The following is a 72,089-nucleotide window of genomic DNA, read 5'->3' as shown; positions in this document are numbered from 1 at the left end:
TGTTTTAAATGAATTTATCAAAACAATGATTTTAGTCTTGGGCATTCATTGTAGTAGTACACAAGGTTACCGATCTTTGTGGGCATGTTTCCATTATTTCTTTTTCTTGAAATGTGACGTTTCTACTGTATTTACTTTTCTTTTGAATTAAAGTGATATTTATACAAACAGTCCCTGCATTATTGATAAGTTGACAATTTCAATCTTCTAAAATATATGCGTTACTTCATTGAAAAAAAAGTTACACAAATAGTCCTTAAACTGTTAAAATTATGACAATTCAAATTTGCTTCGTGATATATAAGAGATGAGAGTCACAAAAAAATGGTCCCTGAACCTTTAGTAACTTGCTAGTCTTTGTTATTATTATTATTAACTATATTTTCTTGTATTTTAATTTTTAGTATAATTTTTAAGGGTATAGCCTTATTAATATGGAGATGTCAAAAAGAAGAAGATAAAATATTTTTATAAAATTCTTATGAACATTTATTAATGTAATTGGATAATTACTAATGATTGGCTGAACGAGACACGTGGATAGTGGAATCAAAACAAACTCATATAATGTTTTCTAGGATTGTTGCCTTAGAAAAACTTGTTGGTGGAATGTAGGGTGCGTGTAGTGCAGCAAATTTCGGTTAAAACTTATCGATTACAATGTGAGTTTTCCGTGTTCTACGGTTACTCGCACATAAATGTTTATCATGCGTTTATTATGCAATTTTTATTTATTTATAAACAGTATGTTTTATGACAAGCATGGTTGCGTACAAATATTATTTTGGATTTGTTACCTATCGTGTGTGTGTGTGTTTTTTTTGGATGATATGTTTAGCGGGACGAGTGGGTGTTTAATCACCGTAAACATAACGTATGTGTGTGATTGGCAAGGATGGGAATTCAGAATCATACTCCTTTCCTTGGATATTTAAAATTCTTGAGTACAATTGATAGGTTGTACCAAGGGGAGGGAAACGAGCCATTGGTTCTTTCTCTGGATAACTAATCGTTTTCCCTAAATTATGTCCTTGAGTGATATGTTTTGTTGTATGATTTATTGAAGATACATGATAAAAATATTTGTTTTTTTAAGTGATAAAAATATATATGCAACACGAACTTACTAGGCCTTAGACTTACCCTTTTAGAAACTTTAAATGTGCGCAACCCGGAAAACTATTTAACAAGTGACAGTAAGAAGGCTAGGGAGAAGGATTGATCAACAAGACAACATAGGAGTTCCAAAAAGACGTAATACCCGAAGCTCTTCGGTTGAAGACTTTAATTTATTTTATTTTGTTTCTGGTGTAGTTTAGTCTATAAGTAAGTTCAGAATTGATCTTAGAAGATGTTGGAACGATTATTTGTCATTTAATTGATATTTGAAAATTAGGGTGTTACAACAACGATCAATTTTATGAAAAAATTTAGACCGGATTGAACCAGACGTATTTTTTTCAACAACCGGGTTAAACTAATATGATATTATGATAGAACCAGGAAAACTCATTTGGACTGGTTTATTGAACTTGAAGAGTTGGATTTCAGTTAGCACATTAAAAAAACAGTCGATTTCTAAAGAAAATTGAATGGTTTGATTGATTAGGTTATCCAAAGTGTATACAACTCGAAGGCCGACGCGCACTAATATCCGTTGTAGAGTGGAAGTTAAACCAAAAGTGGAACAATAGATAAAAAAAATGAAGAAGCTAGAGTTTTGAGAGATTATACAAGAGTTCTAAAGAATTCACCATATTCGTTGAGATGTATGGTAATCAAAAATATATATATATATATATATATATATATATATATATATATATATATATATATATATATATATATATATATATATATATATATATAAAGTAGCTTTACAAGAGAAAATCATAGCTACAAAACAAAATTTCACTTCCAATTTTATTGGATTTTACGATACAACACTAATTACCATCCCCCACCCCCAAGTTAAATGATTCAAACAAATGTTCTGAAAGACTGTTAGTGAAGATGCCATTCGATTAATGGATTATGGTAAAGATCTAAGTGTGAAGTTAAAACCTCTTGAACAAATTGATAGTCAATGTCAATATATTTTGCTTGTTGTTAGATGTCATTTTATATATAAATTTCTGGTTAGTTTTAGTTTCATTTTGGATCATGTTTTATGTTTTGTGTTTACATTGAAGAAATAATTGGATAGCTTATTTTTTTTTTTTGCTTTTATTAAAATCCTCATATTCCTTATTTTTGATGTCTATCTCAGAACATTTGAAATGAGGCGATATTTTTCTGGAAGCATTTGGACGCAACTTGGAGCATAATCGGAGCTTAAATGCAACTCAAACACTTGGGGAAAAACTGGAATGAAATAGCTGAAATTGAAGAAATCATGTATGAATTGTGTGTATTTACATTTACACGATCATGTTTTACCCGACATGATCGTGTAACCTTCCCGAAACACTTTAGATCAAAATCTCATGCAGAAAAACACCTTGACACAGTTTCACGATTATAAACCAATTTACATGATTGTAAAAATCTTTCATATCATTTCTAATCCTCTTAAAATCATATGGGAAGACATCAAAATCATTACATGATCACACCCAATTTACACGGTCATGTTATGGTGTAACAACGTGTTTTGCCCACGATGTCCCAAAATATCAATGTACTTCATTAAAATTGATCCAGATGCGTTTTTCATTTTTATGCGATCACATTTTCTAATTACGGTGTCATTTAAATCTCAATATCGTTATCTGATGCTACCCGCTATCTAAAAATACCCCTAATTACTTCCAGAAGTCAGGCTTGTTGTAGACTTGTTCTAGACAACTTTCAGACTTTTTTCTAACTATTTATAACATGTTCCGGTGATTTGTGGAGATATAAAGATGTCACACCCCAAAACCGGAACGACGGAAATGTTCGGGGGTGGAGGACGTCATGTATAGTATCACAACAATGAATAGTAGTAAACAAGCAACAACATCATCCATTGCATTAATAATATAATTTTAATACAAGTGTTCTAACATGTTTAATAGACACTAAAGTATAAATCAAAAGTGAAAGATGAGTCTTGAACGAGCTCCATCTTCTCTAAACCTAGCATCGGTACCTATCTACTATTGACCTGAGGATACAAGTTATTTTGAAAGCGAGTATCAGCAATAAAGCTGGTGAGATCATACGTATTTTAGTGTTTGTGTTTGTAAAAAATGTATGTATAAGAATGTATTTCTAAGACTGTATTTGTAAGTATGAGCATGTAAAAGTTTTAAATAACCTAGAAAACCATATACTTCCTACTAAAAGTAGCCTTCTACCATGGCATCTAGTATCTGATTGTATCTCTTGTAAGAGTTTGTATTTTCCCAAATCTAACTATCATTAACCAAAAATATAGTATTTACATTACCGTGCATCGTGTGAATGTTCACGAAGTGAATATAATGGGGAAATAATATAGTACCATAGTATTATAATAAGTGACTACCGCTGTACTAACTACCTAAAACCAAATGAAATTTAAAGTACCATGTGATCGGCCTGTATCCTACTACCGACTCAATAGTAAAACGATGATGTAAGATGCAGTAAGAAATGACATTTGGCACCCGTAGACTTGCAAGTCCCACTGTAGCAAGCAACAAGGGGTAGGATAGTCAATCCAGTATAGATCTATACGCAAGCTCATATGCTCCCCAATTAAGGAGATTCTGGATACAAAAACGGTCATGGCAAGTAGTGCCATGTCCCGTCTAGTGGCTGACAAATTGCATGAATGTATATGTAATGTATGTGCTAGTTGTATTGTGTGTTCTCTCTCTATATAGCTTGTATAGTAATATATTATGTGTACTAGTTGTATTTTGTGTTCTCTCTCTATCTAGCATGTATAGTAATGTACTGTGTGTACTAGCTGTATTGTGTGTTCTCTCTCTATCTAGCATGTATAGTAATGTACTATGTGTACTAGCTGTATTGTGTGTTCTCTCTCTATCTATCATGTATAGTAATGTACTGTGTGTACTAGCTGTATTGTGTGTTCTCTCTCTATCTAGCATGTATAGTAATGTACTGTGTGTACTAGCTATATTGTGTGTTCTCTCTCTATCTAGCATGTATGAACTGACTCTTTGTATGATTCATTGTCCTAGTATTAGTATTAGTAAAACCCTAAACTACGCCTATTGTAGTTTACTGGTAATATGACTTGTACGTATGAACATGGAAGTATACCCTTGCTACCCAAGGGTATTGAATTGACTAGAAGAACCTTTATGACTATATATGTACACATGATATATAACTAATATCTAAACGACCTTCGGACGGATGACCGATACCCTAAAGCCACATCCCAACGAGGAAAAGGAGATAAAGCGAGCAAGCCTTCCTAAGTCCTTTAAACATTACTTATATAACTATATATATGTAGGCATGCAATTGACAATATAAAAGTATAAAAGAAGTTTTGTAAAGCCTTTGAAGAGTTTAAGAACTATGAAAAGGTCACTTGATGTCAGTTTGTAAAACAGTTTGAAAGCAGTTTATTTGATAAGAACAATTTAAAGTATAAAGAAACCTTTGTTTTTGAAACACAATTGTAACAGAGTTTTGAAAAGAAACATTCAGTATTGTAAGACAGTTTGATAAATAGTTTTTAAACTAGTAAAAATGTTTTGGAAAGCTATTTGAAGTAATCTGTTTGGTAAAACAGCTAAAAGTGTAGTAAATCTATTTTCATGATAGTTATTAATCATATGTGATTGATATAATAAGTAGCATGATTCAACTTGTATCTCCCCCCATAAAAGCATTTAAAAACATTTAAAAGATAGATTAAGGGGTATGAACTCACCTGTAGCAAGTGGTTGGGATTGAACGGACTGTATAGGATGCTAGGTGTCAAGTAAAGACTTGTACACATTCTAAGATCCTAGTTAACATATAATATCACATATATGTAACCAATTAGCCTTTAAACAACTAAATAACAAAGTTAAGACATCCTAAGACACGTTAAACACTTTATATAAGTGTTATAAGTGCTAAGGATTGCATCTAAGTGTTGTAGGACAAAGCTATTGAGCTTAGGGTTCAAGGGAACCCCTAATATGAGTTTACGCTTTTAGGACCATAAACCATTGAGTTTACGGTCATAAACTCATGGGTTTACGGCTGTAAACTCATGTATTCTTCACCATGAGTTGTTTTGAAGTCTTGTAAGTTCCTTGAAGCAGTTCTTCATTGAAGTATAAGCCAATGGAAGTGTTTGTGGCATCAAAATACCCTTATATGTAGTTTACGGCCCATGGACCACTATTCCATGTGTTTACGGTCGTAAACACATATGATATAAGGTCTTTTGACGTTTTCAAGTCCTAAAACATCAAGGAAGTGGTCTAAACTAGAATCCAAAGCTTCTAAAGGAACTAGGGCCACTTTGGCACACTTTTTAGAGTTTACAGTCCAAGAACATCTTGGACCATAAACACCTTTGATCTTCACTTTCTTGGGTGTTTTCTTGACATATGGAAGCATAAGAAGCCTTAAGATACTCTAGGATAGAAGTACTTACAAGATAGAGGATTGGAATGGTACCAGAAGGCCAAGAACACTAGTGTGTGTTCTTAGTGTTCTTGAAGATCTAACCTTTTGGAACATTTTTTATGGATGGAAGTGAGTTAAAACACTAGATTAAGTGATATACCAACTTAAAAGGGTTAGAAATACTTACTAGGTTGAAGATCTAGAAGGAAAATTCGAAGCTACTTGAGAGAGAATTGAGTTCTAACTCTGAAATGGTGAAAAACTTATTTAAATGGTTAAGTGCCATATATATACCACTAGGGTTTACGGTTCAAATACCATTTGGGCCGTAAACTCTAGCTCCTGAGATTTTTGGAACTCTATTGATGCACAATAAACTCTAGGGAATCCTCTCTCTTGATATCTCCTTAAGTGTTAATCCTAAAATACTCAAACTTATTCCAAAAAGCTTGAAAATTAACAGAAACTGTTTTGACTTCTATTGAAGTAAGGGTTGTACATAATAGAAATTTCGGGTTGTCACATCATCCCCCCGTTAGAAGGAATTTTGTCCCGAGATTATAATTTAGGTAAAGGAAGTAAGAATGAATAATTGCGCCAAAAAGTGGCGATACTTCCTGATGGCGTACCCTATTCATTAAGTTCATTAAGTTCATGAATTTTGTCCCGAAATTAGAATTTAGGTAAAGGAAGTAAGCACGAACTGATCTGAGTATGAATGGTGTACCCTATTCGTTAAGTTCACGAATATTATGGGCTTATTGGTCCTATCCGAAGGACATCACTACGGACTCGTAGCGCCCGTATCGAGTTCGGAAGTTTGCCCTCGGGACATCCTTCACTAACACTCGTAACTGGTGATTTTCGGATCTTAGGTCCATTTCTGAAATGCACTTCGTTCATTGCGGTTGATCAACCAATTCATCTATGCGAAGCAGAAGGTAATGATTTCTAATGGAAGTTCCATCGAGGTCTGCACTGCGAGGACTTCCCAAGGTGTTACCCATCATTGCACTTCTCTTGCCTAAACACGTTTAACTGCGGAGTTTTGATGGGATGCGGTGCATTAGTGCTGGTATGATCGCACCCGCTGAAGTCTTCTTCTTGAAGAATAAGACCGGAGCTCTCAAAGGTGAGGAGCTTGGTCTTCTCATTCTATTCCTGAGTAGTTCGCTAAGTTGTCTGGATTGTTCTTGTATCTCTGTAGATGTTTAGACTGTAGGGCGATCTGGTTGCAGGAGTCGTAATGGGTTCTAAGTTTGTTCACATGACGATTCAATCACTCGTAGTCTTGGGCAGTCTCCATCCTGAAGTTCATATTAGAATTCATACATGGTTCATCAATCATAGTCTCGTGTATACGAGTCGTATATAATTAAGATTGAAAAGGTATTCGAATAAATGCTTCCCATTTAACCTCACATCCCAACGAGGAAAAGAGTTAAAGTGAAATCATCAATTCTAAACTTGTAGAACCTTGATTATATACCACCCCCTTTGTATACATTACTTAGTGATAGATCAACCGTATGGGTCTTTGGATTGAACTTGACGTACTGTACGAGTGGTACTTCGGGGAGGTTTGTTGAGGTTTCTTCGGAAAGGATAGGAAACATGAGGTACTTCGGTGTTCTGGTATGACGGCTTCGCTAGAAAGGTGATTTTGGAGAAAGAGATGTGTGCACTAAACTGGTATTGCGAGGATCGAATTGACTCAAATTGTATGATAATGTCGGAATCATATGGGAACTAAAGACATTAGATTTTAACATAAGGCGTTACAGACAAAACACAACAGCGCAACCTTGAACAGAGTTACAGTACTTTAGATTTACTACAAGACTATTGCTGCGAATAAGGTATACTACAAAAAACAAGTATACGTAGCACGAGAGCCCCTTTAATGACGGGATCTCACAAAAGATAAGACTTTAGTTGCACTAGTTTTAAACAGTTTATAAGTCTGTTACAACGAATGCCTTAGATACTCTAATGAGGGTCCGACGTAGTTTCTCCTGCAGCTGTGATCCTGAGAATCTTCCCGTTTGCGTCCGAGTTCTTTGCTATTGGACAGTCCTTCTTGAGATGTCCCATCTCCCCACATAAATGACATATCTAGCTAGCGCCAGCATTGGTGGTGGAAGTGAAGTGTTGAGTAGGAGTTATGGGGACACGGTTGCTTTCGTTGATCTTCTCTTTTGGACAATTTCTATAATAGTGCCCTGCCTCACCACAACTATAGCAAACTAGGCTAGCTCCAGTGGTGGAGGTAGTCCTATTGAAACGAGCAATGTGCCCCATCTTGTTGCAATTGTTGCATTGCCATACTCGGAAAATTCCCTTATGGTGATAGTTGCACCGGTCACACTTCGGGAGTGCTCCCTCATATCGTTTGACTGGTGTTGTGATGGTAGGGGTTGCCACTGGTTGCTGTTGCATGGAAATCCTCTAAAATCTCTTGCGTTCCACTTGGGCTTGACATTTTCATTTCTTGAACTCTAAGTTATTGTTTTGGGTATTGGCGACTGTTACTATTTGTTGATTTCTCGGATCGTTACCACGATCGGAATTGTCAACTTCTTTATCAGTCTTGTTGGCGTTGATAGTGTTGCGGTTTGCAAGGACAGCTGTCACAGCAGCCACCATGGCAACTGTAACTAGGGCTTGGAAAGTAGCAGCGTCCATAGGAAAGGTGGGGATTTCATTGTTCGGTTGACTACTTCCGGATGACGACATGATTCTATAACACAAAAGAAAAGGAGTTCATGAGCTATTATGGCTGAACCTAGATGTAGTTCGATCGCTCATAAGAAGAGTAAGAGTATGTTCTAGAAGGTCTGACCTAGATCCCTATTATGCAGTCCTAGTAAAGAGTAGATGTAAGTTCGCAGAATGGTCTCAAGACATTTTGTCGTTCAAGCCGAGGTATTATTAGTTCGTGGATAATGTGATCCCAACCTTTGAAAGAGGCCTGAAGATGATCCCAGAGTTAAATTACTATAGTCCAAAGACCTGACTAAAGTAAGTTTCAGGTAGACCCCTATGAAGGTATGATGAAAGTATTTGAACAAAGAGTGACACAGAAGTTAGTCGGCTTTCAATATCATCGATGTTTAAGATGTAATAAGTTTGGGAAAATTGACCTAGTAGTAGGTCTTACATCACATCTGGAGTAGAAAAGTCTTTGACAGCATAAAGACCTAACTAAACTACTTACAGTACAAGGTAGTCACATAGATAAGTGTTACACAGGACATAGATAGGAACACTGTTCTTTAAAACAAAGAAGGGAAGTAAAGTATCTCCTACTGGCGACGTTCACCCCTATGGTGAACCCTTAGTTCAGCTAGTTGATGTTCCATATCGAGCAGGTATCTTTCGTATACCCTCTGACGTACTCGGAGCTCTATGACTTCAACTCGGGTTTCAGCTGGTGCTTGCAGCAAGGTTTCATGGTCTCTCTCAGCTCTCTCACGAGCATGTTCAAGGTGATTGGTGCGAAGGATATGCATTCCTCCATTGGTATCAACTTCTGCAATACGATGTAGAGCTGTCCTGCCCTGAATTTCGTTTCGGGCAACTCTACGGATTAGGATTGGTAGAACTCTATCTGCCGAGCTCCCTTCATTTACGTTGTAGAAGCTTCATTCTCCATTAAACGGAATAGGTTGATCTTGATCTTCTCCCCATGCTTCCAAACATTCGACCCAAGGAGGCGTCGGGCCATGAAAAGTCGGACGAGGGTTAGGATTTGGAATGGGGGCTATCTGGGGTAGGTTCTCAACTTCGGGTTCAGAGTTAGCACCATCCGAAAGGTCTTCATCATGGTGCTCATTCAAAGGGATTGGATGATCATTCTCTGGTTCTTCTCCAAACCATCCAGCAATGACTTCGTTCGAAAGGTACTGGTTGTCGTGGGGATAGAGTCCAGCCATGTTATCTACGCGAGAATTGGGGGAAAATAATTATTAGACGAACTATCTAGATAATTATTAGGTAATCTCCATTAGTTACAACACTATTTGTAAAGTGCATACCAGTTATATGTAAGCAAAACAGGATAGGCCTTTGAATAAGTAACCTTAACTCCAAATTCACAAGGAATAGGGGTAAAGCAAAAATTTCACCGATTCTAAGTCTATGACATCCTAGTTACATATAACCTTAGTGTATCCACTTAGCAACTATTAACTTAGTAATGAAGATTACTTTTAGTTCTCAAGTAAGTAATTATAGTAACACAAAACACCCCTATGGTATTTTAGACCTAGGCTCTGTTATGATGTTGTCATTGTAGTAGTGTTGGTAATTTTTTAGACTTGTTGACACATCACAACCATTCTTGGGCATGTGCTAATCACTCCTCGAAACAGCATAGTTGATCAGGCTATGCCACTCCCAAGACTGACCATACATCCCCGAGCTTACCTGTGACATTCAACAATCGTAATACTTTTGTTCTTGTCATTGTGACACGGATTTTAGTATGAATTAAGGCACGTATACTTTGATAAATATTTTATTATTTAAAAGTATAAAATCTTGGTCAGAGTATTTTTTAATCCCATTGTATTTATACTATGTATATCTTTTATGGGTTGATATACTTAATTAACTATAAACAATGCTCTGATATCAATCTTTCACACCCCAAAACCGGAACGGCGGAAACGTTCGGGGGCGGAGGACATCATGTACAGTATCACAATAATAAATAGTAGTAAACAAGCAACAACATCATCCATTGCATTAATAATATAAATTTAATACAAGTGTTCTGACATGTTTAATAGACACTAAAGTATGAATCAAAAGTCAAAGATGAGTCTTGAACGAGCTCCATCTTCTCTAAACCTTGCATCGCTACCTGTCTATTATTGACCTGAGGATACAAGTTATTTTGAAAGCGAGTATCAGCAATAAAGCTGGTGAGATCACAAGTATTTTAGTGTTTGTATTTGTAAAATTGTATTTGTAAGAATATATTTGTAATACTGTATTTGTAAGTATGAGTATGTAAAAGTTTTGAATAACCTAGAAAACCCTATGCTTCCTACTGAAAGTAGCCTTCTACCAAGGAATCTAGTATCTGACTGTATCTCTTGTAAGAGTGTGTATTTTCCCAAATCTAACTATCATTAACCAAAAATATAGTATTGACATTACCGTGCATCGTGTGAACGTTCACGAAGTGAATATAATGGGGAAATAATATAGTATTGTAGTACTATAATAAGTGACTACTGCTGTACTAACTACCTTAAACCAAATGAAATTTAAAGTACTATGTGATCAATATGTATCCTGCTACTGACTCAATAGTAAAACGACGATGTAAGACGCTGTAAGAAATGACATTTGGCACCCGTAGACTTGCAAGTCCCACCGTAGCGAGCAACAAGGTGTAGGATAGTCAATCCAGTATAGATCTACACGCAAACTCATACACTCCCCAATTAAGGAGATTCTGGATAGAAAAATGGTCATGGCAGGTAGTTCCATGTCCCTTTTAGTGGATCACAAACTGCATGAATGTATATGTAATGTATGTGCTAGCTGTATTGTGTGTTCTCTCTCTATCTAGCATGTATAGTATTATACTATGTGTACTAGTTGTATTGTGTGTTCTCTCTCTATCTAGCATGTATAGTAATGTACTATATGTACTAGTTGTATTGTGTGTTCTCTCTCTATCTAGCATGTATAGTAATGTGCTGTGTGTACTAGTTATATTCGATTTGTTTAACATTCAATAATGAGAACACATTGATTTATCTATTCTCTTATTTTTCTCTATTTTTCGTCGCATATATGCAGAATTCTAAATGGTATCAGATCAAGTTCGATTCGGCCATATTTAGTAAGTTGTTCTTCTAATCACATCCTTCTTTTTTCTTGTCACAATTAAAAACAACTTAACCAAGTTTTGGAAAATTCCTACTGCCCTAGTCATTGAAGGCAGTATATGGTCGTTGTTGGAAAATCCAGCTTAGGTCCAGCCAAACCCTAACGCTGATTATAGTGTTATTAATCCCATAGTCTACAAACTGAATGGCTAAAACTATAGTCTTAGGTCACATTATGTCTCAATTTTCAAAGGATGAATAGGAAAAGAGGAAGATTTGGAGGCAAATTTAGTTCAACCTGATGGGTTTTGGTCATAAGAACATCCTATGTGCTCATACAAACCCTAATGCTTGGATCTAGGTTTTTCTATTGTACATGCAAGTTATCCAAGACTATAAACCCTAATTCTAGCATTCAAGTAATCATATTAACATGAGAATAGGTTTAAGATCATACCTTGATTGTTATGTAGCAATAACAATCCCAAATCTCCTTGTATTGACTTTAGAAAGCTTAGAATCACAAATGTTACTCCTCTAATGGTTCACAAACACCATAAGCAAGAGGATGAAGAGGAGAGAGGATGGAGGCTGCCCAAAACGTGTTCTAACCATAGAAGAAGTCTTCTCCACGTTTTTGGGTCATAAGGGGTCTTGATATAGTGAGGCTATTAGGGTTATCTAACAAGGAAACCCTAATTTGGATGCTTAAGCCCTAAGCAACCCATAGACTCCTTTAATTAAGGCCTTGGACGATTTCCTTATGGGCTTCCCCATAGAATTTGTCCACTCCTTAATTTAACACAATCCATAGCCCAAATTGCAATTATCTTATAATTACAATTCCAGTCCCTTTAGTTTAATTAATCTCTTTTAGTCACAAAACTAATTACCAATTAATTATTGACTAATATTAATTAAACAATATGATTTGTCCTTTAATATATTATTCCCATAATATATTAATAAATCATATTTAATCCTTTCTCTCCATAATTCATCCTATCAAGTTGCTTTGGTGATGGCAACCCAAAAGGACCATGCACCATCGAGTCAAGTACATACCAAAATAGTTATGGTCTTAGACACTAATCCAACAGTCTCCCACTTGGATAAGTCTAATAACTATTATCCAAGACTATAAACCCTAATTCTAGTATTCTAATAACTTCAGATCCCGATCTGCAATCGTAGCTTTCCAAAGCCGCTGTCAACTCTGATCCTATCAGATACGCGTGTCCATATGTCACACCCCAAAACCGAGAACGGCGGAAACGTTCTGGGGCGGAGGACGTCATGTAATGTATCACAACAAATGTAAAGTAGTAAATAAACAACAACATCTTCCATTGCATTAATAGTATAATTTTAGTTACAACCGTTTTCTTTCATAATACAAGACAACAAGATAACTGATCAAAATAAAAGACGAGTCTTGACTGCACCGTCTTCTCTAAACCTTGCATCGGCACCTGTCTATTTGTAACCTGAGAATACAAGTTATTTTGAAAGTGTAGGTCAGCATTTAAGCTGGTGAGTTCATAAGTATTTAATGTCATTGCCTTGATTAGTTGTTATGAAAGACTGGTGAATGATTGATGAAACATTTAGTATAAGTATGAAAAACTCTAGAAAATCCCTTATTTCCTACTAGTATAAAAGTAGTCTTCTACCAAGACTCGAATGTTTTGAAACTACGCATCACTTAAAAATGTGACGGTTTTTCCCTGTATAACTATTATTAGTTAGTCCCTTAAGTATACCTGCAATGGTATCAACCTAAAACATCCGTAGATTGTTCATTTACCTCTGTTGCTAACAGCCGGGTTTAGGAATAGTTAGTCCCTTAAGTATACCCACAATGGTATCAACCTAAAACATCCGTAGATTATTCATTTACCTCTGTAGCTAACAGTGGTTCTCGGAATGGTTAGTCCCTCAAAGTATCCTTTGGTACTAGAATATAAAGTCCAATCTATCTCGTCGATGATGTGATTGTATCACAAGGAAAAGATAGAAAGGCAAACTATATAACAGTATCTAGACATATAACATGTAATAGTAATTTGCCATATAATGTCTATGTAAAAGTATTCATGTATAAGTATTCATGTAAGAGTATTCTTTCATATAACATGTAGTCTAGACTCATGAATGAACTGACTCCGATGTAATTTATTGTAGTAGGGATAATGTTTTGTTTACTCTAAACTATTCCTATAATAGTTTACTAGAATGTAATTGATGAGTGTCCAAGTAGGTTTATACACCCTTGCTACCCAAGAGTATCGGAACTAAATTAACTGATGGAACATTTATGACCATATATGTATACATGATATATAACTAATATTTAAACGATCTTCGGAGGAGTACCTGATATCCACCAGACCACATCCAAATCGAGGAAAAGGAAATAGGGTGGATAGCCTTCCTAAGTCTTTTAAGTATTTTTTATATAACTATACATATAGAGGCATGCAATTTATAATATAAAAGCATAAAGAAGTTTTGTAAAACCGTTGAAAAGTCTAATAAAGAATTTGTAACTTGATGTCAGTTTATAAAATGATTGAAAGTATTTTGTTTGATAAGACAGTTTAAGTACACGGAAAACCACTGTTTGAAAACAGCTTTGCAACCGAGTTTGAAAGGAAGCTTACAGTATGTAAGACAGTTTGATAACGAGCTTTAGTCGTGTAAAAACGTTTAAGAAAGTCATTTGAAGTAATATGTTTAGTAAAACTGTTAAACTTGTAGTAAATCCATTTGTATACTAGTTATAAATCCCATATGATTGATTTATTAACAACAAGTATCCCAAAATATTGATGTTTTTCATGCCAAAATAATCGTATGTTTGTAGTATCAAAGATGGACACATATACATACAGTATAAGCAGAGTGTTTGATTTATATATATAACAACACTTTTCATTTCAAAATCTATGATGTTACCGTGATATTTTTTTTCATACGGAAGTTTTCCCTATAATTGTTATAAATCACATATGATTTCGTTGATAAAAAGCGTATATAGAACTTTATTATATAACACACGACAATAATCGAGTATTTAACTTGTATTCCCCCCCCCCCCCCCTTAAAAGCATTTAAAAGTATTTATAAAACATTTAAAAGTGTAGTTTATAGGGGTATGAACTCACTTGATTGATTGAAGAAAGCGTGACGAAAACCGAGCAGAACTTCTACTTGAGAAAGCGGATCTCTCGAGATTCTCGGGAAATCTCGGGAGTCTAAAACTTTCTTCCCACCTTGGATATGAAAACCGGGCCTTTGGGATGATTCCGAGGGTTGAAACGCAGAGCTTCGGCGCGAGAAAGGAAGGAAATTAGCAATTTTGGCTGGCACCCTCGCATCTCTATTTATAGGGGTCTGAGAGGTTGCGTTACGCAGGGCGTACTAGAGTACGCGCTGCGTACTCATGCATCATGCATGAGCGCATCCTCGGTCGAAACATTGGAGCAACGTGGACGAACCGGATCCTAGCATCCGAGTACGCTGGGCATACGAGGGATCGGACCCCTGACTCGTACTTCGGATAATAACGGGTTTTAATTAAATTTATATTTTAATTAATTAGCAAACTTCAAAAATTCATATCTTTTCATACGAACTCCGTTTTCGACGTTCTTTATATCCACGCGAAGGTGAGACTACGGTCTACAACTTTCGTTTAGACTCCATCAGCTAGTTTTGACTTTATTTTTAATATTATATTTTTAATAGGTCGGGACAGGAAAAGTCCGTTAAAATTCCATAACTTCTTCATCCGACGTCCGTTTTCGTCAGACTTTTTACCGTTGCGCTAGTATTGTTGAGCCCTTCGATTCTCATTTAGATTGTGTCGGCCAAAAGTCTCTCGATCTCTATTTCGAGTTTTTAGCAGTCTACTGCTATATCTGTAACTTAGAAAAATCACAACTTTCTCATACGAAGTCAGATTTGGACGTTCTTTTTATGTACGTTTACGGTTTGATGATATCTAAAACTTTCATTTAGATACCTAAGGCCAAAAACTATTGTATTGAAACTTTGCGTTTTACGTTAATCAGTATTGCTGGTTTTGCCGAGAATCTTCGATTGGCCATAACTTTTTCGTTATAACTCGGATTTTAGGGTTCTTCATATGTATGAAAACCTTGACACGATTCCTACTACTTTATTTAACCCATATAAGGTTTTTAAAAAGTTAAATTTTGACCTAAATTTGACTTGCGTTCCATCATATTGCCTCGAAATATCGGGTTGTCACATCATCCCCCTGTTTGAGGGAATTTCGTCCCGAAATTAGAGTTTAAGCAGAATTGATACTACGCTACGGATAGAAGTTTAATTTGATCTTTGTGTTCCTAAGTGAATTGAAATCCTCGCATGGCCTTCCAGTGAACCTTTCACTGTCGGGGAACGACTTTGTTTCTTTCGTTTGCCTTACTGGTGTGATAACTCTTCTTGGTCGAATGTATGTTGGATGTTTTGTGGACTGTGAAATTAGTACACCTTGTACCCTACAAGTAGTGTCTCCAGATCTTCAGAGCGATTATCACTGCTCCTGACTCAAGATCATGTGTTGTATAGTTAACTTCCTGTGTCTTAAGCTGTCTTGAGGTATAGGCAGTAACCTTTCCTCTTACATAAGAACACAACCTAGTCGTATTGATTATGAACTTAAAACCTTGTGGTCGATTAGATGTCGTGAAGATCTAAAATAAGGTATGGTTACTCATGAATTAAGGGAAAAGGATAGGTACTTTTGTTCTATCTGTCTTCCTTGTCCCAATCGACAGAAAGGGCATGCGTTGGGCTTCTAAGTTTATTTGCATGGCAGCACGATCACTCGTAGTCTTGGGAAGTCTCCATCCTGGAGTTCCTAGTAGAACCCATACCAGGTTCATCAATCATAGTCCCGGGTATATGAGCCGTATATAAATAGGCTTGAAACTGTGGGTCTTTGGATTGAACTTGACGTACTACACGAGTGGTACTTCGGGGCGGTTTGTTGAATTTTTCTTCGGAAAGGATGAGAAACAATAAGTGCTCTATGCACGAGTACTTTGGTATTCTGGAATGACGGCTTTGCTAGAAAGAAAATTTCGGAGGAAGAGATGTACGTATGAAGCTATTTTTGTGAGGATCAAATTGAATCAAGTCATATGATAATGTCGGAATCATAAGGAAACTTAAAGACATTAGATTTGAACGTAAGATGTTTACATACAAAACACAACCATGCAACCATCAACAGAGTTACAGCACTTTAGACTACTATAAGACTATTGCTGCGAATAAGGTATACTACAAAAGGTAAGTATACATAGTACGAGCATCCCTATACCGATGGGATCCAGCAAAAAATAAGACTCTAGTTGCACTAGTTTTAAACATGTTTTAAAAAGACATACATAATACTGACAATTGGAAGTGAACGTATACTATAGTAGGTTCTTTCGTTGCTTCTTTCCATTCTAAGGTCAAACTCCTCCGGATTCGCCGTCGTCCTTCTCTGTTGGACAGTCCCTCTTGAAGTGTCCCATTACGCCACATAGATGGCATATTCGAGAGATTTCGACATTGGTGTTTGAAGTAACGTGTTGGGTCCGAGTCTCGCAGCAATTGGTAGTATGTCCGTTCTTGTTGCATTTAAAGCAGTGTAACGGACAACAACTACCCCGATAATGGAAGCCGCACTTATTGCATTTTGGTAGGTTTCCGGCATACTGCCTAGCTGGTGTAGGGACAATTGGGATACCAGAAAGGATGGTAGCAGGATGTACAGATGTCGTGGTTGCGAAGGTTGCCACATGTTGTTGTCTTTTGCTCGCCCCTTGGGGTAATTTTCCTTTAGCTTTAGCCCAGAACTTTCGTTTTTTATTCTTAGGCTTGGAATTCGGGGTTTCGTGGTAGTTTGTTGCCCGTTAAGGTATTTGATTGTTACTTGGATTGGAGTTATTGTTAACAATCCCGCTAACATTCGCGTTGTTAGCATTAAGGTGGGTCAGAACAACTGACACGGCAGCCGAGACTGCAGCTTGAAAGGTAGCTGCATCAATCTGAAGAGTTGGTGTTTGGTTGATGGGTTGATCGTTTTTCTTTGGCGACATGATTCTGTTACATGGAAAGAAAATGAATTTGTGAGTGAGAATGGTTGAACCTGGAGGTACTTTGATCGCTTAAGTAAAGAGTAGAAGTATGTTCTTGAAGTTTTGACCTACATCTCTATGATGCAGTCCTAGTACAGATTAGAAGTATGTTCATGATAGTTTGACCTACATCCCTATGATGCAGTCCTAGTTCAGAGTAGAAGTATGTTTGTAGAATGGTCTTTAAACGTTTATCGTTCAAGCCGAGGTATTATAGGTTGGTGGATAAAATGATCCAACCTTTAAAAGAGGCTTGAAAATGATTTTGGAGTTAAATTACCATAGTCCAATAACTTGACTAGATGGGGTTTCAGATAGACTCCAACGGTAGTAAAATGAAGGTATTTGAACAAAGAGTAACACGGAAGTTAGTCGACTTTCAATATCATTGATGTTTAAGATGTAATAGGTTTGGGGCAATTGACCTTGTTGTAGGTCATACATCATATTCGGAGTAGAAAAGTATTTGACAGCATAAAGACTTAACTAAAAGTACTTATAGTACAAGGTAGTCACATAAAAAGTACTACACAGAACATAGATAGGAACACGGTTCTTTAAAACAAAGAAGGAAGTAAGGTATCTCCTACTGGCGGCGGTCACCCCTATGGTGAACCCTTAGTTTGGTTAGTGGGTGTTTCATATCAAGTAGGTATCTCTCGTACACCCTCTGGCGTACTTGGAGCTCTATGACTTTCGCTCGGGTTTTCAGCTAGTGCTTGCAGCAGGGTCTCATGGTTTCTCTCTAATCTCTCGTGAGCATCTTCTAGATGAATGGTGCGGAGGGTATGCATTCTTGCTTGGGCAACAACTTCGGCAATCTGATGTAGGGCTATTCTGCCTTGAATCTCATTTCGGGCCACTCTGCGGACCAAGATTGGCAAGATTCTGCGTGTTGAGACCCCATTGCTCAGGTCGTAAAAGTTTTGGTCGCCAATAAATGGCATGGGCTGATCTTGTCCTTGGATCCATGTTTCCAAGCATTCCACCGACACAGGCGTCGGGCCATGAAAAGCCAGACGAGGGTTAGGAATTAGAAAGGGAGTTGCTCGAGGTAGGTTCTCAACCTCTAGTTCGGAATTAGCATCGTCTGAAAGGTTTTCATCATGGTGATCATTCAAAGGGATAGGATGATCATTCTCTGGTTCTTCTCCAAACCAACCAGCTATGACTTCGTTCTGAAGATATTGGTTGTCGTGGGGATGGAGTCCAACTATGTTTTCTATGCGAGAATTTAAGGGTATGAGAATAATTATTAGATGAACTATCTAGATAATTATTTAGAAAACCTTCATTAGTTACATCGCTATTTGTGAAGTGCATACCAGCTATGTGTAATTTAACGGGACAGACCTTCAAATAAGTGACCTTAACTCCGTATTCACACAGAATGGGGGTGAAGTAAAATTTTCACAGATTCTAAGTCTATAACATCCTAATTACATATAGCCTTAGTGTATCCACTTAGCAACTATCAACTTAGTGATGAAGATCCCGTTTTTAGTTCTCAAGTATAAAGTACTTATAGTAACACCAAATACTCCTATAGAATTTTAATTTTAATGTTATGTTCTATTGGTCTCATTGAGGTAGGGTTGGTAAGATTTTAGCATTATTGCAACTACCCAATTTAAACTTAGTGATGAAGATCCCAGTTTTTACCATATGTCTCTAAGCCCACTTGTGTTGCCCAACAATCGAAATTCTTTTGTACTGTCCTAGTGACACTGGTTTTAGTATGAATGCAGGCACGTATACTTACTTAAATATTTTATTATTTAAAGTATAAACTCTAAATCAGAGTATTTTCAATCCCATTGTATTTATAGTTAGTATATCTTTTATGGGTTGATATACTCAATTCACTACAAACAATGCTCTGATACCAATCTGTCACACCCCAAAACCGAGAATGGCGAAAAACTTCTGGGGCGAACGACGTCATGTAATGTATCACAACAAATGTAAAGTAGTAAATAAGCAACAACATCTTCCATTGCATTAATAGTATAATTTTAGTTACAATCGTTTTCTTACATAGTACAAGACAACAAGATAACTGATCAAAATAAAAGACGAGTCTTGACTGCACTGTCTTCTCTAAACCTTGCATCGGCACCTGTCTATTTGTAACCTGAGAATACAAGTTATTTTGAAAGTGTAGGTCAGCATTTAAGCTGGTGAGTTCATAAGTATTTAATGTCATTGCCTTGATTAGTTGTTATGAAAGACTGGTGAATGATTGATGAAACATTTAGTATAAGTATGAAAAACTCTAGAAAATCCCTTATTTCCTATTAGTATAAACGTAGTATCTACCAAGACTCGAATGTTTTGAAAGTACGCATCACTTAAAAATGTGACGGTTTTTCCCTGTATAACTATTATTAGTTAGTCCCTTAAGTATACCTGCAACGGTATCAACCTATAACATCCGTAGATTGTTCATTTACCTCTGTTGCTAACAGTCGGGTTTAGGAATAGTTATTCCCTTAAGTATATCCGCGATGGTATCAACCTAAAACATCCGTAGATTGTTCATTTACCTCTGTAGCTAACAGTGGTTCTCGGAATGGTTAGTCCCTCAAAGTATCCTTTGGTACTAGGATAAAAAGTCCAATCTATCTCGTCGATGATGTGATTGTATCACAAGGTAAAGATAGAAAGGCGAACTATATAATAGTATCTAGACATATAACATGTAATAGTAATTTACCATATAATGTCTATGTAAAAGTATTCATGTATAAGTATTCATGTAAGAGTATTCTTTCATATAACATGTAGTCTAGACTCATGAATGAACTGACTCCGGTGTAATTTCTTGTAGTAGGGATAATGTTTTGTTTACTCTAAACTATTCCTATAATAGTTAACTAGAATGTAATTGATGAGTGTCCAAGTAGGTTTATACACCCTTGCTACCCAAGAGTATCGGAACTAAATTAACTGATGGAACATTTATAACCATATATGTATACATGATATATAACTAATATTTAAACGACCTTCGGAGGAGTACCCGATATCCCACCAGACCACATCCAAATCGAGGAAAAGGAAATAGGGTGGATAGCCTTCCTAAGTCTTTTAAGTATTTCTTATATAACTATACATATAGAGGCATGCAATTTATAATATAAAAGCATAAAGAAGTTTTGTAAAACCGTTGAAAAGTCTAATAAAGAATTTGTGACTTGATGTCAGTTTATAATTGAAAGTATTTTGTTTGATAAGACAGTTTAAGTACACGGAAAACCACTGTTTGAAAACAGCTTTGCAACCGAGTTTGAAAGGAAGCTTACAGTATGTAAGACAGTTTGATAACGAGCTTTAGTCGTGTAAAAACGTTTAAGAAAGTCATTTGAAGTAATATGTTTAGTAAAACTGTTAAACTTGTAGTAAATCCATTTGTATACTAGTTATAAATCCCATATGATTGATTTATTAACAAGTATCCCAAAATATTGATGTTTTTCGTGCCAAAATAATCGTATGTTTGTAGTATCAAAGGTGGACACATACATACAGTATAAGCAGAGTGTTTGATTATATATATATATATATATATATATATATATATATATATATATATATATATATAACAACACTTTTCATTTCAAAATCTATGATGTTATCGTGATATATTTTTTTCATACAGAAGTTTTCCCTATAATTGTTATAAATCACATATGATTTCGTTGATAAAAAGCGTATAATGAACTTTATTACATAACACACGACAATAATCGAGTATTTAACTTGTATTCCCCCCCTTAAAAGCATTTAGAAGTATTTATAAAACATTTCAAAGTGTAGTTTATACGGGTATGAACTCACTTGATTGATTGAAGAAAGCGTGACGAAAACCGAGCAGAACTTCTACTCGAGAAAGCGGATCTCTCGAGATTCTCGGGAAATCTCGGGAGTCTCGGGAGTGTAAAACTTTCTTCCCACCTTGGATATGAAAACCGGGCCTTTGGGATGATTCCGAGGGTTGAAACGCAGAGCTTCGGCCCGAGAAAGGAAGGAAATTAGCAATTTTGGCCGGCACCCTCGCATCTCTATTTATAGGGGTCTGAGAGGTTGCGTTATGCAGGGCATACTAGAGTACGCGCTGCGTACTCATGCATCATGCATGAGCGCATCCTCGGTCGAAACATTGGAGCGACGTGGACGAACCGGAGCCTAGCATCCAAGTACGCTGGGCGTACGACGGTACGCTGGGCGTACGAGGGATCGGACCGCTGACTCGTACTTCGGATAATACCGGGTTTTAATTAAATTTATATTTTAATTAATTAGCAAACTTCAAAAATTTATATCTTTCTCATACGAACTCCGTTTTCGACGTTCTTTATATCCACGCGAAGGTGAGACTACGATCTACAACTTTCGTTTAAACTTTGTCGGCTAGTTTTGAATTTATTTTTAATATTATATTTTTAATAGGTCGGGACAGGAAAAGTCCGTTAAAGTTCCATAACTTCTTCATCCAACGTCCGTTTTCGCCAGACTTTTTACCGTTGCGCTAGTATTGTTGAGCCCTTCGATTCTCATTTAGATGGTGTCGGCCAAAAGTCTCTCGATCTCTATTTCGAGTTTTTAGTTGTCTACTGCTATATCTGTAACTTAGAAAAATCACAACTTCCTCATACGAAGTCAGATTTGGACGTTCTTTTTATGTACGTTTACAGTTTGATGATATCTAAAACTTTCATTTAGATACCTAAGGACAAAAACTATTGTATTGAAACTTCGCGTTTTACGTTTATCAGTATTGCCGGTTTTGCCGAGAATCTTCGATTGGCCATAACTTCTTCGTTATAACTCGGATTTTAGGGTTCTTCATATGTATGAAAACCTTGACACGATTCCTACTACTTTATTTAACCCATATAAGGTTTTTGGAAAGTTAAATTTTGACCTAAATTTGACTTGCGTTCCATCATATTGCCTCGAAATATCGGGTTGTCACACCTTAGATAAGGGATCATATATTCCCCCATTCTAGATATCGTATGAGATATGATTTCTAATAATTCTCTTTGTACTATTTCTCGATTCCCAATTGATGACAACTAACTAATTGAACAAATCAAATTAGCCCTAGCCCGGCTGAGCATTTACGTTTGTCATCACTAAACCATCGAGGGGCCAAAAGATATCTCTTTTAACCTTCTTTGGATAAAAGGAACGGATAAACTTTGATACAATGCTTGCTTGCACTCACTCACCGAATCACACACAACAATATGTTTTATAACACCAAGTTACTAGTGCGTTTACATATTATCAACGTGCAACCGATTTGCAAGATACAACTCACACATCTCGGTTTCAAGAATATAAGATGTTATCGTCTCACCAATCACTCGTGATACAATTCATGGAGTGATCCAATTGAGCGTGGGTTTAATCCAATGCTCAAATTCATATTCATAAGCACTCATGAACGTTGCAGCAAACATTTGCTTATGTCTAATACTCTTTTAGACAATCCACACACCAATTCACGACAGTCTTCATTCATAACTACTTCCAACATATGAACGACTGTGGCCCGTTTGAGTAATTTGACTGTTCTTAACCAATTAAAGTATTCAGGAAGTCAAAACATGCAAAGTGAAACACAAGAATAATACTAATCCCATATGGCCTCAAACCTTTGAGTATAAATAAAACTCCTTTTATTTATCACCATATCGATTACTCATTATTTGTCGTTTCGGGTAATCAACTTCTTACTTGAATTATTACACTTGTCCCATGCTCCTAGCATGCACCCAATGTTTACCTATGGTTCTTACTTTGTGAAATAGATCAAATTGAACACATTTTGAATCATTCTCATTTCACAACTCCAAATCCTTTTTCCTAAGTGAAAGAATATCAAATTCTTGCTACTTATAGAATATGCTAGATTCTAACATTCTATGCAATGATTCTTTCGTAATGTCACTGCACCAAAGTCACAAAGACTATTGCCAATGATATTACAAAATCTTCTATCGGAGATTGTTACAAGACAATTCCTTAGATATGATGTCTCTCACTCAAAGTACATTCCTTTGAACATCCTTTTGCATAAATGTTTCTAATCTAGACATAGATTTTCAATATTCAATTCCCAATATGGACACGCTTCCATATTTTCCACATGACAACTCATTCTTAATAGAATCTTATCTATTCGTAATGATGTCGATATGGTCCATCCAATATGGAAACATTTCCATAATTTCCATATGACAACTCATTCTTAATAGAATCTTTTCTATTCATAATAATGTCGATATGGTCCATTCAATACCATGCTTCCAACTACTCATAAGCAACCAATCCTAGTCGAACTTTTGATTGTCCTTTGATAGTTGTTTAATTATTTTAGTCAAAACCGATTCTAGTCCCTTTTCCCTCTAAATGCGCTAGACATTTTGAAAATTTTAGAATGGTCAAACATTAAAGCATTTTCAATCGATCCTATACCCGAAGCGTATGGGACACGATGCATAATGTTTTATTTGCTATGTTCTAAAAAATTCGAATTGTGAAGAGGAATGCCGTAATCATAATCGAAATTTTAAGAACACACTATGTACCTTTTTCTAAATTTATTAACATTTCTCAACCTAAGCCTTTAGATTTGAAATGAAGCATAATATTCTCTCCCTTAATTATAGCAAAACAACTTTACAACCCTTACCACTTTGCAAGGTATAACTCTTGTTTTCTATAATTAATATTGCCAACTTGCAATACGTGCCTTAATAATCATACAATCACAACATTTATGCTCCCACTATCATGATGATTATTATAAAACATAACACTTATGCTCCCACTAGCTTCGACATGTATTCATAAACATCTTAACTTCCAGAAAGACAATACCTATTGAATTTCTTAAGTCCATGTTTCTAATACTTAATGCTTTAATAACCTTTTATCAAGGCCTCTTAAACTTATACACATTTGCCTTAGATAGTTCATATGTGTGTCTAAACAATTAAGACTAATTGCCAAACCTCATAATTCAAATCATGGAAAGCGATACCGTAACCATAATCGAATTCGAGAATGCAATTTTACAATCACTATCTTCTTAAATCTTTCTTAGTGAAAGTATTTCCTCACAATCATTTTCATGAAGGAGGAAATCTTATAACACTTAGATTTAAACGGTGTATGTGTTCCTATCCATGTGAATTTGTTAAAACCAAAGTTTACGACAAATTCAAACTCATATGGACCGAACTTTCTTAATCTTGATTTCTTGCCTTATGGTAGCACAGCTGCCCACCATGTCTTCCAAGTAGTTAAGGAGCTCACCCTTTCCTATCAATGTACCTTTCATTGATTAAGGTGCCTTGCCTTTTATGCGTTCAAAATGAGAACTCATAGAACTCACATGCATAATTAACTCAATTGGAACAGCACATAACCAAAATAATGTCAACACAATAGGTTGTAAACCTCAACTCATGTGCTAGTGATGATCAATAAGGTTTATTTGATTTGTTCTTGAAACCTTTCAAGACCATTAAGACTCCCACTGACTCCTTGACAAATAAGATTCTCTTGTCAATAACCATTTCTTGACAAACAATTATTCAAGAGTTAGTGTAGCTTATATCAAAACACTTCATAAATTGGTCCTAGTTGGTCTTTGTCTTATCCAAGACATCCCAACTTTCCACATTTGATGAATGTTATAAACCTTTTTAATACTTTTTCACTCATTATCACAATCTTAACTTTAAGACTTATTATTGGAACGAAGTATGATTAACCTTTTGATTTAACCATTTCTTCAATTCTTGATTCCTCCTCTTAAACCTACAATTGTACTAAGACTCACTTACATGATCAATTGAGATATGGTTCTTAATCATTAAGACCTATCATAAAGCATAAAAGCTACTCTCCCTTCTTCTTAGAACGGAGAAACTTTTATCTTTCTGCCTACTTGATTCTTCTTATTCATTTTGCTATTGATTTAAACCTTTTTAATCAATTCCGAATTACACTTAATCTTATAAGTATAATCATATTTACTAATCCTTTAGTAAATCATGATGAGTATCTTTGTTACTCTTATGGTGGACTTGATCAACACACAACTTTGTGTGCTCGATCTCCTAGTCCTTCACTTGACACTTTGTCAACGAATATGAAATTTCTCATTCATCGTGCAACCAAGTTGCATGATTCCAAGTTTCTGTCCAATTGAAACTTGGGCGATGAGAAACTTTCCTTATTTGGTAAATTCTTCGACTTTCCATAAATAACATAATAAGAACCAAATCCATTATTGCTAATAATAGAAACATTCAAACATCAATTTTTCATATACGCAATTGCAAGGATAAATAAATAATATAAAATCAAAATTTATTTTAATGCGGAAAAAATTTGTCCTTACAATGAAATTTAATGAAAAACTATGCTAATACATCTTTCTTAGCAATCTAATTCTAACTCTAAGTAGTAGCTCAAGAATCTAATCTTCGAGAAATGCGATCGAAATCCATTCCTTCATGGTTAGATTTTGCTCACTTCTTCCCTTAAGCTTCCTTTCTTTTCTTCGATTCTACAAAACATCAATTGTAATCCTATATTAGAGCCATACGTTTCGACTCTCCCATCTCTTAGATCTATTAGGTAAATTGGGCAGCTTCGTCTCCAATGCCCTTTCTCTTGGCAATAAAAGCAAATTGACTCTTTTGGAACTTGACATGGAACTACTTCAGACATTGACTTTCTCTTATGATCAAACTTTTTGATCATAGCATGCCTTTTGTTGCCATTTTCTATATCCATAGAGGTCTTGAAGGCAGATTCACCAATCATCTTTGCTTTTCTATTGCGTCAAACCATTGTTGATTCAGGAGCAATTAGCATATAGGTGAGATCTATAAGGGTCACGTCGCGGTTCATCATATAGTACTCTCTTACGAACTCACTATATGAGTTAGGAAGTGACTGAAGAACCCAATCAATAGCCATTTCCTCACAGACAACGGATCCCAACATTCTTAACCTATCAATGTGTGACTTCATCCCTAGGACGTGTGCACACACCAGCTTTCCTTCTTTATGTTTACTTGCCAAAAGGAATTGAGTGATCTTGAAATTTTCAAGCCTTTGAACTTGTGGGTTAGGGAGAATAATTGGAGGAGGTGGAGGAAGTGAAGCATGATTTCTTGTTCCTCGATTGAATCGTGGAATATCATCTTCATGTGGAAAGCTTGTTCCACGGGATTTAGGAAGACCATAGTTGTCGAACTTTGACATCTACAAAACGGGAGAAAACAAATTCAAGTTAGTTGATCGATTGAGTCCGTAGTAAATCACCCAAATGAGATACTAAGGCTAGGACCCAACATAATACGCTAAAACCTAGAAAAGGGATGTCGTAATCTAGTTGCAGAATATTTGAAGGTAAGTGAATGACGATTCACTAATTTCCACCATGAAAAACAAAAAAGAAATTTAAGTTTTAAATCTATGAAAACTCCTAGATACTTTGAGATTCATTGAACATTTCAATGGCATGTTTAAATCTCGATATGCCCCTCTAGTTTGTGACTGGGATGCCGAGGATCACAAAACGAGTGTGAATAACCATGCAAACTTACATGGTGCCCTCACATGTTACAGTAACCTATTCGATGTGTCGGTAAACCACACACGCTCCACCGAACTATGACAAACATTGAGTCACCTTTTGCTACCTTCTCCTAGAACCATTTAGTGTGCCGGTAAACCACACACGCTCCACTAACGTCTTCGCAAGGGTACAAAGTGTAATTTCATGGAATTGCATCAATTCACTTTTGCCTAAGTAACTAAGATTGGGAATTTGAAAAACATTTAGTTACTTTGTATTTCATTATCCTTATAATGTAAGGTTTCATCCTATCCTACCCATTCGGCTAACGACCCTCCACTAGTCAAGAGTGCGGTGGGTAAGAGTGGATACCCATTCAATCGCCATATTATAGGCAATTTCCTTAAACACCCCTTATAGACCAGCTTTGTGAATGAGGCCTACTAACGGTAAGACTGACTTTTACTCATACATATATATAATGTTAGACTTTTAATGTTAAATAGTATAGGGTATATTTTACACTTTTTAAAATACTAGGTGGTCAAATTTAATAATTATACTTTTAATTCAATTAAATTGTAAACCTAAACTTTTATGGATTTATTAAACCTCCTTTAATTATACTCCTTAATTAATTAAGAAAATCATAAGGGTGTGATTTGAACTTTTCAAAACATTACTAGGGTTTTAGAATTTAACATTCCTAATTAAACTTTTAATCAACTTTTAAATTCCAAAACTTGAGGGCAAGTTTTGAAACATTTCAAAACATTTGGGTTTAGAATTTAATATACATCACAATTAAACTATTAATCAAAATTTAAATTCCAAAACTTGAGGGTAAGTTTTGAAACCTTTTTCAAAACATTAGGGTTTTAACTATTTAAATTTCAAAACAACAAAACTTTTGGGTTCAAATTTAAACTATAAAACCTAAAGGGGAAAAAATTAAAACTTTTTCACAAGATAATTCAAATCTAAATTACAAATAATCAAACTTTATCTAATAAAACAAGTGATTATCTAAATTTTAACAATTATCTTCTATTTAGGTAAGGATAATCACCAAATATTGAAAAAAATCGGATTTTATAACAAAAACATGTTTATGGTAATTATCCAAAGCCAAAACAGGACGAAAATCGCGAATCTGAGCTGTCAGACCCTTTGACTCATCGAGTCTGGACCTGGACTCGTCGAGTACAGCTGACTCGGCGAGTTCACCAAGTGACTCGGCGAGTCAAACACTCAGAAGCTCAAAAATTCGATTTTCAGTGCTGATTTCGATCAAATATGCATCAATACAATAGAAACCAATCAAGGCTCTGATACCACTGATGGGTTTTGGTCATAAGAACATCCTATGTGCTCATACAAACCCTAATTCTTGGATCTAGGTTTCTATTGTACATGCAAGTTATCCAAGACTATAAACCCTAATTCTAGCATTCAAGTAATCATATTAACATGAGAATATGTTTAAGATCATACCTGGATTGTTATGTAGCAATAACAATCCCAAATCTCCTTGTATTGACTTTAGAAAGCTTAGAGTCACAAATGTCACTCCTCTAATGGTTCACAAACACCATAAGCAAGAGGATGAAGAGGAGAGAGGATGGAGGCTGCCCAAAACGTGTTCTAACCCTAGAAGAAGTCTTCTCCACGTTTTTGGGTCATAAGGGGTCTTTATATAGTGAGGCTATTAGGGTTATCTAACAAGGAAACCCTAATTTGGATGTTTAAGCCCTAAGCAACCCATAGACTCCTTTAATTAAGGCCTTGGATGATTTCCTTATGGGCTTCCCCATAGAATTCGTCCACTCCTTAATTTAAGACAATCCATAGCCCAAATTGCATTATCTTACAATTACAATTCCAGACCCTTTAGTTTAATTAATCTCTTTTAGTCACAAAACTAATTACCAATTAATTATTGACTAATATTAATTAAACAATATGATTTCTCCTTTAATATATTATTCCCATAATATATTAATAAATCATATTTAATCCTTTCTCTCCATAATTCATCCTATCAAGTTGCTTTGGTGAAGGCAACCCAAAAGGACCATGCACCATCGAGTCGAGTACATACCAAAATAGTTATGGTCTTAGACACTAATCCAACACAACCATAAAAGAATAGTCCCCAATTTAAAAAATGGAAAGCAGAAAACAACATGGTCATATCGTGGCTCTTAAACTCAATAACACCCGAAATTGGAGAGCAATTTATGTTTATAATAGTACATTGGACATTTGGGTTGCAATGTGAGACATGTTTTCAAATCAAGACAAACCTCAGCTGTTTTGGAAATTAAAGGCATCCTATATGATCTTCATCAGGGGGAGTCTACTGTAGCAAGCTACTTTACAGGTATAAACGCCACTGGAAACAACTGGATGTTCTCGATACCTTTACTTGAAGTTACTCTACAGATGGAAAAAAAATACAAGTGTATACTGAAGATAGAAATAATCTACAAGTTCCTTCTTGGGCTAAATCAAGATCTTGATGAGGTTTGAGGAAGAATATTAGCTACAAAGAAAATGCCCACACTTCAAAAATTCTTCTTAGAAGTTCGTCATGAACAGAGGTGAAGAAGGGTCATGGTTGGTACTAGTGACAATCAAATAATCAAGGGATCCACTCTTGCAACTTAATTTCCACCCAACACCAAACCAACAACAGGTTCCAAACCTTCTTAAAAGAAGATTCAACAGCCACAGTGCGATCATCGCAAGCGACCAAGAGAACGTAATAGTACTCTGGTACGTAACCCATACACCGAAGAAATGTTTACAAACGACACTGAAGAAATGTTTACAAAGGAAAAAATTCAATCTCTTTGTAGGATTTTGCAATTTCCAACCTACGAAGAGAACGTAATAGTACTCCGGTACGTAACCCATACACCGACACCAGATAGTGTCATATAACAAAGCTCTACTCTCCATTCGAATCTCACACACACCCTTAGTATAATACTATCCAATATCCAAATTATTTGGAGTAAGCATTCCTTTCAATTCTTAATTTATAACTAGACAAAATTATAATATATGTAAACAACCTCCAATACAACTTTCGTGTTTATACAATATCATTACAGTACATGGTATAACTAAGCACTTGTTCAACTTACTTTGATCTAAGTATCATTTACGTGTCTTAGTTTATAACTCAATAAAACTATACCACTTGAAACCAACTTTCAATACGGACTTCCTGTTTATACAACATTATCATTATACATGTATAACTAAGCACTTATTTAACTTATCTCAACTAAATAGCTTATATAAGTCTTAGTTTATAACTAGCCATGACTACAACTCTGTAGTTATATTCCAATGCAGTTTACATGGTTAACACAAAATATCAGGTATTTAGTATACGTAAATCTTTTAAGTAGTAATAATTTTATTAAGATTTTTATGTAGTAATATTGTATATACACTTAACACATATATAACGATATCTGGCTTGCACAGTGTTTATATAATATTACCAAATCTACATTTAACACATATTCCAGATAATAAGCAATTTAACTTACATATAAGCTTTTGACTAATATTTAATACTTTTATTAAACACTTGTATTAAAATCATATTCATTAAAGTAACTTTGCACTCTTCTGATTAAGGTGGAAGATTCACGGGAAAGTTAGCTCCTGGTCTAGCGCTTTAGTTTTCCCTTTTGAACGACCTAAATATGAATATTACTAAGGAATGACCATGTAATATCACTCTAGAGATAGGATCTGTTTGGTAAAAAGATGTACCATTTAGAAAAATCCATTTTAAACACCTTACAGATATAGCCTAGACATCACTCCCGTAAGTAGATCAATCAGTATAATAATTGGGACTAATGATAAATCTTGATTATAGGTTCATAATAACGACTATGAACATAAATATAAGTTGCACTTAAATCATACTAAGTATAACTTAACTTATAGGTTTTCTAGCGAAAAATCGAAAACTGCGTGGGAAAAACTTTGATACAGAAAGCTCTATTTCGTCAGGCTCTCTGATGCTCAAGAACATTGCTAATAACACTTGAAAACTCCTAAAGTTGGGCCTCGGGTTGCAGAAAAGTTTGAGAGAGCTTCGGAAGGAAGCTATGGAAAAAATGAGCAAAACTTCGAAGTATTTATAGGCTTTTTCAAAAGGCATGTCATCCCTGCCACGTGTCTTCTTTTTATTGGGTCGCGTCAACTAGCATAGGGAGGAAGGGTCTCTTCTGGGGGATTGCCCCGTGTTTCAAATCTGGTGGTGCCACGCGTCTCATCGGGTGTGGAGCTATTATCGTGTATTTGTTGCATTCTACGAAAAATCATAGCTCTCGCATATGACTCTTGTTTTTGACATTCTTTATATTCCCGTTCCGTATCGATGAGTACTATAACTTACGTTTAGACTTTGTCGGCTAATTCGTATTTTATTTTTCATTTTACAGTCCATGAAGGTTACATTATAAATTACGCTGTGAAATTCAGAACTTCTTCATACGAGCTCTGTTCTAAGCGTTCTCTCTATCAGTGGATTCATATTTACAAGGACATAAAATTTTGTTTAGCTTGTTTTGGCCTACAAGCAACTTATTTCCGTTTCATATTTTATGACACACACGATGTATCGTGTCAAACGCAAAACTTCGCAAAAATTATAACTTCTTCATACGAAGTTAGAATGTGGCGTTGTTTATAATAATGGATTCGTAATTATGATTATTACGACTTTCGTTTAGATTATATATCCTAAATAATCTTCTATTAAAATGTTATTATATGACTCAACGATAATAAGATTTTCTAGGAATACTATATGTCCATAATATTTGTCCACGTAATGTGTATACAATAAATAAGAATTTATATGACTCACAACACGTACAAAGAACAATTATTCTTTTCGAGGATCTAACTAGTTAATAAATTGATAATCATAACCATTATCCCTTAAACGTCTAGCCCGAAATTGCAGGTATTCCATTATATTTAGACGATATGTTGATTATTGGTACTGATCAAGATCGAGTTGATAAGTCCAAGAAATTCTTATCATCTAACTTCGATATGAAAGACTTGAGGGAGCCTGAGGTGATTCTTGGTATAAGAATCAATAAGAAAACAATGGAATTTCAATTACTCAGTATCATTACGTTGAGAAGATATTGAAAAATTTTAACTTTGAAAATTGTTCTCTAGTTAGCACTCCTATAGATCCTTACATTAAGCTTCTACCTAACAAAGAATATACAGTGTTTCAACTTGAATACTCAAGAGCTATTAGATGTCTTATGTATTCCCTAAATAGGACAAGGCCAGATATAACATATGTTGTAGGAATGCATAGCAGGTATACTAACAATCCTGTTTCACATCATTGACAAACGTTAAATAGAGTATTCAAGTATTTGAAAGGAACCATGGATTATGGTTTGACAAATAGTGGATTCCCTTTTGTTTTAGAAGGTTATTCATGTAACGACGAGATTTTAAAACAAATTTTTCATTTTTCAACAACCAAAATTAAGCAAAAACATTCTCAAACGTATTCAACAATTGTTAAAAGAATATAACATTTCCCAAGATCACATGAAATCAAATCCTTTCTCTAATGTGTACGGGTCACGCCGGCGCCTTCCTACGGTCCTTGCTAGTACCTGAGACACAAAACACAACAACTGTAATCATAAAGCTTAGTGAGTTCCCCAAAATACCACATACAACACATATGCCACTCAAGGCTACTATACGACCCTCCGGTCGATGTGTCTCGATGGAACCTTCCAGTTCCGTAATTCGTCGGGCCCACCGACCCGGTCTAAATCGTTGGACCCTCTGGTCCGGTTTGTATCGTTGGACCTTCCGGTCCGGTCTACACAATCATATATAGCATACAAATATCACATAGCACATAGATTCACATAATCTCATACATAACACATAAGACCCTCCGGTCCACATAAATACCACTCTAGGTAACGTATAGTGAGAAGACTCACCTCGTGTAGCTCGGTAACTTGTAAATCTCGGAAATCTCGGACTCTGTGGGATAAGACCTAGCCTCCGCCTAATCATATGAAATAAGTACTCGATATCAACACATTTCCCAAGGCTAGACCATCCTTTCTCTTAATACTCTCATGTGGGTAAAATACCATTTTACCATTCACATGGCTCAAATACCCTAAAGTTGACCAAACCCTAAAAGTCAACAAAATTCAACACTTCGGGTTATGTTGCGCGTACCAAACATGTACGATGGGCGTAACCGATAACTTCAGAGGAACGGGGTGCGCCAACCCCTACGCTACGCATACTGGAATTACACCCGGCGTAATACCCAGTTTCAGTCCTTCAGCTCTTGGGGTCTTAAACAGTTAAGACCTACGTCTAACTTTTAGATCTGACCATTTCTAAGCCTCCAAAACCATAAAGTCGATGACTTTAAGCCCTTACATGGCTAAATAAGTCACTAGCACCCAAAACGTCTCATTCTCTAACCCTAGAAGGCATAGAACTCAAGCATGAGCTCATATCAACGACCAAGATGGGGACTTTATGGATCTAGATCACAATACTACTGAAAAGGGATAGATCTCGGACCATGGAGTACCTTACACTCATAAAGTCTCCACCTTTGGGGTTTTTAATCCTCGAAATGGCATATGCAGCAACAACCAAAAAGAAGAGGAAAGTTTTGAACTTTATACCTCTAAATGCTGCTCCTTTCTCTGTAGATCTCAGATCCAAACTTACACTTCAAGCTTTTAGTCTCCACAAGCTCCTTTCTTCCTTCTTCAATAACACACCAAGGCACTATTAGCTCTAAGAACACACACACTCACTAAGGATGATGGAAGGCTCTCTCTTAGGGTTTTACTCACTGATATGGAGGCTGAGAAATGAGCCTTAGCATCCTTTAAATAGTGCACAAGTCTTATTAGGGTTTTGCATCTGGGCCAGGTACGCCCGGCGTAATTATGGGTACGCCCAGTGTACCAAGCGACTCCGCGTCAAAAATAAGCGCATGAGTACGCGTAGCGTACCCTCTGTAACGCCCAGCGTACTCACTTGCAAGGCTTCCTCCACTCAAGGACCAATCATGACCAATTGACAAAGAATAAGGGTGAAATCAATGTACCTGGATCTTGGGGTGTTACAATTCTCCCCCACTAGAACCAGACTTCGCCCCCAAAGTCTCATTCCATGAACAACTGTGGATGTTTCCCTCGCATCTCCGAATCTGACTCCCAAGTCATCTCGGACCCCTTGGATGTTACCACTGAACCAGAACCAGAGGTATCTCCTTGTTTCTCAGAATCTTAATCTTCCGATCCAAGATTGCGATTGGCTTCTCAGCATAATTTAGACTTGCATCCACCTGGATATCCTCCAATGGTACCACTGCCGACTCGTCGGCTATTCACTTCCTCAACTGCGACACGTGGAAGGTATCATGAATCTGGTCCAACTCCGCGGGTAGGTCCAAGCGATACGATACCATGCCCACCCTCGCGATCACTCTAAACGGTCCAATATACCGAGGCTCCAGCTTGTCCCTCTTCCTGAATCAAATCACTCCTTTCCAAGGATATACCTTAAGGAGCACGAAGTGACCGACCTGGAACTCGATTTTGGATCGTCGCCTATCTGCATAACTCTTCTAGCGACTCTGAGCGGTCAATAACCTCTGTCTGGCTTGTTGTATCTGCTCTGTCGTCTGAAGCACTATCTCTCTACTACCCATCACACGTTGCCCTACCTCGCCCCAGCAAATGGGGGTCCGACACCTCCTTCAATACAACAGCTCAAAGGGTGGCATACCAATGCTCGAGTGATGACTTTTTTTATAGGAAAACTCAACCAAGGGCAAATACGTGTCCCAACTCCTGCCGAAATCCAGTACACATGCCGGAACCATGTCCTCGAGCGTCTGAATCGTCTGCTCGCTCGGCCCGTCGGTCTACGGGTGGTATGCGGTACTAAAATGCAGCCTCGTACCCAATTCCTCATGAAATTTGTTCCAAAATCTGGAAGTGAAACGCACATCTCGATCTGAGACAATCGAGATTGGTACTCCATGCTGCGATACCACCTCCTTCACGTACAACTCTGTCAGCCTCTCCGCAGAAGAGCTCTCACTGATGGCAAGGAATTGAGTGCTCTTCGTCAACCTGTCCACAATCACCCAAATTGCATCGACACCCCTAGCAGTCCTTGGCAATTTGGTGATAGAATCCATGGTAATCTATTCCCACTTCCACTCGGGAATCTCTAATGGCTGCAACTTACCATGCAGATGCTGGTGCTCGGCCTTAACCTTGCGACAGGTCAAGCACCTCTCTACGAACCATGCAACATCCCTCTTCATACAGGGCCACCAATACTCCTTCTTCAGGTCCAAATACATCTTAGTGGCCTCGGGATGGATCGAGAACTTCGATCTGTGTGCCTCTTCCATCAAGATGGTACACATTCCGCCTACAAACGGTACCCAAACCCAACCCTGAAAGGTCATAAGTCCTCGACTATCGGTAACGGACTCCGATACTTGCCCGATCACTCGCTCCCTTTTTCGGTTCTCCGGTCTTACGGCCTCTGCCTGGGCCCCACGAATGGTGTCCCACACCGGAGTCATCACTTTCAATCTCATGAAAACATCTCGTATTGGGGCTCCCTTCGCCCTACAGCTCAAGGCATCGGCTACAACATTAGCCTTGCCCGGTTGGAACAGGATCTCACAATCGTAATCCTTTACTACGTCCAACCATCTCCTCTGGCGCATATTCAGGTTGGGCTGATCCATCAAATACTTCAAACTCTTGTGGTCCGTGTATATCGTACACCGAACCCCATACAAATAATGACGCCAGATCTTGAGGGCGAACACTACTGCCCCAAATTCCAAATTGTGAGTGGGATACCTCGACTCATTAGGCTTTAGCTGTCTCGATGCATATGCTATCACATTCCCCCTCTGCATAAGTACCGCTCCCAAACCCGATATCGATGGATCACAATATACCACGAAATCCTCCACCCCTTCTGGAAGGGCCAACATCGGGGCTTCACATAATCTTTGGTGAAGTGTCTCGAACGAGGGCTGCTACTCCGGACCCCAAGAAAAAGCAACACCCTTCCGGGTCAACTTGGTGAGTGGCACGGCGATCTTGGAGAAATCCCTGATAAATCTCCGATAATAGCCTGCCAACCCTAAGAAACTCCTGATCTCAGTAGGTGACCTCGGCACCTCCCAACTCATCACGGCCTCGATCTTGGCCGGATCGACCAAAATCCCCTGCTGGTTAACGAGATGCCTAAGGAACTGGACCTCCTGTAACCAAAAATCACACTTAGAGAATTTAGCGTAAAGCCTCTCCGATCTCAAAACTCCAAGGATTTCCCTCAAATGCACCTCTTGCTGCTCTCTGTATTTCGAATATACCAAGATATCATCGATGAAAACAATCACCGAATGATCCAACATCGGCCTGCACACCCAGTTCATGAGATCCTTGAACGCTGTTGGTGCATTGGTGAGCCGGAATCGCATCACCACGAACTTGTAATGCCTGTAACGAGTTCTGAACGCTGTCTTCTGGATGTCCTCATCCCGAACCCTCATCTGGTGATATCCTGACCTCAAGTCTATCTTGGAGAACCAAGACGCCCCTTGCAACTGATCGAACAGATCATCGATCCTCGGTAACAGATAGCGGTTCTTGACCGTCAACTTGTTCAACTCCCGGTAATCGATGCACATCCGGTGTGAACCATCCTTCTTCTTGACAAAAAGGATCGGCGCTCCGCAAGGTGAGCTACTCGGTTTGATAAACCCCGTTTCCCAGCAGCTCCTGAAGCTGTAAGGATCACTCCTGCATCTCGTGCGGCGCAAGGCGATAGGGTGCCTTGACAATAGGTGTTGCCCCTGGCACCAAGTCGATACGAAACTCCACCTACATCTTAGGAGGCACACCCGGAAACTCCTCGGGGAAAACATCAAGGAGCTCCCGCACAATTGGGACCTTATCAATCGAACTTGGTCTCCCAGCGGCCACTTGTGTATCCATCACATAGGCCACAAATCCCCTACAGCCCTACTGTAAACTTTATCTCGCTCCAGCATCCGAACAAAATGCTGACTCAGGACGGGTTCCCTCACCGTACACCGTAAGTACTCCCCAACTAGGGTCTCGAATCCTCACCAGCTGGCGCTCGTAGTCTATAATAGCTCCAAATTGGCTCAACCAATCCATGCCCATTATAACACATACGTCCCCCATCGTAATCGGAACTAGATCGATCGGAAACCCCACACCGAATATCTCAAGTCTACATCCTCGAATCACCTCCATGGCATACACGGCTCGCTCGTTAGCTATAGAAACTCGCAGAGGTCAACTCAAAGCCTCTCGACAAATACTGATATGACAACTAAAGGCTAACGACACAAAAGATCGACTCACTCCCGAGTCAAATAGCACTAGGGAAGGTACAGAAATCACAAGAAAAGTACCTACGCATAACATGATATAAGCATAATATCTCAGACTCAAATAAATAGAGAGAAGAATACATACTGGCCGCAACGTCGGGTGCTGCACGGACCTCCTCCGTTGTCAACTAAAAGGCCCTCCCACGAGCCTTTGGCGCCTCGGCCTTCACTGGCCGAACCTCGGTAGTCCTGGTTGTAGGCAAAGATACCTGTTGAAGCTGAGGGCACTCGGCCTTCCGATGGCCGGTCTGGTTTTAATGGAAGCAAACTGAAAATCCCTTGGGGAAATCCCTCACGATGTGCCCCTTTTTCCCGCACTTGTAGCATAATCCTGCCCGGGACGACCCCTCGTGACTCTTGTCGCACTTCCCACAAGTGCGGCCCTTCATGCCCCCAAATCTCGAATTAGTGAGCTTAGCCCGCTTGGCTGCCGGCTGAGACTGAGCCGGCCACCGATCCATCCTCTGTGACTCGGCCTCCTCCCTGGCCTGAGTCTCCATTCGATCTCCCTCTTCCGGGCATTTTCCTGGAGCTCATCAAATGTACGGTAAGTTGATTTCGCCACGAACTCCTATATATATCTTCTCAGAACATTCAGATATCAACTCATGCGAGCCTGCTCAGAAGACACCTGCTCAAGGCAAAACATCGCCCTCTCGTGAAACTTCCTGGTAATGATTGTAACAGAATCGGTACCCTGCTTGAGGGTCAAGAACTCCTAAATCAACCGTTCTCTTTCCACTTGGGGAACATACTCATCTCTGAACATGGCGGTGAACCTCTCCCAGGTCATCTCAGAAATCTCTGCTAGAGTGAAGCTCACCATCACGAACTTCCACCAATCCTTTGCTCCCAAGCGGAGCTGGTTCAGAGAGAACCACACCCTCAAGTGTTCTAGACAAGAACAAGTATAGAAACATCCTTCGATGTCAGAGATCCATCTCATCGTAGAAATCGGGTCCTACGTCCCATCGAACTCTGTTGGCTTCATGTTGCTGAACTCCCGAAACAACAACGAGTCACCTCCTTGAGGTCTGGCAGCAGCAGTAGCTGCAACAGCCGCAGCCTCAATCACCGCTGCATACCGCTCGTCAAAGGTCTCAATCAGTGTAGTCTTTATGTCCCCAAACATCTCTGGAATCTCAGCCCGGATGGCAGCTGCCACCTCCTCATGAATCAATCGACAGATCTCCTCGTTACTGACCCCACTGCTCTCAGGTGTGTGTCGTGTCCCAACCATGATGCCTCTGAAATACAACATAAAAATATCAGAGACTCGATTGAGCATACTCCCACTCGATAACACAACCCTACTCGTTCTCCAATACCCAAAGGATTCTTACTTGGGCTGCTTACTGATCCGGTGTCTTTAGTAGTACGGACCCTATACTACTAACCACACCCCATCAGCATTCAACCTAAGTCCTCCTCCTTGGATTTCGGATCGCAAGTACTCTACTCTCTTTATGCATTGGCTACCCTCTGATAGAACTCTCATGAGCTCCTAACTGCTACCCACTCGCTATCCAGGCATCTCATAGCAGTAGAAATCTCCTAGGCTAAGGCATCACAATTCAGGCCACTCTAGTCCTAATATGAATACCTAGTCTACTCTAGCATGCATAACATAACATAGCATATCTTATAACACATAATGTAAGGCTATTTTGGGGATTCACCGTTCGGGCGCTGGCTGACCGTACACACTGCTTTGCTCTGTTTGTTTCAAAACTCCTTGCTCTTTTTAGAAAATTTAGTTTTTCTTTTATTGTTGAAAATTTCTCAAATCCTCGGTTTGAGTTCAGATACACCCAAAGGTGCATCCAAGTCCCTCAAACCAAGGCTCTGATACCAACTTGTAACGATGAGATTTTAAAACAAATTTTTCATTTTTCAACAACCAAAATTAAGCAAAAACATTCTCAAAAGTATTCAACAATTGTTAAAAAAATATAACATTTCCCAAGATCACATGAAATCAAATCCTTTCTCTAATGTGTATGGGTCATGCCGGCGCCTTTCGACGGTCCTCGCTAGTACCTAAGACACAAAACACAACAACTGTAAGCATAAAGCTTAGTGAGTTCCCCAAAATACCACATACAACACATATGCCACTCGAGGCTACTGTACGACCCTCCGGTCGATGTGTCTCGGCGGAACTCTCCAGTCCCGTAATTCGTTGGGCCCTCCGGCCCGATCTAAATCGTTGGACCCTCTGGTCCGGTCTGTATCGTTGGACCTTCCGGTCCGGTCTACACAATCATATAGCATACAAATATGACATAGCACATAGATTCACATAATCTCATACATAACACATAAGACCCTCCGATCCACATAGATTCACATAATCTCATTGATATGGAGACTGAGAAATGAGCCTTAGCATCCTTTAAATAGTGCACAAGTCTTATTAGGGTTTTGCATCTGGGTTGGGTACGCCCATCGTAACTATGGGTACGCCCAACATACCTAGCGACTCCGCGTCAAAAATAAGTGCATGAGTACGCGCAGCGTACCCCTTTGGTACGCCCAGCGTACTCACTTGCAAGGCTTCCTCCACTCAAGGACCAATCATGACCAATTGACAAAGAATAAGGGTGAAATAAATGTACCTGAATCTTGGGTTGTTACAATTCAGATGACAGGTTAATTACCAATTTTGATAATTACTGCTCTATAAGTGGTTGGGTATTTTCTTCTTGGAGGAGGTGTCATTTCTTAGGCATCCAAAAAACAAACGTATTACAAATTCAAAAATGGAGTCTGAATTTGTAATTGACTACTAGTAGTAAAGAAGTTGAGTAGCTAAGTGTTAGACATCATTTTATGCATCTTTTATATTAGTTTTTATTATCATTTTCCATCATGTTTTATGCTTTTTCATGTGCATTAGTATAAATAATGGTCAACTCATGTATTTCATCAGAAATTCACGTACTGCTCATGTTTTTATGTCGTTTTTCAGATTTTTTGGTGGAGCAGTACTTTGGAAGTAGCTTGGATGAATATTTAGAGATTAATGGATCTAAAACACCTAAGGAAGTTAGAACTTGGGATGGATTTGCTGAAACTGAAGAGTTGGCATCCGAAACGCACGTTTTAGGAAAAATGTGATGGTATTTATCCCTATATGATTGTGCTTTTGATCGTGCTCTACCTTTGCAACCTTTTCCATGCAAAAAATCAAGTTTCATCACTTCGAGGACAAAAGGTGATCATGCTTTTCAAGAAACAAGATCGTGCCTTTGAGTTTTTGTCAGATATAGCAACAAACTTCATTAATCGGGGATTTTCGGGAGTTGAAGCCAAAAATGCGATTGTATTTTACATTTTCTTGTTTCGGAAGTAGTTAACTTGTATATAAATACGACCTCTCTGATCAGTTTAAACCCTAGACGTTCCTAGACAAAAAAAAATGACTTTGGAAGGCAATATCTGCACTTTTTCATCACTTTCTGAAGATCTGAAGGCTCTGGATCATCTCATTCAACTAGTTTAGAAAGATTTAGTAGTTTAATGTCTTTGTTCATTGTTCTAGACTCATTTTTAGCCATGTCTGGCTAAACGCCTAGATTTCAATTCTGCAAGATTAGTACTTTTCATGTAATAAATCATCAGACATGGTTTTTGATTTGTGATTATACCTATTTATTTCAGTTTTGATCTTAATGAATGTTTTATTTTGATTCTTTTTTAACTGATCACCTAATTTAGGATTAAATCATTCTAGTTAGTCAGTTGTTGGAATTCGTAATTGTTTTGATAAAGTGGTAATAAGTAACAAGTAACAAGTAATAGATCGGTTTCATATTTGGATTTGACTTTGTTATAAACTAAAATTTCATATTTTATGCTTCCAAGATTTTGAGAAGTATTGAATATTGTTGGGAATTTTACACAAATCATAATTCTTCTTTTCTGACTTGACTAAGAGCTTGTTTAATTAGGTTAGTGAAAATTTATGATTAACTAAAAAACTTGTTTTGGTTAATTAACTATGTAAAAGAGAACTTACCGGAGCTTATTAGTAGTGTTCAGCACCAGCTTAGATAGAATGCATCTTAAATAATCATGCCTGGGTTGATTGCATGATTAGGAAAGTCAAAGCAGAACTAAATTCGCTTTTTATTATTGAATTTTATTTAGTTATTTTCAATGGTATTTATTTTTTAATTAATAATAAAAAAATCCCCCTTTTATTTGTTTTCTATTTTATGACTAGTGTGTGCCTTACGCAAAGAGGCATTAACCATTAGGTTGTGTCTCTAAGGATTCGACTCTGCTTCCCTGTGCTACCCAATATTGCAATTGTTTAAGACGTATGCGAAGGTGTCTTAACACTAATGAATTTGATATATGAAATTCCACTATGGCCCAAACCGATATCTACCATTTCTATCAGGTGTGATAGTGTTGCTACCTTGGCTGAGGCTTATAGTCAAGTATATAATGTGAAGTCTATACATATAGGTGTTAGACATAGTTTGATTTGTGAGCTTATAATGAATGGTATGATATCATTGGATTTTTTTTGAATTCATTTGAATTTAGCCGATCATCTAGCTAAAATGTTAGCTAGAGATCTTGTGCATAATGCGACTATGGGGATGGGTTTAAAGTCCACCTGAAATCTTTTTTTATTAAGATACCCAATTACCATTTAATGTAATGTTAGATGTTGAATTCAATATGGAAGGCATGATATTTGAAGATTGGAACACATTTAACATCATCCCAATGTATGTGTTCAGTACTGCAAGTAAAGGAGGTTGAAAATTTATTTCTTAATAGTTCTTTTGGAAAATTGCATTTGCAGGTGCAAGAATAAAAGGAATACCTATATAATCATGAAGTTTAGTCACTTCAAGAAGTTTAAGACTTAAAATTGATATGTTTATTAAATGATAAAACACAGGCTAGTAAAATATAGTGTCAAGTTAAAATTTATGAGTATGTAAACAGTTGTGTGTATTATCTTCACGTATTCACTATGCATGTAATACCCCATTTACACTATACAATAGAATTCAATATAAATGTTTGTTTATGAAATTCGAAATATAAATACATTAATGTTCAGTCAAAATAATCATCATAAACATGTAGTAGATGTCAATACGATTCCGTATAAATAAAGAACGCCCACATCTAACTTCATATGAGAAGTTATGGTTTTTCTAAGTTTCGCATTCAGTTCGATGTAGTTATTTTTGTCACAAAATGTGAACTTGAGATTAGTTGTTTTTTAGTTAAAGCAATGTAAATGAGAGTTGAAGATCTAATAAAAACGAACTGGTCTATATAGAGAACATATATAATGGAGTTCTTATGAAGAAGTTATGAATTTCGCAAGAATTCTAACTGTTTAAATTGGTCTAAACTATCAATTTAAATTAGACTAATACATAGTTGTTGAGAACTAAAGGAAAGTTGTAGTGTTCGTAAATACATATGTGTGGATATAAAGAATATTGAAAACATAGCTCATATACAAAAGTTATGATTTTTCGAAGATTGTGAAAAATACTCGTGAGACGATGACATGGCATGACCAGAGTGCGCAAAGTGGCATGGTCGGAGGCAACATGGCACCATGATGTTGCAACACATGGCACCGTGAGATTGTGACACGTGGCATAATGAGGAACTAGTCTTGTATGAGATTTAGCTCCAGCCAACATTCAACACATAGGGTATGGCACACCTATTGAAGACACGACACGCCTCCCTGAGATCTATATATATATATATATATATATATATATATATATATATATATATATATATATATATATATATATATATATCATCTGATTTTGCTTCATTTGACTCACAATCTAACTTCTTCTATTAAGCCTTTTCCCCTCCCTATTGAGTCCTAATTTTCTTTAGCTCTTTGAAATATGTTAGTGAAGCTTTGAAGTGCCAACGAGCCCGAAAAATAGAAGTATTTAGTATTGAGGTTCTGCCTGCGACTTTCCGGTTTTGGCAAGAAAATTTTGTAAGTTAAGCTACACTTACTACGCTTTAAGTGTAACTTATATTTATCTTTATAAAAGTCATTATAAATGTAGAAATACGATTTATCAGTGGTTTCATTCATAATATTGATTGATCTACTTACGAGAATAATATCTAGGCTAGGTCTAGTGAGTTGTTTAAAGTGGATATTCCAAACAGTACACTCTATATACCAAACGGATCCTACCTCTGATATGATCTTACCTGGTTGTTCCTTATTTAATAGAACTTGAAATATTCATTAGGATTAGTGAAATATCTAACTTTTACTACTAGATTTCCATAGAGATTAATAAGCTATATTATTATAGGTTAATACTTTTTAGTCGCATTGCTTACCAATCGGATCACTAAAATAGTTGTTAATCGTCTGAGTAATTTTTTAGGTAAGTTGTCTCATTATGCTATGTGTTATAATATATATATATATATATATATATATATATATATATATATATATATGTATGTATGTGTATATACATATATATACACACACATGTATGTTAGGATATAAGAGTTAGTAGAGTAGAGCCGAAGGCATATTCTCTATGTGCTTAATGTTATTGTACTAAATTTATTGAGTAGAGATGAAAGTATAGTCTCTATGTGCTTTAACGTTATTGTACTTGAATTATTGTTACGGTTAAGTGAGGGGTTGATGGAAAAACAACGACAAGTCAGGAGCCTATAATCCCATGTTGACGTCAAAATGGAAAGTAGGTCCCAAGTCTAAATACACATAATATTGGTGGATCAGCGACACGTCGTAATCCAATTGGTGGTTCAATGAAAGGTCGTGAACCATTAGTTATATACATGTATATGTATTATGATATATGGTATTTTGGGGAACTCACTACGCTTCGTGCTTACCCAATTGATTACAAATGATTTCAGGTACTTCTTCGGATTGTGGGAAAGGCAAGGCTCGACTGTACAGATGCATTATATCTTCCGCATAATTTAATTATACTCTGGTTTAAACGAAATACTGCCAAATAAAAAAGAAAATTTATCATGAAAAACGGGATGTTACATTGAATAGAAATGGTTCAATCCTTAGTGACACCCTGATTATTGAATATTTTGAATGATTAATATACTAATGTGAAATTCAATCGTCATGATATTTCATTTATGCATTAGTTTGGTGTTTGTTATGACTTTGATTAAGTTAATCAAGATTACACTTTAATGGAGGAGGTTTTTTGGTGATTTGTTTTACCAATGTTATTTAAGTGTAATGAGATTAATTTTTTAACCAATATAATCTTGATAAATATTTAACAAGTAATGGTGGTGCAGAGTACACACTTGTTTAAGTTTATACATATTTAAAGTACATTGTTATTTAGGGCGATGCCCCTATACCACGGGGGTCCGGGAGCAGTTCCCCAGGTAGTGGGGTCCAAGATGTGGCAACCCCTAGCGGAGTTCATGGGTAAGAGTCCGTGGCTGGGGTCGAGCTTAATTGTGAACCCGATTTAGTGATAGTTTTGGGTTAACGTTGCTTTATAGAAAATGCATGAAAATCTAAAATTTTGATTTTGAACCTGGTATTTTACCCTAATTGTGAACCTGATTTAGTGATAGTTTTATGATGGTTACAAAACTACCATATGACAATTATAGTGATAGTTTTGGCAGTTTTCAGATAAAGTGGTTATTTCCTATATTATTGATCATACGAATTTGGTACACATATCATAACTTCTTATCATGCTCTATTCTTGAAACATTTGTTGAGTTTTATCTAATTTTAGATTTCGATTGTACCATCAAAATACTTTAACCTGAAAGTGCAATCATAAACTCAATAATCCAAGCAATCATAACTTCGTTTTTCTGACATGTTGTAGGAGTCAAAACTCCATCACAATCATCTGAAAAAAACAAGAGTACCGAGATCAAGGATCAACTTGAGGTAGATGACCAGAAAATGGAAACGTCAAGTCATCAAAATACACATAACATGTTATCATGTTGTGTAGATACACCAAGTATACATCTTGTAAAATATATGTTAATCAGTATATATAGAACAACTTTACAAGAAATAAGGATAAAAAAAACAAACCTCCAATTCATTTTTTATTTGATTTGATGATATATCGCTAATAGATTAATAGAAAATGTTATTGGTAAATTGAGTAATCTAACCTGTTTTGACTTGCTTTTAAATAAAAATACCAATTTTTAATAAAGTTTTGAAAAAATACCACATGCTCCAAAATCACTGAGGTAAATGTTCTAACCCGTTACCATGGTCCCCCTTTATATTTTATTTCAGACAATCACTCCTAAACAAACATTTCAGACTTCCTAATATTTTAGGCTTGCTATAGTTCATGTTTCAAACTATTCTAAATTCAGAATATGTCGTCTGACAGTGAAGAGCTCCAACATTTGTGGGTATGTATTGATTCTTATATAAGTTATTTTGTGATTATATGTTAAAAAAGGTTGGAGGATTTTTTGTATGATTATATGTGATTAATTGGGAATAATTAGTTTCTGCTCGATTTAGTGGTTGTTAAAATTATTGTCAGATTATATGTGATTAATAGGACATGTAAAATTGTAATAAAAAAAGTTCAGAACTACACTGGAACCACTCCAAAGTGCATAGATATAGTCTGTAATATATAGAACAGCCCGTTTAAAGTTGATTTTGGTGGTACTTATTTTTTTTGTCTGAATAATATTAGTATTAAGAGCAACTAGGAAAAGTAAATTCCAAAAACAAATGTTTCTTTACAATCCGGAATGTAAAAATTTAGTCTAGATCATGCAGACATGTTTGGAATATGAATAATAGTCCAAAATTCAATTTCGTAACATTGACAAGATTTAGTCTAGGAAAAGTAAATTCCAAAAACAAATGTTTCTTTACAATCCGGAATGTAAAAATTTAGTCTAGATCATGCAGACATGTTCGGAATATGAATAATAGTCCAAAATTCAATTTCGTAACATTGACAAGATTAGTCTAGAACATCAAACAGTCAGCTAATTTAAATATTTTTTTAATTTTAGCATAACGATATGTACGATGTGCTTGTAATTACAACTTGTACACCTAAACAAGCGATGGATATTATGGTATATTACTTTACAGCCCAACCCGACATTGGAGGTGCTCTTTAGGGATTCTTGTCTAGGTTTGTGGGTTGACGTGGCGATGGGTGTAGAATGACACTTATTATGTTGATACTTATTATTCAAGGAGGTAGTTAACAATCCTTTGTTAGATGTTAACGAGTTACTATTCCACGTTGATAGCTATCAACTCTGTTTCATTAAGAGAGTTTTCTACCTTATTACCAGCTTGAAGTTCAGGCATTATTTCCCTGCTCGTTTATCGCTTGCAAAGTTTAGACTTTATACATCATTTTTTTCATTTGTCTTGGGTTCTAATTTGGTCAAAGTTCATGATGTTATGCGGGTATTTAATAACTTACTTCATCAATTATTTGATGAAGATGCAGTCCGAGTGTCCCTCTTGTTAATGCTAGAGAATAAATTTTGTGGTAGATACCCTAAACAGCCATTACATGATGAATACATTGCACTGGTCTTTGATTTGGACCAAATCAACAGGTAACAATAAAATTGTGATTTTATATCACATGATTCCCTTTAAAATTTGTAACATCCCAAAATTTAGAGCAAAAAAATTCATCTTTAAATAAGTCATTATAAAAACCAGTAGTCTGAAACATCATTAGTGCCAATTCATATCAAAACCAGTATGTCAATTAGCCAAAACATGTCATAGAAAATATTATCAGAGTACAACTCCCAAATATCTCATATGCGGAAAATCATAGTGTGATGCCTGCGATCATGTCCTCTCCTTACCTTTTAAAGAAGAAGTACCTGAAACCAAAACCGGAAACCGTAAGCATGATGCTTAGTGAGTTCCCCCATCATACCACATATCATACAATAAACATAATGTCAGGCATATCTAGGTGCCCGACCTACCCTGCTGAGCATACCTAGGTGCTAAACCTACTCATCTCAGACATACCAGGGTGTCCAACCTACCCCTGTCAGGCATACCTGGGTGCCCGACCTACCCATGTCAAGCATATCTAGGTGCCCGACCTACCCTCTGATTTATTTCAACCGATTACGGGGTCTATTTCACCCCTACCACTACCATGTAACATCATATCATAAACATACTGTCATGTATAACTGGGTGTCCTACCTGCCCTCCGATTTATTTCAACTGGTTACGGGGCCTACTTCACCTCTCCTACCACTACTACATAATAACATAGCATACAAGCACATAAATCTCTACAGATAGTGACATACCAGAAAATTATCACAAAGACAATCATCTCTACTATAAACAACTACTAGTAGGCTGGCATTGGTGCCTTTGACCCACTCATACAGGGAAGGTAACTTACCTCATACTGCTGAAGTTCATCGTAAGAAATCCTTAGTTACTGTCCTGGCAACTCCTCGAACTATCAATACCAAAATATCACCCAATTAGCAATTGGGTCCAAAAGCAAGATCCATAATCTATACTTGGGGTAAAATCACCATTTTACCCCTAACCTAACAAGATTCATAACTAAGGTCCAAGCCCAAAACCAAACAAGCCCAAAACTCTAAAATCCATAAAGGCCCACTAATAGCCCAATTTTCCAAATTGGGCCCAAACCCTTACATGGGACTAACCCTAAAGCCTAATAATTTATCCCCAATCCAAACATACATCCTTAACTCGTTCAACAAAGTCCATGCACTTACAAGCCCATAAGAAAGCCCGAACCTGAAATGAGCCACAAGGCATATAAGGCCCAAATCCATCATGAACCTAACCCAAGAAGGCCCAATATCCAAAAAGGCCTGAAATACTAAATGGTCAACCCTAGTCAACTTCTGGTCCAAGGTCTAAAGACTAAAAAGTTAATAATCCAAGAAAGCCCAACATGGTCGAGTACGTCCTGCATACTCATCTGGTACGCTAAGCGTACACATGTTGGGCTAGTACATGTCGTGTACCAGGTGGGTACGCCCAGTGCACTCTCCTGTACTCCAAACTTTTCCAATAAGCACTTAATCACTTTAGCCCTTTCTCTAACTCTCCATTTTGACTTCTAAATGTGACTTTTCAAGTAAAGTTGGCAACTTTACTAATATGCATGGCTTAATGGGACCCTAGAGCTTAAAAGAGCTTAATGGATGGTCTTAATTCATGATTGAGCTCAAAATCTCCACAAAGCTTGCACCTTTATGAAAGAAGGAACCTTAGAATGTCCAGGTCTACTAGTTTGAGTCCATAAAACGACCCTAGCTCACCAAGACCAAGCAAAAGGGACTAAAATGGCCAAAAACCAACCCAAAGTAGATCTATGAAATGAATGGCCAATGTAGAGACTTTATACCTAGAAAGTCTTGAAATAGAGATGTTAGCATTGGATCTCCAAGCCCTTCTCCAAAGGTTGAGTCTTTCACCTCCTTCTCCTCTTGCACAAACTACTCAAAGTCTTATTTTCAAGCTCTAAGCTCCATCCAAGGCAATCTAGGGTTTTATGGATGTAAGAAGGGGTGGTGGCTGACTTAAAATGACCTACAAAGTGGTATAATGTTTCTTATATAGGGTAGAAACCCTAAAATTAGGTTTTTGGTCTAAAGGGAGTACGCCCGGTGTACTCATCAACCACCTGCAGCTAATATACTTTATACAATAGGCGTACCCAGCCAAGCACGTACATGTATCCTTGCATGCATGGGACTGATATGCAAGTTTTTACCTCCAAGGGCCAATTCTATCAATAACATCAAAATACCATAACTCACTCATCCTAAGTCCGTTTGTAACACCCCGACTCTCAAGTATAAACTTTATAGTCTTATATTTTCATTTTGAAAGGTCGACTCGACGAGTTGGATGCCCTAACTCGTCGAGTAGGAATTTTTTTGGCCGCTTAACTTAAGTGGCCAACTCGACGAGTCGGAGAACACGACTCGACGAGTTGGAGCTGGAGGATGAAACCCTAATTTAAGGGGTTTTACACCATATTTAAAGGGTGATTAGCCTCCCTTACAGCCCCCTTTGAGCTTAGAAACCCTAAATCGTGTTTTCTCTCCATATTTGTGTGTTGTTAAGCTTGGTAGGAAGATCTTGGTGAAAGGAGCTTGAAGATCAAGAAGTTTGAGGCAAGGAACTATTGTGGATCTGAATTCTACCATCACTTGAATGTAACAAGGTGTTACCTTGATCTCCTTCTAACTAGATCTTTCTATATTCAAGTTTTAGGGGCCATTTTAGCATGTTGGTGTTTCATTTCGGGTGATGGGCCATGATCTAAAGTTGAAACTTCATATCTAGGCTCATCTTGGTCCTTATAATCATAAATTTTCAGCCTTTAGCAAGATAATGCCTTTTTACTTACCTAGAACCTCTTCTTTAGCTTGATTTGGGCCATTAGCACCTTGCATGTACGTAAACTTTGCAACTTTACATAGGAAGTATGCTTTAGAAACTCATATATGCAATATGGAGATTTGGGGTGGCTTATAAGCATCTAAATGGAGAAAGGACTAAAGGGACTCGACGAGTTGCTTGGCCAACTCGGCAAGTCTAATGAAGATTAGTCGTTGAAAGTTCTACATGAACTCGGCGAGTTTGCAAGACGACTCGACGAGTCAGTTAGGGTTTTGTCGACTTGTAAACATGCACGGACTCGATGAGTTGTCTGGAAACTCGACGAGTCAACTGGGGGTTTTCATAACTTCTTGAGTTTTGGAAGGACTCAACGAGTCAGTGATCTGCACTCGACAAGTTGGGCCAACATAGACTATTGACCTTTACCGTTGACCAAGGGTTACTAGTTTTGACTTCTGGGGGTATTTTGGTAAATTAGAAATTTAATGAAATGATTTTATGGTAAATATAGGTAGTGGAGTTCGTGGCTGTGATTCGAGAGTTTGAGCTTATCACTTTAGTTCGACAGTTGTGAGGTGAGTTATCCTCACTATACTAAGGGGTCGAAGGTACCAATGATATCCAATTGGATCTAATATCCTAGTAGTTGGTGATATGTTGAGTATGAGTTAGTTATTCTTGCTAGTTGTTATGCCAGATTGGTAGATCTGTAGGACTACCTGTGTTATTTCCTGATTATTTGTATGCGCATTAGTTATGTTATATGTCAACATGTTATGGGGGATGGGTTGAGGTTGTACTAATTCGTGTGATAGCCAACAAACCCTAGAGTATTCCAGATATGAGCTGAGGGTCAGAAAAAGCATGCCAGACTCATACTAAGGACTCATGAGCACTCTAGATACAAGTTGAGGGTCGGGCAGGGCATGCTAGACTCGTACTATGGGCTCAGGAGCATACCATATACGAGTTGAGGGGTGGGCAGGGCATACCAGACTCATATTGTGGGCTTAGTGGCAAGCCAAACTCACACTGTGGGCCCATGGGTAATCCAGTCTGTAAAGTTGTGGACCATTTACATGTTGTTATTTGAATATGTGTTATTTGTTGTGTATCGGTATTTTGGGGAAACTCACTAAGCTTTGGGCTTACAGTTTCAGTTTTGGTTTCAGGTACCTCAGATGATTGTGGGAAGGCAAAGGTGTGATCGTACAACTCACCACATTTTATGACTATGTTTCTGGGATACTCTAATATAGAACTGTTTTGAAAACAAATTTGTAATAACTATTGGTTTCTAAATGTTTTTAAAAGTTTAAATTTAGTATGATTTTTATGGATGTTACATCGTTTCCAACAAACCTTATATCCATGAAAAGGTGGCGAGAATCCCTACACTCCTAACAATACACCCAAGCATTAAAACCTTCCGAATAAAGCCCTAAACCCATAAAAGACCGAGATATCAATTCACAGTCATACCCTTGGCTTCCGAAGACACAATCGAATACATATATCACTTAAACCATGGCAACTAGGTCTGAAATGGGCTAAATCATTCCTTTCTCGAAGCCCTACACTCCATGACAACTAATGATTAGGCTACAACCCCAAGCAACAAGGCAAATCTAAAACTGGGTGTTACAAATTTTCTTTAAAAATGTAAATTTGTGACAAAGTTACCTGTAGGGACGAGTAATCTAGGATTATAAGTACAAACAGTTGTCCAGTGTCTTTGATAAAATTGTAGAGAATATGCACCTCACCTACCAAAGAACTGGTTGAAGATATTCTTATATTGTGTAGGGATTTATGTATGTTTTTGGGGTGATTGCATATGATTATTGTGAAACAACATTTGAACATTGTTATGTTTCCTACTTGTTTGAAATATTAAATTTATATATTTGGATTATAGAGAAGTCTCCATAAAGTAGGACACTTGGTACCCCCAGACCGAGTGTGATCCATCGGGCAGTTGCATGTTGAAGATTAGGCTTTTATGGTCGAGTGATAGTATCTTACTTTAATTTTTAATCAATAAATTTATGTGAGGGAATTTTATGCAGCATCCCCACTTCGAGATCTTACAGCCTGCTCAACACTACTTGTGGTGGCCTAATAGTTGGGCATGGATAGACACAACTGATTTACCTTTTTGATTTGTGGTTTTGAGTATGTTTTGGAGATTTTTTTCTTTCTGTAATATAAACAAGTATGTTTGACCGAACAAGATGTTTAATTTAATTTTGGAAGTTACAAGGTGATACAAACATGACTATGAGTTTTTTATATCAACAATATCATACTCTTGACTATCTGTTTTTGACTAATTTTGATTTTAGACTTAGTTTTAGACTTACCCTTACATTTGACACTTGATTTAGTCCTACTTGATGGTTCGGTTTTTGTTGAATCTGCTACATATGCAGCGTCACATTTTCTACTTGTGTGGCCGATCCTTTTAGCAATGATTTCATTTTTATGAATCAAACCTTCACCTTGGGATGGGATACTGGTATGGCTTTGTGGACGTCTTGGTTGTCGTTTGTCTATCAATGTTAGTAATACAACCACGACTTCCTCTGATTATTCTTATTTAATTGGAATTGGAATAGGAAACACCACCTCTCTATATGTTGGTTGATACATTACCATTTTTAAGTACTGTTGGACACATTTATGGCAGTGTTTATATCTCGGTTCCTTAAAATTCGTCATAGCATGAGAATAGGCATACAAAAAAAAATTATCATTTCACATATGTACAAGAATGGTTTTTTTTGTTGACTATTCCACATTTCATTCAGTCAATCACTTCATATCTGCTTTTATCAATCCGGTATACCCGAAAACTTGATGATTTGTTAATCCTCATATCGATAGCTTTCTCAGCATAAACATTAACATGTAGTTCACTTTTTTTCTATAGAATAATAGAAAAATACTCTCATGCAAAGTAAAATTTGGTAAAATAAATTGAAGGTACTATAATTTATATAAATACCTGCAACATTACATTGTTGACCCCACCATTCATGCATTGTTGCTTGAAAAAAAGTCAATTAGCATGTTTATGGTAGTTTATATGCATCTTTTAATAACACATTGATGCACTTAGTGTTGTGTGATGTCATTAAATTATGATGACCCCATGGGAAACACGCCCTTACCCGTTTATGGTTATCAATTCTATCTATCCATGTACGAAAATTATCAGATAAAGCACGCCTTAGCCTACCCAAGTTGTCCATAAAATAAACTCCCGGTAAGCATTTCATGCCTCCTGAAAAAAATGATCATGTCTTATTTTCCGATCTTTTCTTGAATTTTCATCAACAGATGTCGACAACAGAGTTCATGATTTGATTTTGGGAACACATCTTTAATGGGTATTTCAGTAGACTTGGCTCTTTCAGATATGATAGCCAGAGGGGTCATATCCCTAATACATTCTTTCATCTTGGATAAAAAAACATATCTAGGATTCCCCACTTTCTATTTCTTTTTTCAACGTCAAATGTTATTAGAAGGATTTGGTTATTACCATCCATGAGTATTATTAGGAACAAAATTCCCATGTATTTTCCTTTTAGGTGTGCTCCATCAATGATAATAATATGACACAAACATGTTTGAAAGCTCAAATCTACACATTAATATAATAGTAATTAGATCCAACATATGTATAACAAGTACAAAAAATATACATAAGAAATAATATTGTTCAACCGATGGTGGACAAAACTTATTCAAAATTTTTATTGTTATCTGTCTTTAGAAGTGTAATGGTCCCTTGATTCTTCCTCTTTAAATTATAAAATTATAAAGAAAGTCTTTGAAAGCTTTCTTCAGGAGTCCCTCTCAATAAATTTAAAACATATGCCAATAGGAAATATGCACACTAATACAGTCATTTACAGTTCGTTGGATTTATTTTGCCCACAATATATTACATGTACTATCAGCTAATATGTTCTTCAAGAAGTGTCCCAACACTTGCTTATTGTCTTGGCGATGATAGGGACGGAGTTGTATGTTTGAGTAAGTGTCAATTTTTGATAGTTTAGTGACTTGAAATGATTCAGTCTCTTTATCTTTTATAGCATGTAACTGCCATTTACAATTTTTCAAAAAGCAAACAGCTTCACACTTGTCTTTTGTAGATTTGCTCACTCTCATTTGAAAACCCTCATTCACACATTTGAATCCCAAATTAAGCTTAATCTCTTCTTTTCTTTTAAAAAGTTGAAACAGCTTCACATACGAAGAACGATTGTGGGCTATAGAAACTTTACGTTTTTCATATGATAATTCAGGCAATGATATGGGTTAAGGCATACCATAATGAATGGTTTTTGTTTCTTTAGAATCTGGAAAATAATAAGGGAACTTTTCTTGTCGGACTTTTCGGGGATTAGTTTTATCCTCTTCGGATTCAATTTCATCCCCAACAAATTTAGTGAAGCTCTTAAATTGTTCCACTGGGTATCCATGTGGAATTATATTATCATCATCAACCAATATCGTTAGTTTTACCTGATCGATTGTAGATTTATCAACATAAATATTGGTCCGACATCAGCAAAAACCTTAACTTTATACCTAACATTGTCCCCTTCTACAAGCTCGTTGTAAGAAGGAACATGATTCAATGTCACAAGTAATAAACTACAGGTTACTTCCAGCCCTGGAAGACCCATTGTCGTGTTCCATAACATTATCAACAACAAACAATTGTACTGTGTTAGAAGGCATACTACTAATAAGAAAATATGTAACATCACTATCGTCAAGAAATATGCATAACTATGTTTGATCTAGGACATTGAAAAGATAGACATATTTTATTAGTATATAACTTGGAGTTCAAAGCAACAAATGTAATTAATCGAGAAAATTTGATAACATTTTTTAATCTATACCAAAACATGTGTAGTCTAAAGCAATATACTACATATATCCTTAAATTCGCATCCATTGTGATCCACTAGAAACATGTCTTCGAATAGTGGCTTATACAAATTCATTTTTAGTATCCCAAAGCTGAATTTGGTTTAGGCATCAAAAATGACAATAGAAATACATTATATTATGACTCTGAAATGTGTGTACATTATGAAGAAGAGATTTAGAATGCACTTTTCCAATCTAAAATGTACAGCTGTCGAATTCCAGACAAATCTTTGTCCAACCACCACCAATTCCAGAACAATCTTAATTACTCCGGAATACAGTATCTCGAATTATGTGATCATTTTTCAAAAACTTTAACAAAAAAAAAAGATTATCTTCTATAAATAACTCATTTATAAAGGTTAGTTTACTCAATTTTCAAAACTTATTCTATATGAATTAAATAAACTTTTAGATCTTTTAAGATTTAACAAACATAACTCATACAAAAATGATGATATTTATAAATTTCAAAGTAAAACATGTTTAAACTATTTCATTTACCTTCTTGTTTATACATTAGAACATAACTTAATAATCTCAAAAACATCATAAAGTAATTAGAAAAACAAAACAGTATTTGTTCTCATGTGATTGTCATCTCAATTTTCTCTTTTTCGGCCGATACTGGTTCATTACACTAAATGAGATTTACCACACGTAATCTTTTTTTCGCATATATTAGAAAAACCATTTCCATGATTCAAACCTTCACACCAACGTAATTTGTCAATCGGGAAAAAGGGAATTAAAACCATGAGGTTTACTTTACTATATATAGGTATGCCGTTAAATATTATCGAAGTTAAATGCTTTTTAGGATATCATAAATAATTAAGAGACGTATCAAGTTAGCACATATTCTTGAAAAGTTCAACAATTACCATTTGAGCCAAAGTACACTGACAACACTATCGACTTTTGAGAGAAATAATGAGATAAAAAAAGTGTTAGAAATTGTTTAACATTTATATGAAAAAGTAGAAAAAAAATGTAATAGTTAAATCTTAAATGTTAGAAAAGTAGTTTGATTCAAAAACAATAACTTTTATATAAATAACAAATTTATGTTTTAGATGGTTTTATAATTATATTTTTTTTTTAAACAACAAAACTAAAATATTCTTAAACTATTTCTTAAGTTCATTTATGCCCACTATAAAATTTGCAGTATAACAAAAAGGTGTTTAGAAATCAAGTCATTGTAAGAAATAGAATATAAATATTGTCTATTTATTTATTATAGCATCTTGTCAGGTAAACTTTTTATTTGATAAAAATAACCGGTAGTTATAAAATGTGGAAAAAACAATGATTATTAGAATTAAAAAAAATGGAAAACAATGATTGTTGGTTTTTTAATTCTTTCAAATTTCTTTGTAATTTAGAAAACGGAAAATTTTCATTTTTCATAAAAAATTTAGAAAAATAGACGAATTAAACACGTTTTCAAAGTTCTTATTTTTGTTGGAAAATTTTTCCGAAAAACAACCAATTTTCCACGACTAACAAAACCTTAGGGTACGTTTGATTGTGGAAAATTGTTTTCTAATTCTAAAAAAATGTTTTCAGAAAATAGAGTTTAATTTTTATTTTCAATTTTCAATGAAAATAGAAAATGCGTTTGGTTAAAACTTAGGGAGTTTTCATTTTCCATCTTAAAATTTTGGAAAACTTCGGAAAATTGTAAAAATCACTTTTCTAACTTACATACAATTTAAAAATCTGAAAATCTTCATTTTCTTAGAAAACTTTTGGAAAACTAAACGAGCAAATGCGTTTTTCAAAATTTATGTATTTCTTAAAAAAAAAATTCCTAAAAAACTAACAAAGTTTCCAAAACCAAACGTAAGTTTTTTAACAAACTATTTTTCCTCTCTCTTTCTACATGACACTCTCTCCATTGTCGTCTCTGACTTCATCCTATCAAACAACAATAATACAAAACCCAAATATATATATATATATATATATATATATATATATATATATATATATATATATATATATATATATATATATATATATATATATGTTCTGCTTTTTTTCTGAAAATATTCCATTCACCCAGTTTTTAAATCATGAGAACATAGCCTTAATGGTAGATGACTATCTCCGTACGTACTTTCTTATATATATATATATATATATATATATATATATATATATATATATATATATATATATATATATATATATATATATATATATATATATATATATATATATATATAACATCAATCACGAAAGTGTTGTATAGTTTAGAACCTCTCTCCAAGTCAATATCACAAGAAGTAGACCATTCATTCATTCCTGTCAAGAACAGTCGGATGCTTTCTGAAGACATGTTCATCTCCACCAACATATTATCAGGTTGGTATTGTTAATTAGAATCCTACTCATTTATACAGACAAAGTGTTGCTGTAAAATAACTCAAAACTATGCTCATATTCAAGATGAACTTATAGGGTTTTTGTAAACTATACGTAACTTTAAGTGTCTTTTTTATTCAGAAAAGTGCAGTGTTGATGTTCATTTTCTTGATATTAACCTCCAACGTACATCTTTGGTCCTTTCTTTGTAATTTCCTTTGGGAAGACATATATAGGAGGAAAAAGGAGATTTGAAGTCCGTGACACATGAATTATTATCATCCACACAATGAAATCAGATACCATCAAACTGATTGATTGATTGATTGATTTTTTTTGTTTTATATATAAATGTGATATAGTTGACAAGCTCTCTTCAAATTGATACATGAAATATTCGTCTGTACAAGTGAAGAACTGTTCAAGTGAGGAGGTAAACCGTGGTTTGAATGCTTTCTAAAGCTATGGAGGTCATAAAAGGTTAGTTCTATATATCTTAACAGCTCCATGATAATTTTAAGAGTATCGATGAACATCTTTAATTTGGGCTCTTAAAAGTCTTGAATTCGACTTAGCAATGACTGGTTTTTCAAGGATGAATAACATAGTTCTTGATATATACTATGTTTTTTTGTGGAAACCTATGCATTTCAATTTGGAATATCAGAAGAACATTGATAAGTCAAGTTAATTAGAATATTACTAGATGCTACAATTTTTCTATATATTTTTGGAATGTCTTTTAATATTTAAAAAAGTGGATGTGATTGTGCTCGGTGATTACTGATTAGAAAGGAAAGTCGACTGCGGTTTTCCTTATGAGTGGAAGATAGAGGTGGCAAAAAGGATAGTGGAGAGGTGTTGGGTACTGACTCAATCGGGTGCTAAGCCTTTTTGTCGAAGATTTTTTTGTCTATTTTTAATATTATTTTTTTAGAAAGAGAGTCTATTTTTAATATTATTATAATTAAAATGTTAAATATAACTTAGTGTTTTAATTCGCTTTAGATGGCATTTCACGTGTTTTGTTTTTGCCTCATTTATTTATATCTTTTAGACTCCTTGGAATAAATATAACCCAAATCGACCATTTTCACAAGTAATGGGTAAAAATTGACTCGAATAAATGGTCATTGCTGTTTCATATTTGGAGTCAACAGGGTTAAACTAGATCCTAGCTAGTGCGAAAGGGTAAAAATATTTATTGTGTGTTGCTTTGGAGATTTTGTGTTGTTAGCTTTAAAAAAATGAAAAAGAACAAATATTTTTGTCTTACATAGTTTTTAAATTTTATTTTAAACAGAAAGTTTTTAATTAAAAAAACTATTTCAAGTAGTTTTTAAATACTTTTGACCTTTTCATACTTTTAGCTTTTTAGTTTTATGTAAATTTGCAATTTTAAAAGCTAAAAAACTAACTTTATCCAACAATTTTACACATAAAAATTACATTGTCTAATTACCAATTAAATTAGACCAACTAGATTTTTCCTCCCTTGAAATATTCTAAAAAGCCATACATGTTTTTTCTCATCTAGAGTAAATAAGTGTCCTAATGCAAATTATATAAAACGTGTGGCAGATTACAAGATTTTAATCATCAAATAGAAAGCAAAATAGTTTGATTTATTAATTTCAAAAAAGAACTAGATTGCCTATGAAGAAAAAGCCTAAATGGTCATACTCATAGGCAAAGCAAAATGTCAACTTTGACATATAAAGTCCAGAAATTCATAATTCATAGTTTAATGGGAGAGTTGAATGATGTGACATACTTAATTGGCATTTAATGGATTCTATCATTATGGTATGTCATTTTAGCATTCAATGGATATGAAATTCAATTACCATTGAACTCTTCAATGAAAAAAAAAACATTTTAACTATTAAATATATATTTCATTGAACTCTACTGAATTCAATGCATTATTGGAAAATTAATATAAAGTCGTATACTAATTAAAATAATGATGTATCAATCCATTAAACTCTAATAACTTTAATGCATTGTGGATGCTCTAAGTAAAATGATGAAGTGTCAATCTATTAAACTCAAATAAGCTAATGTATTGTCGATGCACATATGTTTACTAATCTAAAACAACAACTAATTATGATTTCATCAATAAATTACACCAAAACCTTGTAATCTTGTCACCTAACACTTATTGTAACACCAAGAAATTCATACCAAATTGAAAGTTAAATTTTCAAAAGTTCGCCTAAATATCAAATGATTTTTTGTTGCACAACACACAGGTTTGAAGCTATCTGAATTTTGGGAACCATGGCTGCAGCCAGGCTCACCATGTTTGTGGGAAACTTCAAGCATTATTCTCCAACTTGGGTTCCTTGCGGTCTTATTAATCGGTCTTTTGAAGAGACTCATCGAGCCACAACTACGCACCCACGAACCAAAAACCAAGACCCATGAACTGAACCCATCCAACATCAAACTCGGCCTCTCATACAAACTAAGTCTAGCATGTTCCATACTCTTACTTGCAACACATATTATGATCCCAATAACCTTCAAAACCAGAAGCAAAGCACATTGCAAATATGGAATCCCTATTCTATCCTCCGAAATCATGCAAATTGTTTCATGGGTCATGACATTGATCGCGTTATATGTCGTCCCAAAACATAAACATGTTAATTTCCCATGGATTCTAAGAGTTTGGTGGCTATGTACTTTCTTGTTAACAGCTTCACGGATAACTCTTGATGTCCATTTTCTAGTTTTGAATCATATTCACCCGGGATTACTCGAATACATTGATTTAATCAGTGTTCTATCGTCTACTTGCTTGTTGTTTCTTGCGATTAGAGGGAAAACGGGCATAACTGTAGCTAACCCAAGTGGCATCACTGAGCCATTACTAAATGAAAACAACGATACAAAACAAGAAAAAAGAGAATGCCCATATGGAAAAGCTTCGATCTTTCAACTCGTTACGTTTTCTTGGATCAACCCGTTGTTTGTTGCCGGAAACAAGAAACCACTCGACCAAGATGAAGTCCCGGATGTTGATTTCATAGATTCCGGTAGTTTTACCTCTGAATTCTTCGGCAAATGCTTAGCACAAAACCCATCAATTTACAAAGCGATTTATCGTTTTACAAGAAAGAAAGTAGCAATCAATGCCCTTTTCGCCATTACAAGTGCTGCTGCATCGTATGTTGGGCCATATCTCATCAGTGATTTCGTGAATTTTCTGAACGAAAAGAAAACCAGAAGTTTAACCAGCGGATACCTTATCGTGTTAGGGTTCTTGGGTGCGAAATTTATTGAGACACTAACACAACGACAATGGATCTTTGGTGCTCGTCAACTCGGACTCCGACTCAGGGCTGCTTTGATCTCTCACATTTACAAAAAAGGGCTTGTGTTATCGAGCCGATCATGTCAAAGCCACACAAGTGGCGAGATCATCAACATCATGAGCGTTGACATTCAACGAATAACAGATTTCATGTGGTACATTAACACACTCTTCATGTTGCCGATTCAAATCACGTTAGCGATGTTTGTCCTTCATATAAATCTTGGAAACGGAGCGTTTATCGGATTAGCAGCAACGATGGTGTTAATGTCAGGGAACATACCTTTAACTCGAGTTCAGAAAAGGTATCAGTCGAAGATCATGGAGTCAAAAGATGCGAGAATGAAGTCGACTTCAGAGGTTTTACGTAACATAAAGACGCTAAAACTTCAAGCATGGGACACCCATTATCTTCAAAAACTCGAAAGTTTCCGGAAAGTCGAATACGATTGGTTATGGAGATCAATGAAACTTAATGCTCTTGCAGCTTTTGTCTTCTGGGGTGCGCCAATTTTCATATCGGTGATGACTTTCGGAGGTTGTGTTTTAATGGGTATCCCGCTCACCTCCGGCCGAGTTCTATCTGCATTAGCTACATTCAGAATGTTACAAGATCCGATCTTTAATCTTCCCGATCTTCTAAACGTAATCGCACAAGGGAAAGTATCTGCAGATCGGGTGGCTTCTTATCTCCGGGAAGAAGAGATTGAACCCAATACTGTCGAGTTTGTTCCAAGAAATCTCACAGAATTTGATGTCCAAATCGAAAACGGAAGATTCAGCTGGGATCCCGATTCAAGAACTGCAAATCTTGATCAAATTCAGCTTCACGTCAAACGAGGAATGAAGGTGGCGATATGTGGAACTGTCGGCGCCGGAAAATCTAGCCTCCTGTCATGCATACTCGGTGAGATGCCGAAGTTATCGGGAACTGTGAAGATAAGTGGTACTAAAGCTTACGTTCCTCAATCTGCATGGATTTTAACGGGGAATGTTCGAGAGAATATTTTGTTTGGGAATGATTACGATAGAACGAGATATGAGAAGACTGTTAAAGCATGTGCTTTGACTAAAGATTTTGAGCTTTTTTCCACCGGAGATTTGACTGAGATTGGGGAAAGAGGGATAAACATGAGCGGAGGTCAAAAGCAAAGGATTCAGATTGCTCGTGCTGTGTATGATGATGCTGATATTTATCTGCTTGATGATCCGTTTAGCGCTGTTGATGCACATACAGGAACTGAACTCTTTCAGGTTTGAAAGATCTTTCAGATTTTCAATTCTTTAATGTTCATGATGCAGTATATATATAGAACGACAATGATTATTTCATGTGTCTCTAACCTTTATTTTGATAAAATTCTCGTTATTTATTCAATATGAACTATTTTTGTTGACGATTTACTCTGTCGCTAAATCTGCTGATTGATTATTTTCCTTATTATAGAAATGCCTTCTTGGAATGCTCAAGGAAAAGACTGTGCTCTATGTTACACACCAAGTCGAGTTTCTTCCAGCCGCAGATCTCATTCTGGTAAGCCAATTTTTTTAAATATGATCTTCAAATTTTTAATGCTGAATGATTTCAACCTCTTAATGGTTAAAAGAAGATAGTGTTCCATAACCATTCAGAGGCTTTTGATGTGTTCAGAGAGTCTGTATCAAGTATTCTGAATGTTAACTGATTAGTGTTCAACAAGATCCATTGATTTTTCTTACAATATCTCTCCCTTTTCTTTTCTTCTTTTTGGGACGATAAATTCAAAAACAGGTTATGCAAAATGGAAGAATTGCACAAGTTGGAACTTTCAAAGAACTTTTAAAACAAAACATAGGATTCGAAGTTCTAGTTGGAGCTCATAACCAAGCTCTAGAATCAGTCCTAGCAGTTGAAAACTCAAGTCGAGAATCCGAACAAACACAAGGAGAAGAAGAACCAACTTTAATCACAGAACTCGCACAAACTCGGCAAGATTCAGACCATAGTTTATGTGTCGAAATGTCAAAAAAGGAAGGGAAACTGATTCACGAAGAAGAAAGAGAAAAAGGAAGCATCGGGAAAGAAGTTTACTGGTCTTATTTGACTTTAGTAAAAGGTGGTGTTTTAGTTCCGATCATACTTTTAGCTCAATCTTCGTTTCAGACTCTACAGATTGCTAGTAATTACTGGATGGCATGGGCATGTCCGACTGATTCAAATGATGAGATAATCAATGGAATGGGATTCATTTTACTTGTTTATACACTTTTAGCAGTAGGAAGTGCTTTCTGTGTTCTTCTTCGAGCCTCACTTGTTGCTATAGCGGGACTTTCCACTTCTGAAAAGCTCTTCAACAAGATGCTACATAGCGTTTTACGTGCGCCTTTGTCCTTCTTCGACTCCACCCCAACTGGCAGAATCCTGAATCGAGTGAGTAAATTTAAATTGAAGATTTTTTAGGGTTTCAGTTTTTCGTGTTAAACGAAACTAAATACGCAGGCATCCACGGATCAAAGTGTGTTAGATTTAGAAATGGCAAATCGAATAGGATGGTGTGCGTTTTCAACGATTCAGCTTCTGGGAACAATGGCAGTCATGTCACAGGTTGCATGGCAAGTGTTCGCCATTCTTATTCCCGTCACAGGTGTCTGCATATGGTATCAAGTAAGAATTTACATTAAAAGTTCGCGTGTTTCCAAGATCAAAAGTCAGAACACATTTTTTTTTTTTTTTTTTACCAAATCGATGTTTTCATGATTAATTTACAGCGATATTACATACCAACTGCAAGAGAATTAGCACGATTAGCAGGCATAGAAAGAGCCCCAATTCTTCATCATTTTGCAGAGTCTCTCACTGGTGCAGCAACAATCCGTGCTTTCCATCAACAAGATCGGTTTATTGAGAAAAATCTTTATTTGATTGATAATCACTCGAGACCATGGTTTCATAATGTCGCAGCAATCGAGTGGCTTTGTTTCAGATTGAACCAGTTATCAAATTTCGTCTTTGCGTTCTCACTCATTCTCCTTGTTACTCTTCCTGATGGAATCATTAATCCAAGTGAGTTCATAATTTCACAAAAATGGATTATTTGTTTATCACGATCCCCAAATTATGAAAGTTGAATCGAATTCGAATGTGTGTTTTTTTGTCATCGCAGGCATTGCAGGATTAGCAGTGACTTATGGGATCAATCTAAATGTTCAGCAAGCTTCTGTTATATGGAATATATGCAATGCAGAAAACAAAATGATCTCAGTGGAAAGAGTGTTGCAGTATTCAAATCTTACCAGTGAAGCGCCTCTTGTGATTGACGATTCTCGACCTTCAAGCCAATGGCCACAAAACGGAACAATTTCTTTCACGAATTTGCAGGTATAAACAATTAAGCTTCTTCAATTCTGGAAATTCGAAATCAAAATAAACTAAAAGAAAACCGAAATTGTGTCGTTTTTTTTATGCAGATTCGATACGCAGATCATCTCCCTTCTGTGTTGAAAAACATTACCTGCACATTTCCAGGAAAGAAGAAAGTCGGTGTTGTTGGTAGAACAGGAAGCGGAAAGTCAACTCTTATACAAGCCATTTTTAGGGTTATAGAGCCTACAGAAGGTTTTATCACCATAGATGGAGTAGATATATGCAAAATAGGCCTTCATGACTTGAGATCAAGACTTAGCATTATTCCTCAAGATCCCACCATGTTTGAAGGAACAGTTAGAGGAAACCTCGACCCCCTAGACCAGTATCCCGATGTAGAAATTTGGGAGGTAATTGATAATTCATACTTGTTATGAAAGGGTATAATAGTCATTTTCATGTAACCCTAATTAAGGTCCAAAATTTTGTTATTTCATTTCAGGCTTTGGACAAATGTCAACTTGGCGATATAGTTCGTGGGAAAGAAGAGAAACTTGAATCTCCAGGTGAGATATTATTTTTATTTTGGATTTTACATAAAAATAAAATAAACAGATGCATGAAATTATGTTTGCTATTTGTTGCATTTAGAGATTAAAAAAAAAAAAGTAAATGGATTTTGTAGTGGTTGAAGGGGGAGAAAACTGGAGTGTTGGGCAAAGGCAATTGTTTTGTCTTGGTAGAGCGTTACTGAAGAAAAGCAGCATTCTTGTTCTTGATGAAGCAACAGCATCCATTGATTCGGCTACTGATGGAATTTTACAGCAGATTATTACCCATGAATTTAAGGATCGAACAATTGTCACAATAGCCCACAGAATCCATACTGTTATAGATAGCGATCTGGTTTTGGTTCTTAGTGATGGTAAGCATCATCACATAATCTTTAGTCTTTTCTAATAAACTTTGACTTTTTAAAGTCAAAGATTTGAACTACTTGAAAGATTTGAATTCCACATGAATTAATGTTTCAAGTTTTTCAAGGAAAGAAATGGGAAAAATTAAAGTTTATAAGAATTAATGTTCTTAAACAAATGGAAACTTAACTTAACTACTTAAATATGTGGTCTTGAAACAGGGAAAATAGCGGAGTATGACACGCCATCAAAGCTATTAGAAAGAGAAAACTCATTCTTCTCAAGACTCATTAAGGAGTACTCAATGAGGTCAAATTTCGACACTTTTGTGAGCTAATTTGATTGAAGATATGTTTCTCTATGTAGTTCATTCGAGCCGAGAGTATTCTTATCAAATAACTCAAATGGACAAATGTACCCTTCGAATTCTTCGTGTTGTAGATCAGTTGTATCAACCCTAGATTTGACTTAAAAATGTAAGGAGAATGTTTGATGAGTTGGAAAAGATGAGTAAACATATCGACAATTCTTTATAAATTATCGAAGGTAGTCGAATTTGGTACAAAACTAGATTCAATGTTTTAAGTATCTATGTGTTTCAACATTTTGGTTGACAATTTGTTAGATTAATATGCAAGTTCCACAAAAAGTTCCCAGTATATATAGGAGGGGTAAATGGCACAAAAAAACACTCTTTTTAACATAAATTCGATTTTGACACCGTGTTTTTTTGTGTCAATTTTGACATTGTGTTTTCCAATTTGTTACAATTCTGACCATTTGACCGGTTAACCATGTTACATGCTGACGTGGCATGATGACGTGTCAGTTTTAATGATGTGACATACTAACATGATATGCTGACGTGTCAAAATTGATTTTTTTCTACAAAAAACACTAAGTTTTCACTTTTTTTCGATTTTGACATTAAGTTTAATTTTTTATTTCAATTTTAACACTATGTTTTTTTTATTCCAATCGAACATCATTTATCAAATTTTATTCAATTTTGTCTATTTTCCATTTGAAACTGTATAAATATATTTTTTTATTACATTTTAAACCGTATAAAAACATTTTTTTCGTTTAAAAACCATATTTTTATTTTAAATACAAAGTGTTTTTTTTTTCTTACGATCAAAGCATTAGTTATATCATAAGAATAAAACCAACCATAAGCTTCTAATAAGATGTAAATTTTTGATGGGTTATAAACTTGATATCTAAGTTTTGATCGACTACACGTTTCCAAACCTCCAAACACATTTTAAAGTTGCATATTTAATATAAAATACAATTTTTATATAACTAATACATATTTATATATAAAAATATGGTTTGAGTGTAAAAAAAATGTATTTATACAAAACTATGATTTTTAAATGAAAAAAAAAAAAACATATTTATACGATTTAAATGTATTAAAAAATATTTATACGATTTCAAATAAAAAATTGTCAACATTGAACAAAATTAGAAAAAATGATGTTCGATTTGGAATAAAAAAAACATAGTGTCAAAGTTGAAAGAAAAAATTAAACTTAGTGTCAAAATCGAAAAAAAAAATTTGAAAATTTAGTGTTTTTTGTGAGAAAAAAATTCAATTTTGACACGTCAGCATATAATATCAGAATGTCACGTCATCATGTAACCTGCTTAGCCGGTCAAGTGATCAGAATTGTAACAAATTGGAAAACACAGTGTCAAAATTGATATAAAATAAAATACGGAGTCAAAATCGAATTTATGTGTAAAACGAGTGTTTTTTATCATTTACCCTATATAGAAGTGTCAAGTGAAACTGTAAATCCGGTAGACAATGTGCTTAAGATTTCACAAAAGGAAAAATGTTTTTTAATTTCAAGGTACCTTGAAAGACTTGCCAAATTTCAGGAAAATCAAAACCTGACACTAATTTACTGAAATTGAGTAGTTTAGTTATCTAATCACGTGATTACATAAAATCAAGGAAATCACATGAATTACAATTAACACAAAATATTGTAAAATTTGAAATACACGGAAATTGGAGGTATACGCAACACAACTGTGCTCTAACATGTTGAAAGCTTTTCGTCCAGATAAAGTAGATAAAGTGGAACTAGGCCTCAATTTCCGATATATAACAAGTTATATTCGTTTTGAAGTTTGGCCTCATTGACCCATTAGGCCTTTCTTCCATTTATCCACAATGGCAATCAATATGATAAGATTGATGCATACTTGCAAGTATAGAGTTCATCTTTTTGTACAAAATCATTGATTCATGCAAAACTTCACTATTTTCACAACTTATATGTAAATCAAGTAATTGATATGTTGGATTATTTATATTTGAAGTTTTGTCAAAAACATGTCATATATACTACAAACATCAGAAGAAAATGGAGTTGCACTTTAAGAGAATGAGCAATTATAAACCTAAAAAGAATCAAGTGAAATGTTCCTATTCGTATTTATATTTCTACAATTAAGTCCAAATTCACATACAAAATTGTTGGTTTGAAACAACAACCAAGTATGATCGCAAATTACATCACTTTATATATTTAAATCAAGTATGAATGTATGATACTGATAAAAGCATTAATGTCATATAATAACAAGGTACATAGGGTTAAAAATCTCATTTATAATTACAACATGGAAGTTTGAATCTGCAAAATGGATTAGATTTGTACAAGGGATGAGAGTTGAGGGCAACTTAGTCAATTCCTAGGCCAGAGAAGTGTTCATAGCCTCCCTGTATACAAAACATATAATATAAACAAATTAGTAATACTCCAAAATTTTGTCAAAATTGTTTTTCTTTTTGAAAAAAAAAAAAAAAAGTTTAGATTCTGTATCGGTTTTAAAATAAATAAAAAGAGGGTCTTACAGAGTAGTCATCATGCACACGCCATATGCTTTCACCAAGTAAGTTTGCTACAGATAAAACAGTGAGCTGTGGAAAATAATTCTTTTCTGAAACTGGAACAGTATTTGTGATAATCACTTCTTGAAAAAGCCCACTTGACAACCTTTCAATCGCTGGTGGACTGCATATCAACAATTTAATAATAAAATATTAAACCTCAAAAATAAAAATTCATGACACAAATTATGAAAAATGATTGACCTAAAAACAGCATGTGTGCAGCATGCATAAACTTCTCTTGCCCCTTCATGATGCAATAAGGCTGCACCTTTCGATATAGTACCTATAAATAAATAAAATCCACAAATCATTTTTAAATTAAATATATAAAGTTTCAATAACACTAAACTAGCGCGTTTGGTTTTTTTTTTAAAGGAATGGAATCTATCAATATATATAAGGAGGGTATTTTAGTCTTTTAATAAAAATAATCCATCTCCAATCCATACCAGCAGTGTCGATCATGTCATCCACCATAACTGCTACTTTACCCTTTACATCACCAATCAAATTCATTACCTGCAACCCCATAGATACAACTTTCATATATGGGTATTTTCGTCTTTTTAACAAATTAGGTATGAAATTAAAATCCAGTTCCTACAAACTTGCAAGGAATGGTAATCATTAACCAAATGGGAACATTTACATTTTACATTATATGATATTGGGCAACAAAACATGAGGTTTTTTTCTTCAAGGTCAATTTTGTAATTTGAGAAGCAATAAAAAAATAAAAAATAAATAAATAAAAAATTACTTCTGCCACATTGTGGCCATGACGCCGCTTATCAACAATGGCCAAAGGTGCATCTGATAATTTTTTGGCAAAAGCTCTTGCTCTAGCAACTCCACCAACATCAGGTGACACCACTACTAAATCATCAGTTTTAATTGTCTTGCTTGCAAGGTAATCAAGTATCACAGGCTGCTTATCCCAAAAAAAAAAAAAAAAAAAAAAAAAAAAATCTCAAAATGTAGTTTCATTGTAAAAAAAATAATAATAAAGAATTAGAAAAGTAGTCTGATTACCTGACCATGTACATGATCAACCGGAATGTCAAAATACCCCATTGATTGCCCAGAGTGAAGATCACAAGCAAGAACTCTATCTGCTCCTGCTTCTGTTATCAGATTTGCAACAAGTTTAGCTGCAATTGATTCGCGCCCTTGTGTCTGATTCATCAATTGCATAAAAACAAATTATATATACAAATATGTTAAATTTATAAATTTGCAGTCGAATTTATAATGCAAAGTCACCTTTCGATCAGCTCTTGCATATCCAAAGTATGGAATAACTGCAGTGATAGTTTTTGCAGATGCTCTGCGACATGCATCTATCATAATCAAAAGCTCCATAAGATTCTCATTTGCAGGAGGACATGTTGGTTGTACAAGATACACATCACACCCTCTAACACTCTCACGTAACTGAACATATATTTCTCCATCAGCAAAACGTTTTATGTCAATCTTTCCAAGGTCTAAACCCATGTAACATGCAACTTCCTATCAAATACATCAAAACTCGATCAACATATACATTTGAAATGAGTGATACACAACAAAAGATATAGAAACAAATCAACAATTGACCAAATTGTACCTCGGATAATAAAGGATTGGCAGTGCCTGAAAAGATCCGAAGTCTGTTGTCATCTTTTTTTGTTGGAATTCTCTCGAATTGATTCAAATTCAAGAAATTAGGCATTGTTTCTTGCTCGTTGGTGAGGATTTGTGTATTCAACCTCCCGTTTTCTTTAAAATTCACCCTGCAATTCTGCTTCCAAGACAATAGAGTTAAGTATGGTTACATATTTGTCTATTATCACATACACAATAACATTGAGCAATCAATAGTTAACAAGCATGCTACTATTTGTATGTTGTGGTGATGAGTTCATTGCTTATGAAAAAATCTAACAGTTCCATTCTTCATGATTTATTATCTCCTATCTATACAGGACTGTTTTGAATCAGATAACATTTCTTTAAGTGAATCAACAGATGGGAACTAGAATTCTTCTGTGTGTCCATATATATAGAAACACAGACATAAAAATACACACATATTATAGATGCACAGATTTTCAGGTGATCGTGTAATGTATAGAAGCTAATTGAAGATGTTCATCCTTTCTTCTTCATTTGAAAGAAATGAACTTCTGTAAATAGATTATTAATCCCATTTCTATATAGCAGAGATATATACATAACATGCACAGATATATTTAAAAGCTACTGATAAACAAACAGTGAAAATACTTGAACGCAACGAATCTTTGTATAGAGTTAAAGCAATTTATGAAGTGTGTATACATAGATATGAATCGGAACCAAACTTTGAAGTGTTTGCCAAAAGTAAACTGAAGAGACAGTAAAAACTCACAATTACGCCGTTTCTAGCGGGGATTGCAGAGCTAAATTTGTTCGTAGCTGCGAGATTCGCTGAAGAAAACGCAAGAGAAGCCATCGGCTGTTGGCGAGAAACTGAATACACTATCGGTATTATGTGCGTGTTAGAAAGAGCAGCCAGGATTTAGGGTTTTGGAGTATACGTGAGTACTGAGTAGTTAAAGTGGTGGTAAAGGACTAAAGGGGGTAATGGCGAATAAACAGGACAGTTGCAAAAAGATGTTGGTTATTGGTTAGCCAACGAGGATCTAATGAAAATTTCCAGCTTTTGGTAAGTGTGTTTGGATAGTTGAAAACTTTAAATTTGATCGTTTCTTTTCCTACATTTTGTTTTGCTTTTGGTTTGGAAATAGAAATACCAAAAAAAAATGAAATTATTTCAGACTTAATGGCTTAAGCCTTTCATTTAAACCCGTAAAAAGGAGTGCAATAGAAAACATGTTGTAGGTTGAAAATCGTAATTTTCCTACATCATAGGGTGAGGTTTTTATCTCCAGTTATATACAAGAGTCTATTTTACTTTTTTCTGTAGACTTTGAGACGTGATTCCAAACTTAAATAGGGTTTAACATGTCTTTTGTAACACTTTATTTCAGGATGTTTCTTAATCCATAGTTTGTGGGCCGTAAATCGATCAAGAAAAGGCTTTAGGCTTAGAGGAAGTAAAGTTAAGACCTTGTTGAAGGATGTTAATATTGGTCATGAGATCTAAGCTCTTTGATTTGTGTGTTGGAACCAAATGGTAAAATAGAAAAAGTTATATATCAGGATTTTTTCATGGATTATGGTTTTAGTTCGGCATGTGTTAAGCCAAAAGTAACTAGATAGAATTGTGGGGCTCTACAATACCTTTATGTGCATATAAAGAACCCCAAAAACGGAGTTGAGACGAAGAAGATATGGTTGTTTGAAGTTAAATTGGAAGTTGGGGGTTTTGCCCTACGCAAGGCGTAGATGCTCAATGAGGGACGCATTTTTATTAATCTACGCATGGCATAGGTTTTGCTACGCAGGGCGTAGTCGTTGCTGACCAAAACCTTAACCCTAAGGTTTTGGGCCCTATTTAAGGGCTCTAGCTTCTTAGAACCTTTCCCATTACCAACCTTTAGTACCTCATATTGTTCCTTTGAAACCCTAGCCACCAATTATGAGTTTTGGAAGCATTAGTGTGATTTTTGTTTACATTATATTCTTGAAGAAGGAGTTCATTAGAGAAGCAAGTGTGAGCTCCAAGCTTTGTAGATCCAAACTTTGCACTTCATCACCTATCTCCAGGAGGTATAAAGCTTGCATCTTGATGTTCCTTTTGTTAGATCTAATTAGTGATAAGATTAAAACTAATAAGATCGATAGATTCAAAACAGGTAGAATAATTAAACACAAAGAAAGGAGATCAAAGTTATGCTGAATGATTAATAAGCACTGCCTTAGAAGAGCCTGACTAAGAACTGCTAATGTAAAGGTAATGTAGGGTTACAAGAAGATCGATACAAAACACGGTGCATGCATGCACTATAAATACCCTAACCCTAGCACAATAAAGAAGCCAGACGGACAGGCCCAACTCGTTATGGACTATAACAATACAATACAAAATTGACACAACACAATATAGCCCCAACAATCTCCCCATTTGTGTCAATTAGGAAGGCAGATTCTTCATTATTGTTGGCGTCTCTGAACTG

The 72,089-nt window shown here is 35.8% G+C and overlaps 2 protein-coding genes and 1 long non-coding RNA gene across 3 annotated transcripts; 1 reads left to right on the top strand and 2 right to left on the bottom strand.

Moving 5' to 3' along the window:
- The first annotated feature begins 57,357 nt into the window (after positions 1–57,357).
- LOC144997007 (putative ABC transporter C family member 15) lies at positions 57,358–65,636 on the top strand. The gene is made up of 12 exons (XM_078956821.1): positions 57,358–57,484; positions 57,847–57,964; positions 59,743–62,063; positions 62,257–62,343; positions 62,581–63,219; positions 63,289–63,453; positions 63,558–63,852; positions 63,953–64,167; positions 64,257–64,562; positions 64,655–64,718; positions 64,838–65,077; positions 65,291–65,636. The coding sequence occupies exons 2-12, from the start codon at positions 57,934–57,936 to the stop codon at positions 65,404–65,406; spliced, it is 4,479 nt and encodes a 1,492-aa protein (XP_078812947.1). The 5' UTR covers positions 57,358–57,484; positions 57,847–57,933; the 3' UTR covers positions 65,407–65,636.
- Positions 63,343–64,258, bottom strand: LOC144997008 (uncharacterized). The gene is made up of 2 exons (XR_013659690.1): positions 64,083–64,258; positions 63,343–63,831 (listed from the first exon to the last, which is right to left on the bottom strand). It is a non-coding gene; the product is annotated as an uncharacterized LOC144997008 (long non-coding RNA).
- Positions 65,637–67,590: 1,954 nt separating the features above from the next.
- Positions 67,591–70,667, bottom strand: LOC144997407 (ribose-phosphate pyrophosphokinase 1). The gene is made up of 9 exons (XM_078957310.1): positions 70,379–70,667; positions 69,596–69,769; positions 69,250–69,498; positions 69,019–69,162; positions 68,747–68,914; positions 68,436–68,505; positions 68,188–68,269; positions 67,948–68,107; positions 67,591–67,812 (listed from the first exon to the last, which is right to left on the bottom strand). The coding sequence occupies exons 1-9, from the start codon at positions 70,460–70,462 to the stop codon at positions 67,774–67,776; spliced, it is 1,170 nt and encodes a 389-aa protein (XP_078813436.1). The 5' UTR covers positions 70,463–70,667; the 3' UTR covers positions 67,591–67,773.
- Positions 70,668–72,089: the final 1,422 nt, after the last annotated feature.

Source organism: Lactuca saligna, chromosome 5 (assembly GCF_052625555.1).
Source record: "Lactuca saligna cultivar CGN05327 chromosome 5, ASM5262555v1, whole genome shotgun sequence".
Taxonomy (NCBI): Eukaryota; Viridiplantae; Streptophyta; class Magnoliopsida; order Asterales; family Asteraceae; genus Lactuca; species Lactuca saligna.
This window is presented reverse-complemented; position numbering and strand designations above follow the sequence as displayed.

Bases quoted from the DNA above. Each gene is read 5' to 3' on its own strand.
- LOC144997007 (XM_078956821.1), top strand. From the start codon at position 57,934: ATGCTTTCTAAAGCTATGGAGGTCATAAAAG. The intron at 63,853-63,952 runs GTGAGTTCATAA...TTGTCATCGCAG, and splicing joins TGATGGAATCATTAATCCAA to GCATTGCAGGATTAGCAGTG. The intron at 64,719-64,837 runs GTGAGATATTAT...TGGATTTTGTAG, and splicing joins AGAGAAACTTGAATCTCCAG to TGGTTGAAGGGGGAGAAAAC.
- LOC144997407 (XM_078957310.1), bottom strand. From the start codon at position 70,462: ATGGCTTCTCTTGCGTTTTCTTCAGCGAATCTCGCAGCTACGAACAAA. The intron at 69,499-69,595 runs GTACAATTTGGT...TGTATTTGATAG, and splicing joins CCAATCCTTTATTATCCGAG to GAAGTTGCATGTTACATGGG. The intron at 68,915-69,018 runs GTAATCAGACTA...TGGGATAAGCAG, and splicing joins TTGATCATGTACATGGTCAG to CCTGTGATACTTGATTACCT.